This window comes from Orcinus orca, chromosome 8, assembly GCF_937001465.1.
Source record: "Orcinus orca chromosome 8, mOrcOrc1.1, whole genome shotgun sequence".
Lineage (NCBI taxonomy): Eukaryota > Metazoa > Chordata > Mammalia > Artiodactyla > Delphinidae > Orcinus > Orcinus orca.
Window position 1 is genome coordinate 53,893,426 of NC_064566.1, and position 72,089 is coordinate 53,965,514.

General features: G+C 47.8%; 1 protein-coding gene and 1 pseudogene across 1 annotated transcript in view; one reads left to right on the forward strand and one right to left on the reverse strand.

The window, feature by feature from the left end:
• The first annotated feature begins 6,795 nt into the window (after positions 1–6,795).
• Positions 6,796–12,545, forward strand: LOC117196553 (prefoldin subunit 4-like; annotated as a pseudogene).
• Positions 12,546–69,234: 56,689 nt separating this feature from the next.
• The window catches only part of LRRC32 (leucine rich repeat containing 32), a 21,005-nt gene continuing 18,150 nt past the window's right edge, over positions 69,235–72,089 (reverse strand). The window contains exon 3 of the mRNA XM_049713400.1: positions 69,235–72,089. This exon is cut by the window's right edge and continues 3,203 nt beyond it. The gene's annotated coding sequence lies outside the window, so the exon portion shown is untranslated.

The following is a 72,089-nucleotide window of genomic DNA, read 5'->3' on the forward strand; positions in this document are numbered from 1 at the left end:
CAAATCCGTATTTACAATATTATCTCTTCCCTGAGCCAAAACCAACTGCCTTGAGACATCCTCAAGTGGATTTCCTATAAGTACTTCAGCCTCAAGTTGTCCCAAACCAAGAAAGATCAACTCCTTTTCTTCTAATTCTTGGTTTCATTAGCAACCCCAGAGCTGATGCTGGAAGGAGGGTAGACATCTTCCATGGGCAAGAGGGTAGGAGAATGGAATAGGCAGGTAACCCAAAGATGGGGTGGGAAATTGGGCTTGAGTGTGGGGTGACTAGGGAGCAGTGAGCTCAGAGCAGTCCCCTGGAGGCTGTTACACACCCAGAGGCCAACAAAGCATTCTGTCAGGGTCTCATGGAGTTATCCATGGTTTGTTACATGATCGAAAGGACTATTTATCTTCAGTTTTTCTCCATAGCATTAGATTGTTATCCTGCTGGGAAAAGAACCCTGACAAGCTCTTTCACCTCCTGGGCCTTGTGTTCCTACTACACTGCACTTATCCCTGATTACTGACCAAATCCCTTCTCACCCTGCATCTCCAAGGTCACTTCCAGAGATACTTTCCCGAACCTTTTCCCCCTGAGCCTCTCATCTATATCTCCATTATAGCTCTTCTATATTTTCATTATGCCTCCCAATTTTTGCTCCATGAAAGTTTTGCTCTGGGAGTTGGATTCCGCTTCACGTCCCTAGCATAGGACCTGGCGTGGATGAGCCATCAACAAATTTGTTGATTGGCTGTATAAAAAAACCTCAGACCATTCTGGTCCTGGGGCTCTGCCCACAGTTGCACAAATGCTTATGAACATTAAAATGCACGAGCAAATCCCAGAAATAACATCCTTATTGCAGGCTGTTTTTGGATGAGGATGTTATTGTTGTGGGATATTTGTGTATCAGCCACTCTGGACTCAGAGCACAGTGCCCATCTCTGCTGTCATTTGTTCTGTCACTTCAAAGTGCAGGAAAACCATGGGTGGTGATTTTAGAATCTTATTCAGAACCCTCAGGGAATGAGTCATTTCATAGTGACGACTTTTCCGGATTGCCACAGTTCAAATAAATTAAGCAACAGGACATTGTTGTTGTTGTTGTTGTTAATTTTAACCTCTTTAGAACGTAAATTTCAGCAATACATTATCCTACCATCCTGAACATGATTCTGCCATCTCTTGTTTCTTCAGAATCATTATTATGAACATAGTTATAATTTTTCAGCTCCGCAATGAGAATACACAGCCTTGCTAAAGGAGTAAGAGGGGGGCATAATTCAGGCTCAGTCTCTCCCTGGAGCAGATCCAGACCAGAGCCCAAAATCTAAGGTGGAGGCAGCTGAGCTGCCCCAGAAGTCAGAGGGGTAAGTGAGGGAACAGAGGCAGGCCCTGACCCGAGCACAGGACCAGTGAGTCTCCTGCTTCTTTGTGCATTTGAACTACGTGGGGATTTGTTAAAAAGCAGATTCTGATTCAGTAATTTGGGTTCAGTTCTGGGCTGGTATCTGAATTCTGCATTTTTAACAAGATCTCAGATGGTGCCAGTGCTGCTGAACCACAGACCACACTTTCAATATCAAGTCTTTTGTTGACCTACCAGAGGTTTGCTTGTGATTTTGTGTGGGTTTTCTTTAGCGAGTCTTTCTGTGGGGCGTCTTACAAGTACCAGGTGGCCTCTGGCAGTGTGTACACAGTGCTCTAAGTTTATGGAGTGCTCTCACTTGCCCTGTTTCCCTTCTTTCTCACAATAGTCCTGGGAGGTAAGTTAGCACCATTTTACTGACTGGGAAACCAGTTCCTGGCATCTCACAGATCACTAAAGGGAAGAACCAGGGCTCATGGCTCCACGTTTAGTGCTCTTTCCACTGCTTCTTGCTCCCTCCGCCACATCTGTGCTGTGTGCCTTACACAGCCCTATGGACTCCGCGCCGTGGGGGTGCTCTGAGGAAGATGGCTGCCTGTGCACACACACGTGTGTGCCTGTATTAAAATCAAGGGCTGATCAACAGCTGTAGCACCCGGGCCTGTGAAGTCTCACTTAGGACACCCCAACTGAGAGTGACATTTCCTCATCCCTCAAATCTCCCCCTCAGACAATGACCTTGCCTCATATTGTATAGACTAAACCCTGGACTCACAAGCGGCAGTGACCGTCTGTAACGTACGCTGAGATGCTATTGGTGCCCCACTCATCGCCACTTTAAGCGTTTCCATTTCAGGGGCGGCTGGCTGGACTCCATCTCCCAGCTTTGGCCTCTCCATCCGCCCAAGGGCTTTCTCTGGCACAGGGACCTGTTGTGCCCCATGCAGGTAGTGAAATGCTGGGAAATTTATGGCCCTCCAGTCAACCAGGGACCAATGGGAGCTGATAACAAAATAAGCCAGCTCTCTCACCTCTTAATTTGGGATAACTCGGAGGCATTTTCCCCACGCTAAGCTCCAGTTACCCACAGTGGTAACTTGCTTGGTCATGTTGCCTTTGTTTGCTGCTTTCCCCTGCCTGCCTCACTTCCCCACTCCTGTAATAGTGTTTCCAGGGATCCCCTCCTAAAGAATGACTTACACGCAACTCTTTGTCTCATGGTCTGCGGGCGGAACCCAAATTAAGACACTTCTCCCAACCACTATTCCTACTGATTTACTTACAGCTGGACCCACATGCCTGCCTTCCCTCTAGTCATAATGGAGAAAGTATTCCAGTTCCTTAGTAAGATCACACCCTCTCCCAGGGATCTGGATGACATCCTCCTGCTTCTTAAGGATTTCCCTCCTTCAATTATCTCCTTTCTCTGCAGCACCCTCTCTCTCTCTCCCTCTCTCCCTTTCCTAGATCATTCCAACCTACAAACGTGCCTCAATAGGACCCCTCAGGCCACGGTCTTCTGATTCTGGCCAAAATGGAATAACAGGGACTAGATTTCTCTTCTGCCTGAAAAAACAACAACCAAATGAAATATATGAAACAATGGTTTTCAAGACGCTAGACAACAAACACCAAAGGACAGTGATTCTTGAGAGGGGGGAACCTAACACAGGAGAGAGTTTCCAGACCCTAGAACAGGAGAACCCAGGAGGAGCTGGTGCTTGAGAAGGGAGAACTAAGAGTCCAGAGAGACTAAGGGAGATCGACCGTGCAGGACAAAGAACAGGGAAGGAGCGCGTCACAGAGAAACTCCTGGGATCTGCAGAGGGGCACCTCATGTGTTCAGCAGAATGCTGATTGGCACATGTGTGTGAAGACACTATCAAAGGACTGGGGAAAGAACCACCTGGAAATATTAGAGGAAATAGTAGCTGGCACTCACACAAGGCCAGGAATAGTGTTGGTTCCCACCAGCCAGACTGAAAAGCTACATATTTCACAAGGCTTCAGGTAGAGTGCTCAAAAGAGTTTAGCCTTAGTCGTGGGGAATAATAAGCCCTGGACGAATTGCCGTTCTCATCCTGCCTAACAAACCTTAAAAGAAATACCCCAAGAGGATCAAACTGTTTCAAACTAATTTAAGTGCACCCCAGAACAAAGTTCAAGAATATTTATAGAAATATAAAAATATCCAACACTCAACAAGGTAATATTCACAATTACTTGCATCGAATAAAAATGATCAGAAATGCAAATAAGCAGGAAAATACAACCTACAATAAGAAAACTCAAATAATCAAAACAGGCCCAGGATTACCACAGATGTAAAAACTAACAGAGGGGAACGTTTTAAAATGTTTTTATAACTACATATATGTATTGAAATTTTAAATGGAGACATAGAAGATATAAAGAGCCAATTGAAACTTTTAGAGATGAAAACTGTAATATCTGAGCTATACGGTGAATGAGATTAGCAGCAGATTAGGCATTTCAGAAGAAAAATTAGGGTACTTCATGACAATAATAGAAATTATTCAAAGTGAAACACAGGGAGTAAGAAGAAAACTTTTAAAAATGAAAAGAGCATCAGTTAACTGTGAGACAACTTCAAGCAGTCTAATATGTGTGTAATTTGGTACCCTGGGGAAACAAAAGGGAGTAGGGGACAGAAAAATACCTGAAAATAATGGCCAACGTTTCCCCAAATTTGATGAAAGCTATAAACCCACATATCCAGGAAGCTCAATGAACTGCAAGTGCAAGAAACATGAAAGACTGTACCTAGACACTTCACAGTCAACTGCTCAAAATCAATGATGAAGAGAAAACCTTAGCACCAGCACGAGGAAAAAGACATACTGCAACACGAAGGAACAAAAATAAGGATAATAACAGATTTCTCTTCAGAAACAAGCAAGAAGAGAGTGGGACAATATTTTAAAGTACTGAAGGAACTATCAACCTAAAATTCTGAACCCACTGAAAATAAGTCTCAAAAATGAAGGTGATGATTTTTGACAACACACTATGGTTATGTGGGATGTTGTCCTTAAGGGAAGCTGGGTGAGCATACATGGGAACAAAGAGATAGATCTAATGGCAAGATGATAGATTTCACCCTAACCATACAAATAATCACATTAAATGTAAATTATATACCCTCAACTAAAAGGTATAAAGCATTAGATTAAATATAAAACCAAGACTCAATGTCGTGCTTCGTCCAAGAAACTCACTCGAAAAATAAAGTCATAAATAGGTTAAAAGTAAATGGACTGAGGTGCAAACTGCTATGTATAAAATAATACAAGATTATACGATCAATTCTACAGAACAGGGAATATGGCCAATATTTTATAATAACTTTAAATGAAGTATAATCTATAAAAAATATTGAATCACTATGTTGTACACCTGAAATTAATATAATACTGTAAATCAACTATACTTCAATTTTAAGGATTGAAAAATATATACCATACTATCAATAGTACAAAGAGAGTTCGAGTGACTATATTAATGTCAGATAAAGTAGATTTCAGAGCAAAGAATATAATCAGGGATAAAGAATATCATTTCCTAATGAGAAAGGAGTGAATTCATCAGAAGGACATAATTCTAAAAGCATATGCACCTAATAATTTGAAAATATATTATAGAAAAACTGCTAGCATTGCAAGGAAAAATAGACAAAATCATAATTATGTTCAGAGACTTCAACATCTCTTTCTTATTAATTAATAGACAGAAAAGAAGTAAAGGAAAAAGAAGTTTTTACACTAAGAAAGCCAAAAGAAAGAAAAAAGGGCCCAAAACAAAAATGCCAAGTGAAAGAAGCCAGTCACAAAACTCCACATATTGTATAATTCCATGTATATGAAATGTACAGAATAGGCAACTCCATACAGAAAGTAGATCATCCCTTGCCTAGAGCTTGGGGTTCGGGGTGAGAAGAAGTGACTGCTAATAGGTATGTGGTTTTCATCTTTTTTTTCATATAGATATGATGCAAATATTCTAAAGTTGTTTGTGGAGATGATTGTCCAACTCTGTGAATACAGTAAAAACAATTGAATTTTCACTTTAAAAAGGGGAATTCTGTGGCTTGTGAATTATACCTCAATTAAGCTGTTGTTAAAGAGTTGTTTTAAATTTTGTAACTAACCCTTGGGTTAAATATCAAACAAACAAACACCCTATGGCTTCTCACTGCACTTAGGATGACATCCCTCCCCCTAACCCTGGTGCGACTGACCCTTGCCTACCTCTCTAGCCTCATCTCGTCCTTCTCCTCATTCATGTGCTCTAGCCACAGCAGCCTTCTCTCTGTTCCTAGACATGGCAAACTGATTCCTGTCTCAGGACCTTTGCACTTACTGTTAATTTTGTCTTGAAGTCTTTTCTGCAGAACTGCTTCCTTCATCATCAGACATATTTCCCCTCAAGTATTATCTTCTCCGAAAGACCTTCCCACATTGTCCTGGCAAAAGCCTACTTCTGACTCCATGTTACCCTATTTTATCTATTCCATGGAACTTAGTACCTGAAACCACCTTCTTTGTTTATTGACATATGTGTCTGCCTGCACTAGAATATAATGTAAATTGGTTGAGGAAAAGTTTTCTTGTCTTGTTCCCTGCTATATCCACAGTTCGTAGAACAGTACCTGGCACATAGTTGTTAACTGCATAAGAGCTACCCAGGCCAAAGAGAATTGCCAGAAATGTGCACTGGTGGTAGAAATAGTAGCACTAGGGAGCAAGGCATGAAGTGTAGTGGGAGTGGGTGAAGGTCATGCCTAAGTGATACCAACCTTGCCTCTACCAGTGGCAGGGCCTGAGGGGGTAGGTTGACTGCTCTCTGCAGGTTAGCAGGCTAAAGTGCTAGCACTAGAAAGAGGCTAATGCAGTAGGAATAGATGGTTCTATACTCTTCATTAATAATTTTTAAAATTAGAAATATATAATCTATGCAGAAGAGCACATAACGTTTTTATACAGTTTAAAGGATAATTATAAATCAAACATTCGTGTAGAAGCCAACCAAGTTAAGAAATAGGACACTGCCAGCCACTCTCCAAGTCTGTGATTCTTCTTGTCACATTCCTCTTTTCTTCTCAAGACAAAACCACTCTCCTGGTTTTTATTATAGTCATGTCCTTGTTTTTGTTTTTTTTAATAGTTTATCATCTACTTGTGCATGACTAAATAATACATTTTTCAGTTTTTTTTTTTTTTTTGCGGAACGCGGGCCTCTCACTGTTGTGGCCTCTCCCGCTGCGGAGCACAGGCTCCGGACGCGCAGGCTCAGCGGCCATGGCTCACGGGCCCAGCCGCTCCGCGGCATGTGGGATCCTCCCGGACCGGGGCACGAACCCGTGTCGCCTGCATTGGCAGGCGGACTCTCAACCACTGCGCCACCAGGGAAGCCCCATTTTTCAGTTTTTGAACTTTATATAAGTGAAGTTATACTGAATTTATCCTTCTATGATTTGCTTCTTTCACTCGACATTATGTTTGTAAGTTATTTCTATGTTGATGGATGTGGCTGTTCATTGTTACTGTTGTATAGTATTCCATTGAATGGACATAACACTATGTATTTTCCAGTCTAACAAAAGTGGATGGTTTTTAGTTTTTTGCTATGCTAGAAATATTTTTGTATATGTACAAGTTTTTCCAAGCCTAGTATGTGTGTGTGTGTATACATATACATTATTTTTTCACTCCCACCAGCAGTGAATAAGAGTTCTGTTACTTCACATCCTCATCAGCATTTGGTATTGTCCAGTTTTTGGATTTTAGCCATTTTAATAATTGTGTAGTAGAATGTCATTGTTGTTTTAATTTGTGTTTCTCTAGTGACAAATTATTTTGAGTGAAATCTTATTTTTAATTTTCATTTTTCTGATTATTCTTAAAGTTGAGTTTATTTTCATATATTTATTGACCACTTGAATTTTCTCTTATGAAGTGCTTGTTCAAGTTTTTTTGCTCATTTTTCAATTTGATTCTTATCTTTTTCTCATTATTTCCTAGAACTTCTTTATATATTCTGGGTGTAATTTCTTTTCTGGTGTAATGCATTGCACATGTTTTTCCTTACTTTATGGCTTGCGTTTCACTCTTTATCATGCCTTTTGATGAACAGAAAACCTCTGTATTTGAACTAGAGCATTTACTCTATTTATATTTATTTAAATACAGATATATTGGATTTATATCTATCATTTACTTGTGCTTCTATTTATTCTATTTACTTTATTTCTTTTTCCCTCCTTTCTCACCTTCATTTGGGTTGATTATTTGGTGCCATTCCATATTCCCCTCTACTAGTCTCAAAGATATACGCTCTGAGCAACAGCCAGCTCTACCCACCACCAGTCCCTCCCATCAGGAAACTTGCACAAGCCTCTTAGATAGCCTCAACCACCAGAGGGCAGACAGCAGAAGCAAGAAGAACTACAATCCTGCAGCCTGTGGCACAAAAACCACATTTACAGAAAGATAGACAAGATGAAAAGGCAGAGGGCTATGTACCAGATGAAGGAACAAGATAAAACCCCAGAAAAACAACTAAATGAAGTGGAGATAGGCAACCTTGCAGAAAAAGAATTCAGAATAATGATAGTGAAGATCATCCAGGACCTCGGAAAAACAATGGAGGCAAAGATCAAGAAGATGCAAGAAATGTTTAACAAAGATCTAGAAGAATAAAAGAACAAACAAACAGAGATGAACAATACAATAACTGAAATGAAAACTACACTAGAAGGAATCAATAGAAGAATAACTGAGGCAGAAGAATGGATAAGTGACCTGGAAGACAGAATGGTGGAATTCACTGCTGCAGAACAGAATAAAGAAAAAGAATGAAAATAAATGAAGACAGCCTAAGAGAACTCTGGGACAACATTAAACGCACCAACATTTGCATTATAGGGGTCCCAGAAGGAGAAGAGAGAGAGAAAGGACCCGAGACAATATTTGAAGATATTATAGTCGAAAACTTCCCTAACATGGGAAAGGAAATAGCCACCCAAGTCCAGGAAGTGCAGAGAGTCCCATACAGGATAAACCAAAGGAGAAACACACCGAGACACATAGTAATCAAATTGGCAAAAATTAAAGACAAAGAAAAATTACTGAAAGCAGCAAGGGAAAAATGACAAATAACATACACGGGAACTCCCATAAGGTTAACAGCTGATTTCTCAGCAGAAACTCTACAAGCCAGAAGGGAGTGGCATGATATACTTAAAGTGATGAAAGGGAAGAAGCTACAACCAAGATTACTCTACGCGGCAAGGATCTCATTCAGATTCGATGGAGAAATCTAAAGCTTCACAGACAAGCAAAAGCTAAGAGAATTCAGCACCACCAAACCAGCTCTCCAACAAATGCTAAAGGAACTTCTCTAAGTGGGAAACACAAGAGAAGAAAAGGACCTACAAAAACAAAACAATTAAGAAAATGGTCATAGGAACATACATATCGATAATTACCTTAAGCGTGAATGGATTAAATGCTCCAACCAAAAGACACAGGCTCACTGAATGGATACAAAAACAAGACCCATATATATGCTGTCTACAAGAGACCCACTTCAGACCTAGGGACACATTCAGACTGAAAGTGAGGGGATGGAAAAAGATATTCCATGCAAATGGAAATCAAAAGAAAGCTGGAGTAGCAATTCTCATATCAGATAAAATAGACTTTAAAATAAAGAATGTTACAAGAGACAAGGAAGGACACTACATAATGATCAAGGGATCAAACCAAGAAGAAGATATAACAATTATAAATATATATGCACCCAACACAGGAGCACCTCATTACATAAGGCAACTGCTAACAGCTATAAAAGAGGAAATCGACAGTAACACAATAATAGTGGGGGACTTTAACACCTCACTTACATCAATGGACAAATCATCCAAACAGAAAATAAATAAGGAAACACAAGCTTTAAATGACACAATAGACCAGATAGATTTAATTGATATTTATGGGACATTCCATCAAAAAACAGCAGATTACACTTTCTTCTCAAGTGCGCACAGAATATTCTCCAGGATAGATCACATCTTGGGTCACAAATCAAGCCACAGTAAATTTAAGAAAATTGAAATCATATCAAGATATATGCTCTGTTTTTATCTTCTTAGTGGTTTCTTTAGACATTAAAAGAGCATCATGAATTTACCAAAATCCAATGTAGTTAATATCTTTACCCTCCTCTTTTTTTTTTTTTTTGCGGTACATGGACCTCTCACTGTTACGGCCTCTCCTGTTGCGGAGCACAGGCTCCGTACGTGCAGGCTCAGCAGCCATGGCTCACGGGCCCAGCTGCTCTCCAGCATATGGGATCTTCGCAGACCGGGGCACGAACCCTTGTCCCCTGCATCGGCAGGCGGACTCCCAACGACTGCACCACCAGGGAAGCCCTACCCTCCTCTTGAACAATAAAAGGACCCTCACTCTTGCTCTCACTCTCTCTCCCCTTTCTGGGGCTCCAATTACACTTACGTTAGACTGTTTGATATTATCTCACAGCTCTTGAGTTCTCTGTTTTGCTTGTTTGTTTTTTGTCACTCTTGTTTTCTTTGTGTCTTAGTTTAGGTAATTTCTATTGGTCTGTCTTCACTGAATCACCCCTCAGCCATTTTCAGTCTACTGACGAGCCACTGAAGGAATTTGTCATCTCTGATACTGTGATTTTTATTTCTAGGATTTCCACTAGACTCAATCTGAGTTTCCATCTCTTTGCTGAAATTCTTCCATCTGTTCTTGTGTGTTGTCCACCTTTTCCACTAGATTCTATAATATATTAATTTTAGGTATTTTAAAGTCCTCCTCTGATAGTCCCAACGTCTGGATCAGTGAGTGGGGAGATGTCCTCTTTGTCATGGGTCTGGCTGAGTCTTAGGCTGGACCTGTGTGCCTGGGCCTCAGAGGTGGGGCTTTCTCAGTGTTCCTGCCCCTCCTCCCCATGGAAGCCAATCTCTGCCTTACATTTGTGGTGAGTCTTGCAATGAATAGGATTTCCTGCCCTCCTCCGGCAGGAGGGGACCTCTAGCAGTGGTATTAGTTCAGGCTTCTGGGCCTGGGACAGTTCTCTGCCCTCTATCAGGGTAGAGGGAGTTTTCTTTTAGCCTTCTCTCATCAGCAGTGGGATCTTGCCTGTGCCCCTGGGGACAAAAATGTTCGCTACCTTTGCCCAAGTAGCTTAAGGGTTTTGTTCCAGATGAGAGTCCTGCACATCCTCACTCCCAAAGCTGCCTCTTTATAATCTTATCTGTAGTTTATCTGGCTTTTTCTTGTGAGGATGGGGGCACTTCTCCTTCCAGCTTTCTACATCTTGGGCAGTAGTGAAACCTCCCTTCTGTATTCTTAAGAAAGTAAATAGGTTTAACTTCTTTTGCCAAGTCCCTCCCCCTCCCTGCTGCCCTCTGATCTGGTTCCTCTCTGCTTTCCCTCCAACTCTGTTCTCCATTCCCAAAGTAAAAGATTCTACCTGGCATTGCAAGACCCTCCTTACAGGTGAGGATGGGCAGAAACTGAAGGGAAAATGTAGTCTTTTTAGTGGGCAGGGGTTAGGACAAGCTCTTGAATACTCATATGTTAATCATTTTTGTCCTGTCACAGCTTTAAATAATAGTAGTAATGGGAATGGGACAGGGGTCACTACACAGGATCCCATCCTGCCAAAGGGAATCCTATGAGGGATCCCACAGTTTTTCCCTTTATTTTCCCTATTGCTGGACAAGGGGCCAAGTTAATCCGCTTAATAAAGTACTGGGGGTGAGGTGAGGGAAATGAGAAAGAGCTGAATAGTTTAGGGTTGGAGGCTTACAGGGCCTTTGAGGTGAGAGCAGCCAAACTAAGCAGAGGACAGAAGTGGACAGAAGAAAATGGATTCTGAGAGCATTGCACCGAGTGTTTTTAGATTCAGTTTTCTTTTCAACAGAATCAAGTAAAGAATGGATGATTCTACCAAGATGGCAGCCACTGTGAAGAAGGTGGCTGCAGAAGATGTCAATGTTACTTTTGAAGACAAACAAAAGACACATTTGCACAGAATACAAGTAGAATCCCAGAACTGAAGGAAGAAATAGAAGTAAAAAAGAAACAACTTCGAAATCTGGAAGATGCTTGTGGGGACATCATGCTTGCAGGTGATGACTGCTTAATGATATCAAAATGATTTAAAATTGGCGATGTTTTCATTAGCCATTCTCAACAATGAGCACAAGAAGTGTTAGAAGAAGCAAAGAAAAATTTACAAGAAGAAATTGATGCCTTAGAATCCAGACTGCAGTCAATTCAGTGAGTATTAGATTTGGAAGTTCAGTCATATGCAAAATTTGGGAGCAACATAAATCTTGAAGCTGATGAAAGTTGAACATCTTATAAGACCTTAAAAATTTGTTTAATAAACTTGAATAATTCTTTTGTTATCATAAAATATTGACTATATTCCCTGAGTTGTACAATATATCCTTGTAGCTTATTTTACACATAATAGTTTAAACCTCTTAATCCCCTCCCCTCTTCCCTCTCCCCACTGGTAACCACTAGTTTGTCCTCTGTAGTAAACTTGAATAATGTTTAAAATGACTTTTTTTAAAAAAAGAAGGATAAATTATTCTATTGGCTTTATCTGTTTAGGTGCACTTCTTAAATGCAATTCCAGTCTGAGAGTGAACCCTGAGTGTCTCTGGCTTCAGAAGGGCTCCGCTGCAGGCTTGCTGTGGATGTACCAGGCTGTGTTAAGGACTTTAAGGATGAAGAAACTGAGGGTCAGAGGTGGTGGGAGCCTCACCCCTAGTCACACAGCTAAGAAATGTCAGAGCTTGGACACAAATCCATCTAGGTCTGGCTTTCTAGCCTGAGGTCTTTCAGTCTTGCGGCTCAGATGGCTCTCCTTTGATCAGCCACTGACCCCTAGCCTCATTCCTGCCCCCTCACACTTCCTGCCTCCGCACTCCCCCACCCTTGCCGCTCCGTCGGTCCTCCATAGGGCCGAGTGTTGCCTCAGGGCCCGGCTGAGCCTGCACCCTATCCAGCTCCTGCCATATCAGCCTCTAGAGACATCTCCCCCTGCCCCCATCAGTAAGAAGGAGAGAAAGTTCTTTGCTTCCTGACACTCCCCAGACAGCCGGGCCCCAGGGCTTGCAGCCAAGTGGAACCCCTCCGGGTGCCCCCAGCCTGGGCTCCGGGTGCGCTCCCTGTCACAGCCCAGGAATGTGGGCATCCAAGCATCAGCAGCAGACACGCTGGCTGTCAGCCGAGCCAGGGCTCCTGATAACTGACAGGAGCTGAAAGAACCATTAGAGAGGAAGGCTGGCTCGAGGGGCATGTTTCAGGGTCGCCTGGGCTAGGCAGAACGGTGCAAGGCAGCCAGGACTGGCAGCCTCGGAGAAGCCACTGCCTGCGGGGCCTCGGTTTCCCCATCTGTAGAACAGGGATGGTGTTTCTTGCCCTGCCTGCCTCACCAGGCAGCTGTGAGAAAATGAATATGGTTGTCTGTACTACCCGGTTGAATTGCCTACTCCAGCCCATCTCAGAGACCCACAGGAGAAACTGAGGCCCCAAGAGCACAGATTACACCTTGAGCTGTTAACAGAGCCGGGATCAGACTCCAGGTCCCTGTCTTCCCAACCAGGGCTCTTCTACCCCAGTTTCAGTCCTGAACATACTCAGGTAGGAAGGACAGCTTCCTGCATGGGAGGCCAGGATGAGGCAGAACTAGTCCAAGGACCTGGGATGAGGCCAGGAGTGCTGGGCTCTAGGCTTAGGCTGTTACTGACTTGCTGTGGGAAACTGGGAGAGGATTTCTCCTCTCAAGGCCATGCTTTTTTTTTTTTTTAATAAATTTATTTAGTTATTTAGTTAGTTCGTTTTGGCTGCATTGGGTCTTTGTTGCTGTGCTCGGGCTTTCTCTAGTTTCGGTGAGCGGGGGCTACTCTTTGTTGCGGTCTGCGGGCTTCTCATTGCGGTGGCTTCTCTTGTTGCAGAGCACGGGCTCTAGGCGCGCGGGCTTCAGTAGTTGTGGCACGTGGGTTCAGTAGTTGTGGCTCGCGGGCTCTAGAGCACAGGCTCAGTAGTTGTGGCGCACGGGCTTAGTTGCTCCGCCGCATGTGGGATCTTCCCGGAACAGGGCTCGAACCCGTGCCCCCTGCACTGGCAGGTGGACTCTTAACCACTGCACCACCAGGGAAGTCCCAAGGCCATTCTTTAGTGTAAAATGGGGTCAATGCCAAGAACAGTGCTTCTTAGACTTTCATGTGCTTGTGAATCACTGGCATCTTGCTAACAGGCAGATTCTGATTCAGCAGGTCGGGGGCGGGGCCTGAGAGACTGCGTTTCTAACAAGCTTCCAGAATCTGCTGATGCTGCTGGCCCTTGGGCCACCTTTTAAGAACGAGAGGCTGGAGGAGCCCTAAGGGCTTCCGGCTCTGGCCTTCGGTAAGTGGCTGGAGCTTCAAGATGCCTCCTTCCCTTCACCCCAGCACCCCGACCCCGGGCTGTCCAGAGGTTCCTGAAACTCCTCCTGGGGAGCGCTTCCTTCCTTCTCTGGGACTCTCCTCTCCATCCCCTCCTGCTTCACCTTCAGGATCAAGAAGTCTCAATTTGCTCCTCCCTCCCGCTGGGACTTGCCTCAGGAAGACCCTCCTCCAGCCCTTCATAGGATACAGAGCCCCGTCTCTGCTGAGGATGTGAGGAGCTTGTTGCACAGCTTCCCAGCTCTATGGCGAAGGCCGGGAAGCATTATCAAGCAGGGCTCCTGGGAACCTCGTGTCCCGGGGCCTGGCGCCTGCCCCTGGTGTGGGCCCACCTGGGCTTTCCTGCCCCCATGCCCGCCCAGCAGCAGCAGCTGCTGGAGTGAGATTTATGTGATGCCATTGGGGTTTTGTTAAAAAAAAACAAAAAACAGAGGGTGTGTGTTCAGAAGGAAGGAAGAAACCCAACATTTATTAAGGTCCTATTGTGTGGCAGGCATATTTGCAAACATCTCTTCCTCCCAACCCTTGGCCCTGAAAGGCACACTTGCCTGAAGGTCATGGTGAGGATGAAATAAGGTGAAGCCTGTGAAACTCCTGGGTGACTTGTCAGCAGTTTGAAGAGTGGATAGAGGCCAGCCTGGTTTCAGAGCACAAAGAAAGAGGAGGCTGGGGCAGGCGGAGGAGGGGTGTCCAGCCTCGGTGTGGCCTGCGGACCTCGGATGGAGGGGGACTTTTTTCTATGAACAATGGGAGCTGGTAAGAATTAGGCAAATTTGGGACCAGATCAGATTGGCTCTCCAGAAGTACAGCGTGGTCACTGAGTGGAGACGCGTGGATGGGGCACGGCTAAATGTGTGGAGGTCAGAGGAGGTCCAAGGAGCCTCCAGTGAGGTCCCTTCTACCTCTGGGATCTTGAGCTGGACAGGCTATGCGGCAGTCCTTTTGGTCTACTCCCTAAATATTTCTATGGCACGTTTGTACCCACAGTCTGAGTTCCCCTGTCAAAATCCCCAGGAGGGGGCAGTACAGGTCTCAGTCTCCCCTTTGGGAGATTAGGTGAAAGGAGTACCAAAGGCTTCCCCAAGACCACCATGGGATGAGTCACTGCGCAGGAATTGGAACCCAGGCTCCCATAAGCTGTGTTGCCGCCAGGAGTCTGGGGCTTGGGAGGGAGAGAGGCCGGAAGGCCGGGGCCCAGCCTGGGTCAGCCAGCGTCCATCACCAGGAGCATCACCAGGCTGGCCCGGCTCAAAATAGCTCTCCAGACGCAAGGAAATATTTTATCCTACTCTGTTTTCCCACCAAAAAAAATAAACATTCCCAGATCTCAATGGGGCCAGACTCCAAAGAGGGGGAAAAGGAACGAGAACAGGCCTGGCCGCCCACTGAGAAGTCGGGTTTCTCTCCTTTTAGCTCCTTTCTTAAGGGTCAAGACTTCGCTTCGTGACATGAGTGTAGAGACTCCCACAACTTTCCCAGCGGTGACTGGCTTTCTCTTGGTGTCAGACTGCCCTTTCCCAGGGGTCACTCACCCCAGACATGGTGACACTACTGGACGGCTGCAGAGACCATGCTAGGGGGATTTAAGTATATGACATGACTCTGCCTTCGATGGCTTACAAGCCACTGGGTGAATGGCGGGGCTTCCTCTCTCCTTGAGGAGTTCTTGGAACCTGGGCTAGAGAGCACTGATATTTACTGAGAGTCAACCATGGGCCTGGTACATAGCAAGAACTCCCACAAATGTCATGCCATTTGACCCCACAACAAGCCTTTGAGGGGTATGTTGTCACTTCCCATTTTACAGATGAAGAAACTGAGGCTCAGAATGGGCATGACCAGTTCAAGGTTTCACGACCAGCAAATGGTAGACCTAAGACTGGATTGTACATTTTGTGGCTCTAAGACCGTGCTTTGCATCATGCTGGCTCTGGTAGGGCCCACGGGGAGGCTGGTGGGTGGATTGCATGAGCTCTGGACTCACTCGTGCACAGAGCTCTCCCCTTCTTCCTCTGGCTGGGGGACCCCCAGGCCCTGGGACACCAAGACCTGATGAGGAAGACAGAAATGAGGCTGGTATGGTTATGGGTTGAATTGTGTCCCCAAAAAAGATCTGTTGAAGTCGTAACCCTCATACCTGCCAATGTGACCTTATTTGGTAATAAGGTCTTAACAGATGTAAACAAGTCAAGATGAGGTAGTTAGGGTAGGCCCTAGTCCAATATGACTAGTGTCCCTGTAAGAAGAGGGAAGACTGCCACATGGAGACAAAGGCAGAGGTTGGAGTTATGCTGCCATAAGCCAAGGAATGCCTGGGGCTACCAGAAGCTGTGAGAGGCAAGGAAGGCTCCTCCTCTGGAGGCTTTGGAGGGACCATGACTGCCAGCACCTAGATTTTATAGTTCTAGTCTCTGGAACTGTGAGACAATACATTTCTCTTGTTTTAAGCCATCCAGTTTGAGGTCCTTTGTTATGGCGGCCCTGGTAGACTCTCCCATAGCTGAGGTCTGCCTGGTGTCGCCCTTGGCCTCCTCAGGAAGCAGGCAGACTGGAACCTGTGGGAGAGCAGAGCTCAAGTCTCAGCTCTACGAGGGGAAGAACTCCCAGCCAGAGTGAGTCTTCAGGAGGGGCTGCTTCCAAGGAGTGAGGGCCACATCATAGGGTGTATATGTGAAGGAGTGGATGGACATTCTGAGCAGATATTTGTCTCTTTCTTATTGCTTTTTGGGAAGTCATAAATGTTTATATAGATATAAAAGTAGAAAGATTGGTTGGCCTACTGATAAATTTTTTATGCATTTTGCAAATATGTTTCCTAGTTAGAGGCTTAGTCTTTTCATATTCTTTATGGTATCTTTTAAAGAACAGAAGGTCTTAGTTTTAATGTTGTCAAATTTATCCACATGCATCTTTAACTCATCTAAAATTGATTTCTGTGTAGGGTGTGAGGTAGGGCACAAAACAAAACAGTTTTGTTTTTAAAATATAGATAAGCAACCGCTCAGCATCCTTTATGGCTCTGGAGTACTGGCTCTGTCTCTTATCTGCCTCTGCAGCAATATCTTACAGTCTTCATTGCTGGAGATTTAGGGTAAGTCTTAATATCTGGTAGAGCAAAACTTCCCCAGCCACATCTTCTTCTTCTGAAATGTCTTTGTCATATTTTGGGGTACTGTTTAAAGGTCATTAAAAAAATTCTTAGCCCCACCCATTTGTATTAAAGCTCTCTTAAAATAATACTAGTATCACTATTAATCTGAATGATTTACTTTAAAATTTGTATAACAGAGAAATTTATATAGCTATTTGTATAGTGAGAGTTTGGGATATATCCTTATAAAAATTTTTAAGTGTAGATACCAACATACATACAATGTATTTGTCTGCATTATGATGGAATCATGCTTCATGTACTATTCTGCCATTTGACTTTTTCACTTAGAAATATGTCAAGTATATTTTCATATATACTTGAATATACTTTATATATTTCATAAATATAGAACGGACAACCAGCTGACTCCGGCAGAGGAAGGCCTGTGGCTGCAGTTGCTGCAGCCACGATTCCCCAGCAGGGGACCTGAACCCAGCAGTCATCGTCAGAATGGTAGACAAAGAACAAAAAATAGAACGGCCCCATTTAAAAAAATGCCCACAGAGTACCCCATTTTCATCTAGAAGTACTCTAATCTAGTCAATCAATTCTTTGAGGTACATTGATGTTTTCAACAGATCATTAAAAAAAATTCTACTTCACTAAACAAATTACCCTCCAAGAGGATTAGAGCCATTTACAGTCTTACTAGCCCTGGGGCTCATCAACTGTGGGATCATAGTCACCAGCACAGGTGTTTTCAAAAAGAGAACTAGACAGATACGGTAAAAATAGAGCAAAGAACATAACAGACACTGTGGATCCACCACCCATCTTTGTCTCATATTTATTACATGAGTTTTTTATTACCTTTTCTTTGGAAATTAAAAAGAAATTAAGGACATTTCACACATATGTAAAAGTGGAATGAATGGTATAATGAACCCTGACCACCTTCAACAATTATCAATTCATGGTTCACTGTGCTCCATCTAGACTCCCAACCCCAAGTTAATCTGAAGCAGACACCGAACCTCATATAATTTCACCTGTAGATACTTCAGCAAGCCTTTCCAAAAGATAAACAGTTTCACACCTTAAAAATTAATGATTTTCTAATATAATCAAATATCTCATGAATAAGGATCCAAAATAAGATCCAGACATTGCCTTTGATTCTGTCTCTTATACTTTTCTTTTTAATTTTGAAACAATCAGGAACAGAAAAGTGGCAAGTATGTTACAAAGAACTTTCCTTCCCGTGAACATTTGGAGAGTGAGTTGTGGACCTGGTTTCCCATCACCCCCCACCCCGAGTCTGTAATGTTTTCTACAAACAAGGACCATCTCCTCCGTAGCTACAGTACAACCGTCAACGCCAGGAGGCTAACGGAGTCATTGCTACCGTTTACTCCTCAGACCTCATTCAAGTGACCAGTTGCCCCAATAGTGTCTTTTATAGCCAAGGGCCCAGCTCAGACACACGCGCTGTAGTTAGCTGTCATGTCTCTTTAGTCTCTTTCAGTCTGGAAAAGTTCCTCAACTTTTGACTTTTAAGACCTTGACATTTTGGGAGTGATTTTCTAGATCTCCCTCAGTAGGAATTTGTCTGACGTTTCCTTGCGATTATTCATCGTTAGCAGGAATAGCACGGAAGTGACACTGTAACCACAGTGTCATGACGTCTTCAGATGGCGTGTGATTTTGACTGGCCCCTTTATAGATGAGGATTAAGGTGATGTCTGCCAGTCTTCTCCACGGTGAATTTATTCCTTTCTCCTTTGTGATTTTATAAAGAGATACTTTGAAACTGTGCAAATGTCTCATTCCTCATCAAACTTTCAATTTATTTGTTTGTTTATATCAGTATGGACTTATGGTTTTCTGTTTTATTCAATGGGCTATAATTCTTACTATCAGTATTTAGTTTCGTGCTCAAATTATCCCTAACTTGACCGGTCCCTTCAAGCTGGGTTGTGTATCCTTTTGAAAAGTCCCCGTCATTCTTGAATACTTCCGTACTTTCTGGCACAACAAGATCTTCCAGGCACATCTTGTACTTTTCCTGTCCCTATCCTGTAATCAGACATTTTCTAAGGAAATGCAAAACAGTGACATTCTAATTCTATTATTCTTTCTTTGTTTATTAGCTAGAATTCCTTTATTCTAAACAAAACTAAAAACTTCCTTTTCATCAGATACAGGAGTTCATTTCTTTGAGGTACAGCTTAAATAGCAAGTCAGGATAAATGAGTCTTTCCCTTTACTTGTCAGCTTTCATAATAATGAGTTTGTTTTCTAGCATCCTCCAAAGGTGATCAATAAGACTTTTTTTCTTCCAGTTTTATTGACATACAGTTCTTCTAAGGTTTAAGGTATATAGCATAATGTTTTGATTTACATATAGCATGAAGTGATTATCACCATAAGTTTAGTGAATAGTCGTCATCTCATATAGAAACCTAATTAAAGAAATAGAAAAAAAATTTTTTTTCTTGTGATGAAAACTCTTAAGATTTACTCTAGGGAATTCTCTGGTGGTCCAATGGTTAGAACTTGGCACTTTCACTGCCGGGGCCTGGATTTGATCCCTGGTTGGGAAACTAAGATACCACAAGCCTCGGGGTGAGGCCAAAAAAAAGATTTACTGTGACAACATTCATATATAACATAGAGCAGTGTTAATTTTATTTATTGTGTTGTACATTACATCCCTGGTATTATTTATCCTGTAACTGGAAGTTTGTACGTTTTGACTGCCTTCATCCAACTCCTTCCCCCCCATCCCCCACTTCTGGTTACCACAAATTTGATCTCTTTTTCTATGAGTTTGTTTGTTTGGTTTTGAAGTATAACTGACCTACAACACTACGTTAGTTCCTGTTATACAACCTAGTGATTCAACATTTCTATACATTTCAAACTGATCTCCACGATAAGTCTAGTTATGATAAGTACAAGTATTATTATGAACTTATTGATCTTTATGTATTTCAATAGATGTGTCATTATTATGAGGTTCGGATGACCCCATATTTGGTCAGTGGGAGCCTGTCTTGGACCTTTATTTTTCTGTATGCATCTAATCATGAGGAAACAGAAGAAAATACAAACAAATTGAGTTCTTTCCCAATGAAAAAGTTTACTGGGAATTTTGATTGGGATTGCATTGAATCTACAGGTCAATTTGGAGAGAACTGACATCTTCAAGATAGCGAGCATTTATGAATGTGGTGTACATCTCTGTTTATTTAAGTCTCTTCTAATGTCTTTCAATGAAGTTTTATTAAGTCTTGCACAACTTTTGTTAGATTTATTCCAAGATATTGCATATTTTCATTGTGAGTACAAGTCATATCCTTTTTAAATTGTATTTTCTAACTGAGAAAATGAAAAAATGGTAGTATATAAAAATGCAATTTACTTTTGTATACTGATTTTACATCAGACAAATTGCTAAACTCTCTTATTAAGTAATAATTTGACTCTAGATTTTTTTGCTTTTCTAGGTAGAAAATCATATTAAATCATAACACAGTTTTGTTTCTTCCTTTTTGATCCGTATAATTTTGTCTTTTGTCTTATTGTGTTTTCTGGAACATTTAGTGTAATGTTGAATAGAAACGGCAATAAGTACTCTTTTTTATCTTATTCCTGTTTTTAAAAGAAATACTTCTAATGTTTCAGAATTTAGTAAAATGTTTTCTGTAGGTTTCTTGGGTAGATATCAGGTTTAGAAAGTTTATGTTACTAACTGCTAGGAGTTTTATTTTAACCGTGAATGGATGTTGACTTTTATAAATGTTTTCTATATATTTAATTTATTGATATAATTCTAATTTTTCCTTTAATCTGTTAATAAAAGCAATTCATTTATAGATTTTTCTAGTGTTGTACACTGTGGTCAGAGAACACGGCTGATGTGATTCTTTGGAACTTATTGATACTTGTTTTATAGCCCAGTCTATTATCAGTAGGCAAAGGTGGTCTATATGTGCTTTAAAATTGGGTTTATTGTCCAGTCATTGGATGCAGGATTCTAAGTGCAAGCATTAGGTCACTAAAGTCTTACTGATGATTTTTTTTTACATGATCTAACAAATCCTGATAGATCTCCCAATATACATGTCTTTTTTGAAGCCATGTTTTTATGTGTGTATGAATTAAAGAGTTTTATATCTTCCTGGTTAATTGAAACTTCAATCATTTTATGATGGCCCACTTTATCTCTTGTAATGTTTCTGTCTTGAAGTCTGTTTACTCAGATATTAATGTGGCTACACCAGATATCTTTTAGTTAATATTTGTCTCTTCCATCCTTTGAATATTCTGTGTTCTTACAGCTATTGTTTTTTTAACTTACTTTAACAATCTTCATCTTGCTATTGTGATGACTGATGTAGTCGACTTATTTCTACCGTATAGCACATAGTAGGTGCTCAGGAAACCAGCCATTGTCAACCTCAGGTCTCTCGAGGCCTGCTGGGGGTAGGGGACTGGGAAGGGAAATGAGGTCTCTTCTCGCTATTACCCCTCAGTCTGGGGGGCCTACAGGGCATGGTTTTTCCTGAGAAAAGCATGGCGTTTCCAGAAAGACTTGGCTGAGAAAACCCCACTAGTCTGGGGCCACATAACTGTTTCCTAGAAACTAGATGTGAGTGAAACTCGGCTGGTGCCCGAGTCACAGCATACGTTTCCTGTTTTTCATCCACGAGCTAATAAAGTTATTTCCTTCGCATGCTGCTGAGCAGGAAGGCCCCACTGCCTCAAGGCTGGAGGCCGGCCCTTATCCACCACGCTCCAGGCGGAGGGAGGAAGTGGCCTGGGCTCCCCTGGGGGAGGGGCTTCCTCCCAGGCAGGGTTGTCAACTCTTCTCCCCACGCTCGCTCGACCCCTCATCTGCAAGGGGGCATCAGAGCCCGCTCTACCCCAACAGTCCCCAAGGCTGTGCCCCTGACCTGGAGCCCTCTGTGGGTCTCCTGACCACGTCCTCTTTGAAGGCCCCCTGATGCCTGAACAGCACCTCAAATTCCGTGTGTCCCACGCAGATCTCTTGCCTTGCCCGTGTTCTTCCTCGTGTTCCCCAGCTCTATGGTTCTGTCACCATCCACTGGCTGCTTAATCTTAATTAAAGGCATCACTGGGCCCCCTGCCCAATCCCTGTAGCCTGTCAGCCAGACCATTTGGTCTAGGCTTCTCGGCCCCAGCCCAGGCTCCACGCACAGCAGTGTTGGGAGGGCTCTGGGAGTTCCCCGGGGTGGGGATGGGCTGGCTTCCTCTCTGTGCTCCAGAGTCCGGCACAGTGTGGCTGGGGAGACTGCTCAGGAAAGTTTGTTGAACAAACTAGTGAATGAATGAATGAATGGATGAATGGGCCCTCTGGAGTCTTCTCCAGGATCACACCCTGCCACCCCACCTCTTCTAATCATCCTCCCTCGCTGTGGTTTCACCCCAGCCTCCTGCCCTTCCTCCGAAGCTGCTCTAGGCCTCCACTTTCTCCCCCACATGGGGAACCCAGCTGCAGACACTGTCCTGCTCGCTCCTCTGGGGCAGGGCCCTGGATCTGGCTCTGGCTCTGGGGGTGGTGTGGTCCCGCACAGACAGTGTTGGCTGTAGGCGCCAGGGACATTGCACTGGGTCATTCATCCTTCATTCACTCAGACGTTTATGGAGCCCAGAGTACATGCCATACACTCAGGAAATGGCATGGCAAGGACGGACCAAGTCCCTCCCCTTGAGATTCATTCACCAGAGGGGGCAGTTAAGGACCCAGCAGCACCCAGTCACCAGTGGTGTCCGTCCAGGTGAGCTGGGGCCTCTGCAGGTGTGCTTGGTTAGTACAGCCACACAGGAGGGCTGTGGGAAATTTGTGCAGGTAAAAGCCTGGACAGCAGGCCGAGCTGCACGGCTGAGTCCATCTCCCAGAATGAAGTGTGGCAGAAGGATGGAGGGCAGTGGCCCTCGGGGCCCATGGTCCACTGCAGGTGACCCAGACAGATGGGGAGTGAGAAGGTCAGGGTTTGGGTGTCAGGCAGCCCTGACACACTGAGGAAGCTGCTCTCTGAGCCCCAGTTTCCTTTTCTGTAGAATAGACGTTAATAATCCTCACCTCACTAGAGGATGAAATACATGCACATCAGGGAAGGCCCCCTGGCACATGGGAGCAGCCAAGCTGGGGCCGGGTGGGGGGCGCCCATAACCAGTCCTGGAACAGGGGACCGGAACCAGAGCTGCTCAAAGCCCCCTGCTGTCTTCTGCTCAGGGGGTCTCAAAGCTAAGACAGAGGATGCGGGTTAAGGTGAGGGGCAGAGGAGGGTGGAAAGATTCAGTTTAGAGTTGGGCGATGTACATGCATGAGTACAATGCTCTCAAGCCTCAGATGAAGCAGGTCTCACCCTGAGGAAATTGAGGCTCGGAGTGGAAATGACCTGCCACAGGGGAGGGGCAGAGCTGGGCTCAAATCTAGGTTTGCAGGCCCCTGTGCTCAGGCTCCGTGTCTTGCACTGAGGTTGGGGACCTCACCCCAGGCCTCATCTCCTTTCTCGGAATCCTGGTCCTGGGGCCAACTGAGTGGTCCTCCCTGGCCTGGCTGTGTACTGCTGCATTTTTTAACATCTCGTTGACCCTGATGGGTTCATCTTTTGTTCCCAGCCCAGCCTGGAGGCCTGCAGATGCATGGTAGTCCCCATCCTACCCCTGGCTGGGCTGCTCTGTGTCCTGGATTGGCCTCTGTGCTGAGCTCTTGGAGGGTTGGGCCTCATCCCTGTGTCACCCGCACCCAACCAGGGCCCCGGCACGGAGTGGAAAACCAGGAGAAGATTTGCTGAAGAGGGAAGGGGTAGAGCGCAGCCTGGGTTACCAGAGTGTCCTGAGTGGGTGAAATTTCCCCACTCTGCAGAAGGGAAAGGACCCCAAGTGTGGTGCCCCATGGACCCAGGTACAAACCCCACCTTGGCCATTTTTTTTCAAATTGCAGTAAAATATACATAATATAGAATTTACCATTTTAACCCTTTTTAGCCACAACTCAGAGGCATTAAGTACATCCACACTGCTGTGCAGCCATCACCACCCTCCCTCTCCAGGACTTTTCAATCATCCCAAACTCCTGGCTGTTTTTTTCTTTTTCTTGGCCATGTGCCCCCAGGAGCATAAATGCTCTGCCTCTGAGCTTCAGCTGCTCATTCACACACCAGGAAGCACGCTGTGTCTGCCTGCCTGCTGTGAGAGTAAAGGAGGTGGGTGTGGGTCACGCTTCCTGGGTCAAGTGGGGTGCACCCAGGAGTGGCTGGTATTGTTCCCACATTGGCACAGGCCAGCCCCTCAAGGACACTTCCTAAAGGGCTAGGTTGCATGTAATGATGACGATAATTATGGTACAACCGTGGCAATGAGGCATGAAGGAGAGGACGCCAGCCAACAGGGAGCCGGGAAACTGGACCCTGAAAATCCTCTGCCGTTGACTAGCTGTGGCCTTGGCCACGTCCCTGCCCCTCCTGGACTCCGCTTCCTGCTTGTACAAAAGGAGTGCACAGCAGGGCACTTTCTCTCGTGGTACCCCTTCTTCTCTGTTATCAACCTCTGGCCTCCCCTCACCTGGACCAGGAGGCTGGGTGAGCGGTTCCCTAGGTGTGCGGAGGGGGAAGCCAGTGCTTCCCAAGGTCCTCTGCTCCCTGAGCATCTTGTGCGCTTGTCCACCAGGCCACAGGCCCCTCGAGGACAGAGGTCCTAGCTTTCTCTCATCCATTCATCCATTCACTCCTGTGCTTAATGAACCTTTGTCTGTGCCGGGCCCTGTGCTGGGATGGCTGTGTGGAACCGGGTCCTCCTTCCGCAGGCTCCCAGTCTGGTGGGAGGTCAGAGCCAGGCCCAGACAGGGTGGTATAGTGCTGGGCCTGCAGGGACAGGATGGTATTCCTGGGGCCCTGTGCCCGGCAGAGGGTAGGGCGGGAGTGGCCTGCGGTATAGACATGCTGGGACAAGTGCCGCCTCCTACAAGTTCTGTCTCCTCATCTGCAAAGCAGCCGCCCCAGAAGGTTTTTGCGGCGAGCCAAGGAGGGGAGCGCACCTGGAAAGAAGAGCACAGCTGCTCAGCGAACAGGGTCTTGTGTAAACAGAGACCATGGTGGGGCGGCCCTGCCGGGAAATGCTGCTCCTATGTCCGTCTGTCCGTCCCTCAGCCAAACCCTCCCAGCACCTGTTGGAACAGTGTGTGGCAGACATCACACAAAATGGGCTGTCGCTTCTGTGTGGTACTTCTTGAGAACCTATAGAGATGCTTATCTCCACGGAGCTGGGGTTCTCAGAAGGGACCTGCTGTTGGTGAGCATAAGCCTTCGGTCCAGGACACAGAAGCACAAGCCCCAGGCCCCTCCCTCTAGGTCCTCGGTCTTGTGGGGAGAAACCAGGTGTGAAACCACAAGCGACCTGCTCCTTGCAGGGTGGACAGTGGGACCCCAGGCCCATGTCCCCAGTGGGGGTGGGGCGGTGCTGAGCAGAGAGATGGACTCAACTCGTGGACAGAGGATAGGATTGAAACTAAGATAAAGGACTGTTTTGGTCAGTTCTGATGTTTCTTCTCACAATAGCACCACCACCACCACCACCCCCCACACACACGCGATTTAGTTATTATATCTACAATCCCCATTTTACAGATGTGAAAGCTGATGCTTAGAAAAGTTATCCACTCGTGAAAGATCACACTGCTGGTAGGTGGTGAGGCCGGGATTTGAATGCCACACCACGCCCTGTTGCCTCACACAGTCTCTCTCTCTCCCCTTCTGGGGGTCTGCCCTCCCCTCCTCCCCTTTCGCCATCCCCTGCTCTGACCTCCTCCAGGTTTCACCTTAAAATCACAAGGCCCGGAAGGCTCCATCTCCTTTCCTGTCACAGGCCTCCCAATAAGGACTTCCTGGGGGCAGTCGTCCAGAAAGCGGTAATTTTGTAATTCCCACTTCTCCCACAGCCAAGGTCTGGCTCACAGGCCCAGGTACACAGGCTCCACCCTGGGGTGTGGGCCGGAACAAAGCCTCTTTGTTCCATTGTCTGCCTCCACTGGCCCTGCCTGAGCAGCCCGGGTTTGGGGAGGGCTCTGGCAGCTATGCCAACCACACGTGGGTTTGTTGATAAGGCAGCGGGGCCCACGGATCCACAGATTTAGTACACATCCCACCTGCCTGTCAGCACCACCTGGGAGCTTATAAAAAATCCCCAGCCAGGGGCTCCCCTGGTGGCGCAGTGGTTGAGAGTCCGCCTGCCGATGCAGGGGACACGGGTTCGTGCCCCGGTCCGGGAAGATCCCACGTGCCGCGGAGCGGCTGGGCCCGTGAGCCATGGCCGCTGAGCCTGTGCGTCCGGAGCCTGTGCTCCGCAACGGGAGAGGCCACAATGGTGAGAGGCCCGTGTACCACACACACAAAAAAAAATCCCCAGCCAGGACCCTACCCCAGACCAGTTATACCAGAATCTCCAGGTGTGGCCTAGGCATTGGCATTTTATGAAAACTCCTTATGGGAGTCCACGTGCAGCCGGGTCTGTCTCCGTGGGCTGTAATGTGGTCCTCATGGTCAGGCAGGGGGGCTTAGCCTGAACAGTAATTTGCATTGAGCTTCAAACCTCTCCTCCAACAAGTTTGTATTATTATTATCTCATGTCATGGGTTGAATTTTGTCCCCCTCCACCGCCCCCCGCCTGCAAATTCATATGATGTCTTAACCTCCAGGCTCTCAGAATATAACCTTATTTGGGGATACAGCCTTTACAGAGGTAGACAAGGTAAAATGAGGTCATTAGGGTGGGCCCTGATCCAGTATGACTGGTGTCCTTATATAAAGGGGAAATTTGGAAATAGAGCTGCATAGGGGAAACGCCATGTGAGGGTGAAGGCAGAGATCGGGGTGACGCTTCTACAAGCCAAGGGATGCCAAGGCTGCCAGCAAACCACCAGAAGCTGGGGGAGAGGCAAGGAGCAGATTCTCCCTCACAGCTCTCAGAAGGATCCAGTCCTGCCGCCACCTTGATCTCGGACTTCTGGCCTCCAGAACTGTGAGAGAATACACGTGTGTTGTTTAAGCCACTCCGTTTCTGGCACTTTGGTACAGCAGCCCCAGCAAACTAACCCATCTCTTTTTTACAGATGAGCAAAACCAAGATTACGAAGTGACTTTCCGGAGGTTACCTGGGTGCGGTGGACCTTGTTGACTGGTACTTATTTCTCTGCACCTCTTAAATGCCGATCCCCAATACAGCCCAGCCCTGAGCCCTCAGCCCTTCAGGAGTTCATCCATTCATGCATCTTTGAGGCACACAATGTTCTAAGCACAGGGTCCCAGCAGAGAGACAAACAAATATACTAACAAACAGAGACAACCCCCTCTCTACCTCCACCCACCATGGGGAACAGACAGTAAACAAGGTAAGTGAAATATAAGTTGATAATATGTTGCATGGTCTAAGGGCCATGGGGAAAAATGAGGCAGGGAAGGGGCATAGGAGGTGTGGAGGGGGGCGGTTTGAACGGGTCCTTGGGGAAGGCTCACCGGGAAGGTGACACTCCTGGCACCATTGCACCCACCCAGGCTGCAGCCCCCTCCAGAGAGATGCCTCCCAGATCCTTCCCAGTTCATGCTCCCTACTGGGCATCTCCCCTGCGACTCAAGCTGCCCGACCCAAGCTCAGCTTCCCTACCTTGTGCACTGCCGCAAGCACATCCCAGCAAAGGGCACCAACATCCACACTCAGCTGCTCAAATCAGAAACCTCGGAGCCAACTACGTCTCCCCACCCTCTTGCCCCCTCACCCCATCTGACCCTGGGAGCTGGAGGTGCTCCCTCCACAGGTGCTGAAGTCACTGGCTCAGCTCCCCTTCAGCGTGGGCAGAACACCCCAGCTTGGGGAGGAGGGAAGTTGCTGCTAATGGTGGACTCAGCGCCAGTCTAATCACCTGTGCAGACACTGTCCACCGCCATTGGTGGCTTCAACCTCAGAGCCCACGGTTGGGCCCTGAGCTCTGTAAATCTGCCTCATCTTCTGTGCCCACCAAATGCTGCGTCCCTCTTGGTGGGGGGCGGGGTGGGGGCTTCCATGACTTGTCCAGTGAGAGCTAGCGGGAGGCTGAGGACGGACTCCCAAGACTAACATCATGCAGCGATCAGGTAACCAAGTCCCTTCCCTTTCTGGGCCTCGGTCTCCCCATCTGTATAACGGGCACAAATCTCTGCAGAGTTTACCTCTCCGGTGATCTTGGCTGAACCAATGGATGTGAATAGCTTTGCTCTGAACGGTGTGTACCCATGGATAGGTCGGGGTGAGAAGAGGATGAGGTGGGAAGCTGTATGTACCGATGTGGACAAGCCAGAAGGTAGCATCTGTGGCCCTGGCAGGAGCAGAGTGATCTGGGCTAACCCAATCCTCACACCATGCTCTCCCACCCTCAGTTTCCTCTCCAGGCCTCTCTCCTCCTACTGCCATCTGCAGGAAAGGTGAGGCAAATACACCCCCTGCCTCGGGGACACACTGTGCGGCGGGCAGGTCTCTTCCCAAACGTGAATAATGAGGTGGGGTAGGATCAACTGATATCTTGGATCCTAGAATTTCCATGGACTTGGCAGGGATGCTGAAGGCTTGGTGGGACGTAAAAGGGACACGTTCCTCAAACTGCAACATTGGACCAAGCCTCCCTTTCTGAGGTCCAAGCCAGAGCAACAGAGGGTCCTGGGGGACGGGAGGGAAGGGCAGACTGGCCAGATTCCACGTTTGGGACCCATACAGGGCTTGAAGCGGGCTGGATGCCCAGAAGACAGAAGCTATGTATCTGAGGTTGGGATCTTATGTGATTCTCTCACCGTGTGCCTCTGCTGAATGGAGCTGCGCACCTAGTCCCCTATTCAGGTCGAATGGCACCCTTTGCTCTGCCGTGTTCGTGCCTGTGTGTGTGCATGTGTGTAGGAGAGTGGAAAAAGAAGGAGAAAAGCCGCATCCTCGGTGGGCCCACCTGACACCACGCATAGCAGCCTTTGACAGGGCAAGATGAAGGAGAAAAAGCTGTTGCAGCCCAACTGTCTCTCGGTTTCCCCACTTCCACATGAAGGAAGGGTGACTGAAGGGCTCTCCCTGGGTGTGCCTGTCCCTCACTTGGTGAGCCAGTGAGATCAATGAGTTCATCAGTTCTGGGGTGGGGAGTCTTCCTTTGCTCTTCTGTGCCCCTGGTGTGGGGTGGGCTCCAACAGCCCCTCAGTTCTGAGGGGTGACTAAATCCCTATCCTGCCGTGTGACCTTGTGCGAGTCACTTGACTTCTCTGAGCTGGCTTCCTCATCTAGCTCACGAGGCTAATAGTACAAACTCACAGCGTTGTTGAGAGGATCAAATGATACATAACCAGTACTTAGACTCTTATTGTTAGCTCTGGGTTTCCAGCCTGGCCGGCGCCTGGCACCATCCTTGGCCCTCTTCACTCCTACGTGGAAAGCCAGCAACCTCAGATCATCCCTGGGCTCTATAACCATGCTCTCTACCTTCGTAGCCACTAGCCACCCGCAGCTATTCAGCATTTGAAATGATATTTTGCCTGATTCAAGATGTGCTGTATTTTATTATTATTATTATTTTACATTAAATTTCAAAGACAATATGAAAATGTAAATATATCATTAATGATGTTTACTTTTAATTAATTAATATTAACTACATGCTGAAATGACTAATAGTTTGGATATATTAGGTTAAACAAAATATATTATTATTAAAATTAAGTTCACTTGTTTCTTTTTACTTTCACAATGTGGCTACTAGAGAAATTTAATTACATATGTGGCTCGCGTTACATTTTATCGAGTGACGCTGCTCTACAACTTGGAAAGGCCATTTCCAGGGCATCTTCCTGGAGGCTCCCAGGAAAAGCAGCTTTTAGAATTCCCACTGAATTCCACTCAACCTCAGCCACTGAAGAATGTCTGCTTCCCAGGCAGTCCCTGGGTTCCAGAACCCACTCAGGGTGGCCTCACTCACTTCTCCCCAATTCCCCACGCGTCATGCAGCCTCCCAGGCAGCTTCAACCCTGCCAACGAACCAAATGTGGCAACAAAGCCTGCAGCCCCTTCCTCCAAACCCCAGCTGTCTAGCTGCCTAGAACCTCGACGCTGTGTGGGAATTTGCCCGGCATCACATTCTCCCTCCCGGCAGCCCCCAGGGATGTGGCTTCCTTGCCCCAGGCCCTGAGTCAGCTCCAAGGAATCCCCTCTCCCTTCCAGAGGACGAGGGTGAGAGGCAGGCTGTGTGATGGTCAAGAATATGGACTCAGGATTCAGAGAGAACTGGATGTGAATCAGGGCTCTGCCTCACACGGACCGCATGGCTGGGCAAGTCCCCTCTTCTCTACACCTCAGTTTTCTCATTTACAAAATGGGCACAATCATTGTACCTGTTTTATGAGGTTGTTGGGGATTAAATGACATTGTCAATGTGTGACCCTAGCACAGCGCCTGGGTTATCGTAAGTGGTAGTTGTTCAAGGACAGGAAAGGGTTAAGGATGTGACTTTTGGCCACAGCTTCACTCAGCCAGCCATGAAGAGGAAGCAGGGCCAGGGGTGGGAAGGAGGCAGTGGGACTATAGTTCCTTTTAGACCTTGAGCTATAGGTAGCCTGACAACAGCCCTGCTGACCCATTTTCAGATGAGGAAATCGAGGCTCACAGAGGTGAAGTGACTTGCCCAAGGACGGCACTTGGGCTTGTCATTGGGGCTGCCTGGCTCCAAGCCCATGCTCTCTCTCCTACACTGCATCCCAAAGTCCGAGAACAGTGTGTGGTGCAAGTGGATTCAAGATAGTTTGAGAAGAAACTTGAGCTGATATGGCCCCCTTCCCACTGAGTCTTTTAAAAGTGTCCAAAATTCCCATCCTAAACCGGGTTCCCCTAAAGTAGACTAGGAGTCAAGAACTCAGGTACAGGTAGTTCCTTCAGGAGGTGATGCCAGGAAACACAGTGAGGGACAGAGAAACAAGACCGGGGAGAGAGAGAGCCCAGGAAAGTGCATCTGGTGAGCAGGTCACTGCTGTGGGCACCTGAGCTCAATCCCACCGGGTGCCTTTTGAGCGGGTGTATAGAACACACACCAGAATTTTCAAATGGGGAGCTGAAGGCTGGGTGTTGATCCAGCTTCCACCCCTCACGATTGAGGGTGGGGGGTATGGAGTCTCTGGCATTTCCCTGCACAGGCTCCCTTGGCACTGGAGGAAGTCCTGGAGTAGAGAGAGGGGAGGGGAGAGACTGAAGCTGGGCTGATATGGGCGGGGAGTCCACACAGCCAGAGCCCCATGCCTGGAAATTCCTCTTGAGAAAAACTTTCAAACTATACCGCGATGTTCATGAAAGTTAAAAAAAAAAAAAAATAGAGAGATAGGTAGAGAGAGAGAGAGAGATGAATATTTAGAAATATATATTTAGATATAGATAGATATAGATATTTAGAAGTAACCTAAATGTCCAGCAAGAGGGGATTGGCTTAGTAAATTATGGTGCATTCACAAGATAGAATGTTCTGCAGCCTAAAACAAAAACATGGTTGCAACATGGAAAAGCATCTGGGAAGGAATGTTACTTAAAAATGGTGCACGCACATCGTCTCCACCACGGATGTTGCATCAGTCAGGGCTCCATCAGGGAAGCAGAACCGGTAGGAGACACACATTATGAGACTGATTGCTAGGAACTGGCTTATACAGAGTTTGGGGACTGGCTAAGCAACTTCGGAGGACGTCTAGGCTTGCCTGAGGCCACGGAGACTACACGCACCCAGCAGCATCAGGCTGATACCACTCCGGTCTGAGGCTTGATCCTTCCAGAGCCCCCACCTGTTCACCCCTTTCCCCTATCAGGAGATGTAAGGTGGCAGGAGGTGGGGACCACTTTCTCTCCTGTTTTTCGGCCTTGACCTCAGCATTCATCATCTCTGGGCTTAGTGCCTGACTGACATACCGCAGCCCTCTCCCCCTTACTGCCCAGGGCCTCCTGGAGCTGGGTGGGAAGGGCTGTGGTGGGACAGGGCCTGAACACATGGATCCCATCAGTGACCTCACTCTGACTGGCCATCACCAGATTTTCCCTGGCCTGGCAGAGGGCCGGCTGAGGCTGCCCTCACCCCAGGTGTGGGATTTGTACAACCTCCAGCTCCCCAGGACAGACGAAGGCAAAGGAGGAAGTGAATCAGGCTACGATTGGCTGTGTTACCTTGGGCAAGTCCCTGTCCCCTCTCTGGGCTCTCTGGCCACCCCTAACTCTAACGTGGGACGTGTTTGATTAGGCCAGTGTTAGCCTCTGTGCATCTTGGGGTCAGTGTCCAGAGCTGAACTCCTAAAGCAGGGCTGTGTAGACATGGGGCTTGGGCCAAGTGGCATGAGCGATGGCCAGCGGACCTGGGGTAGGGGCATTTATGGCTGGAGTCTGATCTGCCCCTACTGGCCCCACCCCTTACACCTCAGTCCTGGGCTGAGCCCACCAGACCCAGGGATCCTGTAAGATCCACCTCTGAAGCATCAGTGCCCAGTCCAAGGTCGGCACAAAGCGGGGACTCAGAGGCAAGAAAGAGGAAGGAAGGGAGGGAGGGAGGGAAGAAGGGAGAGAGGGAAGGAGGAAGGGAAAGATAGCGGGGTAAAGGAGAGGCACTGGCAGAGAGGATGAGTGAATGAAAGAACGCGTGACCGAGTGACCGAGTGGGTGTGAGGCGAGGCCGTGTGGCGAGCAGTCCACCGCCTGTGGAGCTCAGTTTTGCTGCGGGCTCAGAACACAGAGCTGGATGGGCAAGCCCAGCCCTTTCTACAGATGAAAAAACTGAGGCACAGGGAGGGAGGGAGGGAGGACACAAGAGGTTGTGTGGTGAATAGTGGCAGGGACGGGACCAAGGCTCATGTTCCAGGGCTCTTCCCACCTCCTAAGACTGCCCTCAGAGGAGAAGGGGTTTCCTAGAGCCCAGTGGGAAAGTGACTTTGGTGGCAGGCCCTGGGCCCAGGAGGGAGGCCTTGGGGTCCTTGGATGGGTTGTACAGGGTAGGGACCGGGCTCTGAGAGGCCAGTGGGCAAGAGCCAACCTCTCCCAGCGTGACCATGGCTGCCCTGGGACCGGGGGGCATGGGCACCACCTGGGCTTGGGGGTTCCGGCTGCTCAGAAACGTTCCTCCTTCGAGCTGCCATCCTCACCAGCTCCCGTGTCCCGGCATTTTCTCAGCCTTGTTCTTTCACCCCTTCCTGCCATCTTTCTCCTCCCCCTCTGCCCTTCTTTTCTCTCTTTCAGTCTCTCCTTCCTCTATGTTGGTCTCTCCTTGGATGTTGGTCTCTCTGCTGTCTCTGCCTCTCTCAGGTCCGTCTCTCGATGCCTTTCTCTCCCCTCTGGCTCTCTATCCCTGTCAGACCACCTGACTCTGTCTCCTGCTGTCACTTCCACCTCTGTCGGTCCCCGTCTGCTTTAGTGCATTTCCTGTCTTGCCCTGCTCTGTCTTGGTGTCTCCCTCTGTCTCTCTCTGTCACCTCCAGTCTCTGATTTTCTCTCTGTCTCTATCTCACGCTCCCCCTTTTCAAGTCACCAAAGGCCCTGCTGGCTGCTCTGGGCAGTACCACGCCCTGCAACCCAGTCTTACCCACCTCTGGTAACAGTTACCCTGGCTGGAATGGAATCCTCCAGTGCCCCAGAAAGACCTACAGGCATCACATGGGGACCAGATGGCGACAGATTCCTCAAGAAACTAACCACTTTGGGTAAGGGATCAGGAGCCCCTGGGGAGGTCACACCAGTCCAAGAGCAAAGACCCAGAGTCCTGCAGCTGCCAGACCGCTTCTTTGAGACATAGTGGGTTGTGCCAGGCGCCCAGGGCATAGACACCAGGAACAGCCAAAGGCAGAGGAGCCAGAGCTAGCATGAGAAAGGGTGTATTTGACCATATGTAAATTATGTGTTAATTTGAAAAATGGAACAGTAAGGCAAATCGGGTCATGTCACTGCTCTGCACAAACTTGTCCAGTGGCTCCCAGCTTACTCTTTACAATGCTCCGTAAGGCCCAATGTCAGTGTCTTTCAAACTGTGAGCTATGACCTTTTCAGTAAGTTGGGAAATCAATTTAAGGATCGTGACCAGCATTATTTTATAAATAATTTTTTTATATCTTATAAAATATATGAGTGCATATATATAGTAAAGGTAGATTCTATGAAATGTTTACTTCAGTGGTATTTTTGTATATGTGTGTTTATACTGGATTGCAATATAAAATTTACTTCTTACTGTGGGTTATAGTCAACAAAAAATAAAAGACTGCTAAGCGTGCTCTGCTCCCCAGCCCCTGTTACCTGCTTACTTTCTCTCTCCCCTTTCTCCCTTGCTCACTCTGCTGCAGCCTCGCTGACTTTCTCATTGTTCCTGCATCACTGCTGGCACACTCCTGCCTCAGGGCCTTTGCACTGGCTATTCTATCTGGAACATTCCTCCCCCAGAGTCCCCATGGCTCCCTCTCACTTCTTCCAGGTCTTAAATGTCAACTTCCAGAGAGAGGCCTTCCAGACCAGCCCGTAGTCCCCTTGCCTCATTTTATTTTCCCTCATAGCACTTATTCCCACTTGCCCAGAATATTATATATTTATTTGTCTACTTCCCTCCACTAGAATGTCAGTTGCATGAAGGCAGGGACTGTGTCAGTTTTACTCTCTGTTGTACCCCAGTGCCTGGAATGGTGCTTGGCACACAGTAGACGTTTACTGAATAGATTCCATTGAATAATCACCCTCCTTGCCCTGGTGGGACATAGAGTCTGGTTTAGATGGCTTCTTACAGTTCTCTTTAAATGATGAAGTTCCTGGAAGCTGCCTTCCTTCTCTACTGAAAGGAGAGTAGGCACACCTGAGAATTCATTGGGGTTCACCAACCTGGTGAGACCTAAACATCCTCTGGACTTTTCTTTGCCTCACTGGAATCCCAGCGAGAACTGGCTCCCTCGCTAAGTTCCGGAGCAGCTCTGCTGGGATTTCCTATTGTCCTGCCAGGATCCCGGTGGTCTGCACAGAGCCCCTCGGCCTGTGCCCTGCTGGGATGTTTCATTCCAGTTGACAAGACCTGTGGGCTTGAGACAAAACAGAGAAACCTGAGCCAGATGGACGGGGAGAGGGAGGCCTCCTGGCGTGGGAGGCTGCCTTGCCACCTGCCCCATCCCACTGGCGGCAGCCGGAGAAGCCCCCTCGGGAGCCCACACCTGGCCTTGTGGCGGAGAGTGAGGAGTGGGGAGGAGGAGACCACACCTCCAGTAGCTCGAGGGTCAGAGCGAGTTCTCTCCACCAAATTGATCCTATTCCCCCAGGTGGTGAATCACAGGCTCAGAATGCTGGGAGGGCCCTAGAGATCACGTAATACAACTTCAACATTTCACAAGCGGGGAAACTGAGGGCCAGACAGAGGAGCCACACCCCTAAAATCACACAGCAAGCTGAGGCTAGAACCTGCATCTTCCAACCATCAGTCTGGGGGTTTTGAAGCAGGCAGAAGTTACAGGCCAGGCAGGCTGCGGGGAGCAGGGGCAGAGAGCACTGAAGCGTAACCACTGCCCCTGAGCCCTTCCAAGGGCACCGGGGGAAGCTCGAGGACGCAGGTGGCACTCGAACTGACTCTTCACAGACTGACTGGACTTCAGCAGCTAACGAAGGCGTTCCTGGGGGTGGGGTTGGACCGGGTTGAGCTGGGTTTCAGAGCTGAGGACCCATGAGGAACAGTGCGGCTAATGTCCAGGTTGGGTGTGTAGGGGTAGGGGGCGAGTGGTGGGAAGCGAGCTCAAGGCCTTGTCTTGGCTGTCAGCAGTTAGCCTTATGCCAAGGGGAAGAATTAGGGGCCGAGGACTTAGCACTCGGAAGAGAGGGAACACAGGAGTGTGCGACCTGGGTGTCCCCCACCTCCACTTGGCCCTGCCCTTCCTCCCCTCCCCAAGGCAGCACTGTCCCTACAGGTGGCCACCTCTCCTTGCCAAGTGCTAATGCTATTTTGGGATATGGAACCTGCCAGTTGCTTGGGGACTGGGCTTGGGGCCCCACCTCCTGCAGGGATGCTGAAGGTCTGGGAAGCAGGAGCAGGGCCTGGGAAAACAGGCCATCAAAGCTGCCTTGGTAATTCCCTCTGGCCATGGAGAAGAGAGGGCTGCAGGGTCACAGCACACAGCTAAATATAGGGACACTCGGAGGTGGAAGTGGTTCCTGCCAGCTGCAGGGGGCCATCCAGTTCCTTCTCCCAGAAGCTGGGAGGAGGCCCTCGGGAGCAAGGTTTATGAGACAGTTCTGAGCGCCCGGCTCAGGCACTTGGAGGACCTCCATCTGGATCTGGTGTCAGATCTTCGTCTATGGCAGGGGTCATGGCATTGATTACCCCAGTCTTATTTGTTAATTCCAACCTTATCTATTGGGCCCCTACTCTGGGCTAGGGACTTGTGCTCGAAGCTCAGGTTCAGAAGTCCCTGCTCTTAGGAATAGATGCTTTCCTGGGGAGGCAAACTTGTCAATGGCCAACTACCTGTGGGTAAATGGCATGCGGACTGAACCTCGAACATCATCGTCTACCCCACTAGAATGCGAATTCCCAGAGGGAGGGATTTTTGTCTGTTTGGTTCCCTGCTATGTGCCCAGCAGCCCCTAGATCAGTGCCTGGCATACAGTACATGCCCAATAAATATTTGTTGAATAACTGAATGAATGACCACCCAGAGAATCAGAATGGGCTTTATGGAGGGGTGGCCTGTGGCTCTTGAACGAAGGATAGAATTTTGAGCCAGTCCACTGGGGATGGACATATCAGGCAAAAAGACTCGCGAAAAATATATGATGTACTCAGGAGCATTGGATCTAGTTCTATGTGGGAGTCAAGGGGGGAGGAAGATTGGAATAGATCCCGAGAGGCTGTGAACATGGCCAAGGACCCTGTTGTGCAGCCCAGAGTTGTCCACAAGGTGACCCATTCACGTAGACAGAACATTCTAGAACTTTTATTTATTTTTACCTTTAGAAAGAAGGAAGAAAAATTTAAGCTCTACTAACATTAACCAAATAGACTGACATTGGTGCCCTCACGTTGTCCACACCCTGTTAGGTCACATGTCCCGTATCCCAAGTCTCCTGAGTAAAGTAGTGTGTGGTCCACTGTGCAGGCTTGGCTGACAATGGTGCCCCACCCCCCTGTGATGCCTTCAGTTAACCTGCCACAGGATTCATCCAGGCACTTAATTTTATAAAAACAAAGTCTTTAAATCATAAAATCCTTACAAAACATCTTACTGACAAAGGCAGGGGCCATAAAAATCTTTTGTACCATACAGAAATCTGCTGGTTGTCTCAGAGCAAAGTCATTAAAAGAGTTACTGCCTTAAAGATGAGGTATTTTCTTTTACAAAAAGACAGGTGGGCTTCCCTGGTGGCGCAGTGGTTGAGAGTCCGCCTGCCGATGCAGGGGACACGGGTTCGTGCCCCGGTCCAAGAAGATCCCACGTGCCGCGGAGTGGCTGGGCCTGTGAGCCATGGCCGCTGAGCCTGCGCGTCCGGAGCCTGTGCTCTGCAACCGGAGAGGCCACAATAGTGAGAGGCCCGCGTACTGCAAAAAAAAAAAAAAAAAAAAAAGACAGACGATCCAAATGTGCCGGCTCTTTGACGACAAGGGTATGCTATCCAGCAGATGCTAAAACAAATAAATAGATAAGATGTTGTTTTAAGATTTAGAAAGTAACCACTTTTGGAAAGGAACTCACGCTACAGAGAGAGCACTTTGCAGACGGACATTTTGGAATGATTTTGTTGCTGAGTATCGTCCGCCTGTTGCAGCTACACATTTAAAATATAATAGAATTTTATAACCTACTTTAAATCTTCTAAGTGAAGAGTTTCAGTAGGTTTTGAACTCATATGTCGAAAAAATTTTTTTAAATAACACCTTCTGTTTCGTTTCCAACAACAACTGATTGACACCGTTTAAGCAAAATTGCAAAAAAAAACCCAAAACCTTCTGCACAGAATTTTAAAAATCACATCTTGTGATTTGGTAAGTACAGCCAGGAACGCTCCTCTTCCACGTGGAGCTTCTGCTCTTTGTGAGGTATGTATATTTTTCAACTACAACAGGCATTAAACCAAGTGACAAAATAAATGGAGTTTAGTACCAGATTCTCAGTCAGTGAGTGCACCACATCACTGAACCAAGATTTTATTTAAAATAAACCACACTTATTTATGTTTTTAATTGAAGTATAGTTGATTTACAATGTTGGGTTAATTTCTGTTAATTACAGCAAAGTGACACAATTGTGCACATATATTCTTTTTTATATTCTCTTCCATTATGGTTTATCTCAGGACATTGAACATAGTTCCCTGTGCTGTACAGTAGGACCTTGTTGTCCATCCATTCTATATGTAATAGTTTGCATCTACTAATCCCAAACTCCCAGTCCATCCCCCCCACCTCCTTTCCCCCTTGGCAACCACAAGTCTGTTCTCTATGAAAAATGAACCACACTTAAGCACAATTTTTAGTAATAATATATTTAATCAGAGAAAGAAGCTTATTTTAGACCATTAAAGAAAAAAGAAAACAAAACATAAAATGACTGGTTTACTCTTTCATTCTTTTTTCAGTTTCTATTTTTTGGTATGTATTTTATAACATATCTAATATGTTTGTATGGTGGCATATGTATATAATTTACAAATAAATGCATACATATATTGGTTAGATTGCATGAACTTTGCTTTTACTGTTGGAAGGGTGAGATTCATCTGTGGTTGTGATGGGGAAGCTAGGGAGGAATTCTGGAGGTAAAGGCTGGATCCACTGAGTCCACTTTGGGAATGTGAGGCCTGGCGTCTAGATAGGAGGTTGGAGTGTGATCTAGACTGGGTTCAGGAGGGAGCTTGAGCTGGGCCTGGGGCTGAAGGCAGGGCGGATGGGGAGAGGAGAACGCCTGTGGTAATAGATGAGAAGAGGGGGTGACAGAGCTCCAGAGGCACCCATGCTGCTGCCTGGTCCATGTGATGAGGTGAGCATGTGGGGTCCCTGCTGGAGAAATCAGAAGACCAAGGCCCTGGGAGAGAGAGAGACTCCATGTCCTCGCTGCTCTCCCCGCAGGCTGAGCCAGCCCCAAAGGCCCAGACAGGGCTTCCTCCTGCCTTGTCCTGTACAGCCCAGCTGACCCAGGGAGGGCTGCACTGGAATTGCACATGAGCCCCAGGTCCCAGGCTACCAGGTCTGGAGGTTGCTCTGGCAACAGACTCTGTTGTGATGCTACACAGAATCAGGGGCCTGTTAGTCAGAGCCATGCAGGAAGGTCCCCTCTGGCCCTGAAAGACCTGGCAGGCCAAATCTGGACACTCCTGGGAGTGGTCCAACAACCAACCATTGTCTGGCTTGGCTCCTGCTGCCAGGCCAGGGGAAGAGCAGCCGGTCAAAGGGGAGAGCTGTGTCTAGCAGGGACTGGGGTTGAAAAGTCAGTCTGTCTATTTACAATCTGTGCTCAGATAGCAGGCAAATCAGGCCCTACCCTTGGTGTGGGGGGAAGGGTCCCTGTCTTTTCAGTGAGATGGAATATCGGGGGAGTCGCCAGCACAACTAGGATGCATCCTTCCAAATGCACCTCGCTCCCTGGAACAGGCCCCTTGGGAGGTCACCGTGCTTATGCAAGTGGTGAGGTTGGATGCTTACATTTCAGGACCCCTCATGGGGTGGTTTCAGAGCCACAGGGGAGAGGCAGCTCATTTCAGACCTGGGCTGGTATGCTCTAATCTAGCCTGGGATACAGTCCCCTTTTCCCTGGACCTCAGTCTCCCCATGGGACGCCCTCAGACTGCCCAGGAGACCTGCCCCCATCTCACCACTCAGAGCCCACCTCCCTCATCTGGTCCCTGCGAGCCCCCACGGCATCCACACCATGCTTGGCCCACCCCATCCGGGTCTCACTGCCATATTACTGACTCACCTGCGGCACGTTGTTCCAATTCACTGCTCCTGCTGTGGGGAAAGCAGTGTGAGACCCTGGGCCCAGCAACACCCCTCTTCGCCCCTCCCAAGGCTGGGGGAACCCACTGGGTTACTGTCCCCGGGCAGGGGTCCTTTCCCTGCTGTGCCCAACCCCCCACCCCCACTGTGCACACACAGATGCCCCCGGGGGTACGATTGGCCTCAGTGGAGCCACTTCCCTCCCTGAGTCTCAGTTTCCTCGTCTGTGTATGAAGGGTAATGAGAGTGGCCTCACAGGGAGGAGGCCTGGGCAGACTGAGCTCCCACACTTCTGATCACATTTAAGGAATTGTTATTTTTATTATCAACGTGGGCGTCTCTTGTTGGCTTTATGGGGCTGTTTGATGAATAATTCAGGCATGGGTCAGACCCCACTTCCCTTGACCCTCCTGTGGGTCAAGGGCCTGCGGGGGTGGAGCGTGGGAAGCCGCGCCCTCCAGGAACCTGCCCCTCAACGTGCGTGCGTGTCAGGAAGCTGTGTCAAGAGCAGAGCAGACCTGAATCACGCGGCCCTCCCTGTCCCCGGGGAGCTCTGAGAATAGCTCCAGGAGCCCTTCCCAGAAGCAGCCCAGAGCCCCAGATAGAATCCTGCCTCTGTGGGCGCCTCAGAGCCAGTCACCTGAGCTCCCCTCAGCATCCTCACCCCCACCTTCCCCTCGCTCTTCCCTCTGTGAATCTTACCTCCCAGTTGCAACCACCTCTGTGGACCCTGTGGCTTCCCGCTGTCCTACTCTTGCGCAAGCTGTTCCCTCTACCTGGACTACCTTCTTTCTTCTGAGCCACCACCTCCAAGAAGTCTGCCCAGGTTCCCCCGCCTGGAAGGGATCTTTTCCTCAGCGCCTTGTAGGCGCCACTTTAAAGGCCCGGATAGGAGCTCTAACTCAGCACGGCAGCAGGAGCAGGGGCTGGGCCCTGCACAACGCAGCCTCTCATTTTCCTCTGTTTTACAAATGAAGAAACGGAGGCTCAGAGAGGTTGAATAACTTGCCCTGGATAACTTGCAGAGCTAGGCTCCAAAGCAGGGTGACAGCAGCAGCTTCTGCACATGACCATTTCCAGACCCTGCTTGTCTTCACTAGACAAATGCACATAATGTCCTGAAGGAAACCTGAGTTTAAAAAATTAAAAATTAACTCAGATCAACTCTCCAGTTAACCAGTGACTCTCCCAGATTCATTCCTCCAAACTACTGGCGTTATAAACCTCTTTTTCCGGTAGAGATACGGTTCCTAACACTAAACATTCTCAGCGAATTCAAAGATCTGGGAGGGATCTGAGTCAGTTGTCTCCTCCTCATGAGTCTGGGTCCGCCTCCTCACAGGGACTCTAGGCGCCTCCTCACAGGGACTCTATGCACCTCCTTTGGGGCCCGGCTTCCCTAGCACCAAGGGCAGTAATATGAACATTCACGCTGGGCTAAGAGATCTTTGCCTGATTTTATGCTCACAACTACCCAGCTATGTGGGTACTGTTATCCTCATGTCCTGGGGTCGGGGGAGACTGAGGCTCAGAGAGGTTGGAGGTAACCTGGACAGGTCTGCCTGGCCCTTAAGTTCACGTTGGTACCCTACCAAGTTGGGACCTCCCCTCCCTATGTTTCCCAGGACAGCCCCTCCCACGGTGGCCAGGGGTCCTCTGCCTGGGGAAGCGTTCGGTCTCTTGCCAGAGGATCTGGCTTGGGGATCCACAGAGCTTGGCGAACCCCCAGCACCTCCTGCTCTGGTCCTGCCCCTGTGGTCATGTGGACGGTGGTGCCCCCTTCGGGTATGGAAGAAAGAGTCCAGACCTGGAGTCAAGAGCCTGGGGTTCAAATCTTTGCTCTGCCACTTATTTGCTGCGCCATGACCTTGGATGAGTCATTCACTTCCCTAAGCCTCTGAGGGATTGTCTTCCAGGTGAAATGAGGGCATGGAGGTGACGTGGGGAGGAGCATAGTGGGCCTCCCTGGAAGTGAGCTGGGCCTGAGGTCAGGGTGGAGGGGCAGGCAGGAGGAAGCTTGGTCCAGGAGAGCAGGCCATCCCAGGTCTGGGTTGGGAAGCCAAGCAGGGAGGGAGGGAAGGTATGAGAGCGAGGACGTGCTTGTCCACAACTTCAGGGCTCGTTGCTCCCCTCCGTGGGTAGAAGGCAGGAAGAGCTTTCTCCCTTGGAATGTGTCCCTCCACCTCCTGCATGCCGCAAGACACAGACCTCCAGCATTTGGGCTGAATTAAGAGCGTCAGATGTCAGCTGCCTCTGAGTCACAGGCTGCTCGAGCCTGGGGAGAACATGGGATCGCATCTTCACACTGTCTGGCAGGCTCTGGGGGTCCTTGGGGGTGCCCAGGAGGAGGGGGCCTCTGGGTCCTACTCTGGCTTCTCTCACAGCAGCTCCCTTAACCTGAGTTATATATTGGGTTCCTCTTATTTCAAGTGAAGAGAGAGTTCTGCGTCCTCGTGGAGGAAGGGAGTAAACCGCGAGAGTATCCAAGGGTCTGGCTTTTGAGTTCTGAAGTCACACAGCCAGACAGTGTGAGGGTGGGATTAGAACTGTGTCTGCCAGGTTCATTCACTCAAGCACGCATGCTTTCTTCCACTAATTAATTCAATAAGGTGGTGTTGAAGCCCTTCCCTGTGCCCTCCCAGTGGTGACCGTGAGGATTTTGTGGAAGCCAGAATAGACAGGATTCCTGTCCTCAAGGAGTTGAAAGTCTAAGGAGATGACACTGATTAACAAGAGCTCATGCATTCAACCTTATCGCCACCTGCCATGTACTTTACACATATCAACTCTCATGACAGCCCTATGAGGTAAGTAAATCCCCTATTTACAGATGAGGAAATTGAGGTACAGGAGGTGAAACAATACACCAAGCTGCCAGGAAGTGACAGAGCTGGGAGTAAAACCTCAGCTCTCTGGCTACAGAGTGTGTACTCATGACTACAACACTAAACAGATAAATGCAATTTATAACCTATGGTGTTTTCTCCACACACACACACACACACACACACACACACACACACACACACACACACACACACACATATATATATATATATATATATATATATATATATATATACAGGGAACCTGGCTAAGCTGAGGTTGGGTGGGAAGGGGTGTCAGCAAAGGCTTCTCTGAGGAAATGATGCTTGAGTTAAGATGAAGGGAGATATTTATAGGCAATCAATTTTTGACAGTGGTGCCGTGAGAGAAAGAATAGTCTTCTTAACACATGGTGCTGGGACAACTGGACATCTACACGCAGAAGAATGAAGTTGATCCCCTACCTCACACCACACACAAAAATGAACTCAAAATTGATCAAAATATAAAACTAAAGCTACAAAAGTCTTAGAAGAAAAAATAGTTATAAATCTTTGTGACCTTGAATTAAGTAGTGATTTCTTGGATATGACACCAAAAGCATAAGCAACTAAAAGAAAATTAGAAACACTGGATATCATCAAAATAAAAAAACTTGTATGCTTCAAAGAATACCATCAAGAATAGGAAAAAATTTTACAAAGCCTATATCTGATAAGAGATTTGTATCTAGAATATATAAAGGACTCTTATAACTCAATAATAAAAAGACAACCCAATTAAAAATGGGCAAAGGACCTGGATAGACATTTCTCCAAAGAAAATGTACAAATGGCCAAGAAGCTCACGAAAAGATGCTCTGACATCATTAGCCATCAGAGAAATGCAACTCAAAGCCACAATGAGATACCACTTCACATCCACTACAATGGAGATATATATATATATATATATATCTTCATATACATATATGACAATAAAAAGTGTTGATGAGGATATGGAGAAATTGGAAATTGATGCAGCCTCTGAGGAAAATAGTCTGGCAGTTCCTTAAAAAGTTAAACATAGAGTTACCACATGATCCAGCAATTCCACTCCTAGGAATATATGCAAGAGAACTGAAAACATGTCCACACAAAATTTGTCCAAGAGTGGTCATAGTGGTATTACTCACAATAGCTAAAAAGTGGAAACAACCCAAATGTCCCTCAACTGATGAACGTGTATATAAGATGTGACATCATCCGTATGATGAAATATTGTTTTACAATAAAAAGGAATGAAGTACTAATATATGCACCGACATGGAAGAACCTTGAAAACATTATGCTAAGTGAAAGAAGCCAATCTCAAAAGACCACATATTAAATGATTCCACTTATATGAAATGTCCAGAATAGGCAAAGCCATAGAGACAGAAATTAGATTAGTGGCTGCAAAATTTGGGGGAGGCAGGGCGGTGACGGTTAATGAGTACAGGGGTTTTGGGGGGAGTGATGCAAATGTTCTAAAATTGATTGTGATGATGGTTACCCAAATCTGTGGATATCCTGAAAACCATTGAATTATATACATTAAATAGGTGAATTGTATGATATATGAATTATAGCTCAATAAAACTGTTATTTAAAAAGGATAGAAGGATGAAGAGGCATTACATGGGCATAGAAGGGGCTGGGGCTTGGAGTATGCCTTCTAAGCTAAGGGAAGTGCATGTGCAAAGGCCCTGTGGCTGGGAGCCTGGTATGTTTAAGAAAGCAAAGAAAAGCACATGTCAGGAGCTTATAGGGCAAAGGAGGAAGAGGGGAGAGAAGAGGCTGGAGGGCCAGGCTGCCCAGGGCCTTGAGGGCCATGGCAAGGTCTCAAGTTCTTGTGGAGGCAGAGCTAGGAGGGTCAGGGTCTCACGCAGTACAGGTGATGGCACGCGGCTCACCACGCTCAGGCTGTCCTGTTCTTCCCTCTTCCTGACCTCTCTCATCTGCCTGGGGGAACCCTAGGATAGGATGTGAGTTATGGAGGAACTTCGGCAATCATTGGAGTCAGAAGTCACTTCAGAAGCCGGGCTTTGTATCAGAGCCAAGATTTAATTCCCTGCTCTGCAGCTTGCTGGGTGACTCCGGGCAAGTTACTTCGTCTCTCTCAAAGCCTCAGTTTCCCCATCTGTAAAGTAACGGCTCTCCCTGTTCTACCTTCCCCAAAGGGCCAAGATGGGGCTGGGGGAGGGCGTGTGATGGAGTCCAGCACTTTTAAAGAAAGTTTAGAAACCCAGACGAAGGTCATTATCTATCCGCCGCCAGCTGCCTTCTTTCTGAATTCCAGGGTCTGCTGAGAGCAGGCAGGGCTGCCGCACCCCAGCTCTGGAAACACGGGGCTCTACTGAGGAGCTGGCCCTAATCCTGAGATTGGAGGGAAAGCCTCAGGCCTGCAGGCTGCTCCTCCCCAGCTCCAGGGCACTCGGGGGGGTCAGGGAGTGGGAGAGCTGGGAGCAGACGGTCTGTGTCCGTAGCCTAAGAGCTGACTAATTGAGGGCAGTGGGGCAGGCCTACTGGCCGGGGAGGAAGGGCTGAGCGCGGACTCCTGGGAGAGGAGCAAAATCTGGGGTCTTGGCAGCTGGAATGGGTTCACTTGCTCTTTGAACAAACACCGAGGCCTTCTGTGCAAACTTAGAGATCATTTCAGCTTAATACAGGCTCTGGATTAGAGGAGGCAGCTGAGGCCCAGAGTAGGGGCACGCCTTACATAAAGCCGCACGGTCAACGGGGGCAGAGGAAAACAAAGAAGTCGGGAAAAGTCAGAAAGGGAAGGGGCGTGGAGGTCTTCTGGTCCAGTCCTCACACTGCACACACAGGACAGCGGCCCATAAAGCTCAAATCATCCACAATTACAGGCAGAGGCCAGTCTGCAGACAGAGAGATGGGCCAAGGGACCCATACTGCCCACGAGGATTCTGTTGTCCTGAGCCCTGAAGCCTCCTCTCTGGACCCTCAAGAGGAAGACGCCATGGGCATCTTCCCAAAGTCCCATTCCTTGTCTTAGTCACCCCACCCTGCACTCCCCTGTAATGGCCTTCCCCCCAACCCCCAACCCCCAACCCCCCTGCTCCCTGCCCCAGCCTCCCATTTTGATGCCTGACTTGGAGCTAGCATCCCCAGGTCAGAGGTGAGCCCAGGGTCCAGCCACCATACAACCATGCTTTGTGAGTCCCAAGCAGAACCTGTCACTGGGTCCCGGTTCTACTGCCCACCCTCTAGTCTCTGTCAGTGATGGACACCATCGTCCATACAAGTGCCCAAGCCACCCAGGCCCCTGGGGTCACCTGCCTCCCCTTCCTTCTGACTAGTACGCGTGTCCCAGAGCCATCCTTTCATTTCTGAAATAGAGCTTCCCTGCCCGCTGCCTTTGTCTGCATCCCCAGACTTGCATTCCAGTGGCCTCCCAGCCTCCCACCCATCTCCCTACTCCAGTTCAATCTCCTCACGGTAGCCAGAGACACATTTTGGACACACAGGTCAGGTGACGCCCCTCCTCTCCTCAAAACCCTCCCATGTCTCCCCAGAACCCTCAGGGGATAGGCCAAGCTCCTCAGCCTTTGGTTCAGGCCCTTCTTCATGCTCCAATGGCTCCTGCTGCCCTCAAGAGCCCCTGTGCTCTGGCCATCCCCGCACAAGAGAGCCTCTGGGGCTCCCCGCTCCAGGCTTTGGTCCCAACTCCGTCTGCCCATAGCTCTTTCCTTCTTTTCCCTCTGGTCTGCCTGGCAAACACCCACCCATTCCTCAAGGATCACATCCTCCAAAGATTTCCCCACAAGGTGGCCCTGACCCTGCCCTCATACTGTGCCCCCTCCTCCACCGTACCCTGTACAGACCTTGAAAGTCCCGGTGACACCAAGCATACAGCCCCCTGCTCAGCCTGGGAGCCCCCCAGCCCAGGGAAAAGGGTGGAAAGTAGGCAGGGAGGGAGGAGAAAAGAAGGAATTTATTTCAGGTGCTTGCTCAACGCCTCCTCCCCCAGGAAGGCCCTCAGACGGCAGCATCTCCCTGTCGTGGCCACCCAGGTCCCTTGCTTGCATCTTTACAGATGCAGTCACAGTTACTCTCCTTCACACAGCATCTGGAATGTCCGTGGAGCCCGAGGCCCTGGAAGGTCCTTTAGGCTACACCTCATTTTGCAGGTGTCGAAAATGAGGCCCAGGGATGCAGAGCCAGGATGTAAACTCCGTCCCACCCTAAAGCCAGCGCTCTCTCCCTGCTCCCACCGCCTGAGGTTGGCACCTCTGGATCCCAGGAGCATGTGGCTGTGAAGGGGCCTCACCAGGACTGGAAGCCCCCAGCCACAGGCCTCAGTGCAACGGGGTAGGCGGGGGCGGGGCTGTGGGCGGGGCGAGGGGGAGGGGCGTGAGAGGAGGGCAGGGGGCTGAGCCTTGAGGGGCACCCACTCTGCGCTGACCCCATCCCTGTCTCTTCTCGGCTCATGGGCTCAGCCGGGAGAAACTATGATTGGAGCCCGCATACAGCCCTCAACACACCGTGCACGGGGCCAGGCTCTGCGGCCTGAATCCCAGCTCTGGGCACTCGTGCACGTGCTCCACCTCCCTGTGCCTCGGCTTCCTCCTCTGTGAAACAGAGACATTCACAATCGTATACCATAGCGTTGTGTGGGAATTAAAAAGTTCATCCACGGACATCACTCAGAACAGTGCCTGGTGCATAGTAAGTGCTCAAAAACAAGCTTGTTATTATTATTTATCCATCTTGCCCATTAGACAGTGAACCAGAAGGGCTGTGTTTTCTGGGTCCCACTTCACCTCAGCACCCATTCCTGTGCCTGGCCCACATGTCTGTGTGTGCAGGAAAGCCCGGGTGGCGTGTGAAGGCACGTCAGCCTGTGTACCCTGCGTCTCCCGTTATCCCGGCCGGGTGGCACTGTGCTGTGCCATTGGCCAGCATGACCTTAACAGAGTCTTCCTTGAGGCCCCTCCAAATCTGAGTGTGACTTGAAGGGAAAAGAATACATCCCTGGTGTTGGGAGTAGAGGACCCCTCTGTGTGAGGCTGGGGCTCCCCTCCCCGCCTGCTGGCAGGGCTGCAGGGAGGGAATGGGGGGATGGGGAGAGGGGGAGTCCCCCTGCTCATCTGCTTTGTGTCTTCCTGGGCTGCGTTTACATTCCCAAGTATCCCAGACGACGGCGCTGATAAGGATGTCTCTGATCTGGGAGCCCCCGCGGGGACTTTATCTCTAGATGGGGCCAGGCTGGCCCTGGCTGGGGGAGGGAGGGTGCCCCTGGGTTTCTGAGAAGCTTCAGAGTATGATGCTCAGGTGTGGCTGAGCCCACCTGGCTCTGGTGTAGGTTACCCGACCCCCACCCTTCCATATTCTGTGGCTGCCTGCTGTGCCTCCCACTCTCCCACCCCATTCACCCATGACAGGGTCCCGCCAGGGCCCGCACAGCCCCATCCCTCTTCCTCCCATATCTCGGTCAATCTGGGAGCAAGTTGAGGGCAGTGTCTCCTGGGACCCAGCCTGCCTGCACAGAGCTGGGCTTCTCACACTGAATGTCTACCAGAACTCATCACTTTCCAGGCTCCCTGGACCCACTCCTCCTCTCTCCCTTGACTAAGTCAGAGGCTGGGGCTACATCTTTGACTGCTTCCTTTTCCCCAGCCTCACATCCCTTCATCCACCTAAGGAGCACTCACTGTGTGCCCGGGCACTTTATTTCATTAATCCCCCAGACTCCGGAGAGGCGCTATCCTGATGCGCATTGACACAGAAAACGGAGCGTCCTAGATGGTGGGTGACCTGCTCAAGGGCACACAACTGGAAGCGACAGAGCTGGGCTTTGAGCCAGGGCTGTCCAGCTTGGCTTGGAGGGCTCAGCAGTGGGCAGAGGACAGACTTCAAGTTATGCCTGCTTGAGTGGCAGTGGGACACGGGGAGGAGCTTACCTGTGTCTGGCTGGGGATGACTCAGAGGGCTGCAGGGAAAAGGAGGAGGGCTGTTCCTGTTACCTAATGCTGTGCACTCAAACCTTAGTGCTTGAAACGATGATATTTATTTTGTTCTAAAATCTGCATTTGGGCAGGGCTCAGAGGGGATATAGTTCATCTCTGCTCCACTTGGCATTACCTGGGATTGCAGTCTGGAGCTGGAATCATTAGAGGAGTCATTCATGCCTAAGTACAGTGGTTGACACTGGCCATTGGCCAAGACCTTAACTGGGGCTGTTAGCCAGAACACCTATAGTGGTCTCTCCATGTGGCTTGGGCTTCCTCACAATATGGCTGCTGGATTCCAGAGAGAGAGAAACACAGAGACAGAGAGATGTTCAGAGAGACAGGTGGAAGCTGAACTATCTTTATAGATTTTGGTCTGGGAACTTATGTAATGTCATGTCTGCCACATTCTGTTCACTGATACGGTCACAGAGTTCTGCTTAATTTCAAGGGGAGGGGCAATGGACTCCATTTCTTGATGGAGAATGGCAAGTTTTCAGTATGTGGATCTGAAAATATTCCTGAGGCCATTTTTGGAAAATACACCCTTCACAGGGACCTTCTCTCCTGACCGCTCATCAGTAGTCTCACTTCCCAACCTGGCAAGGCACTTCCAGAGGCTCAGCGGACACTGCCCCTCTCACCCCAACTTTGGAAACATGGTCCTCGGTGGTGGGAGGGGGGAGAGACAGTGAATGGCCGTTTCCTGGGCACTTTCTGCATGCCAGGTCCTACCCCAGGCACTTCCATGCCTATTACATTCCATCTGAACCATGATCCTACGTAACGGGCCATGCGGCCCCCCGTTCTGTGGGTGAGGAGACTGAGGCCGAGAGAGGTGAAGACTTACCAAGGCCACAGGGAGGCATCAGCGAGGCTGGGATCTGAAGCCGGGTCTGTGTGGCTCAAAAGGTCCTGCTCTTGCCCTGCACCAGCTGTCCCCAGGTTCAAGAGAAGGAAGTGGTGATAGGGTGAGGGATTAAGAACATGGGCCTTGGATCAGAGCAACTCGGGTTCTCATCGAAGCTCCCTGACCTTGGGTGGATTGCTTCATCCCTCTGAGCCTCAATTTTCATATCTGTCCAATGGGACATCTCAGACTTTAAAAAAACAAACCAATGAAATAAAATAATCTCTGTTACAAGCTTGGCACACGCTCTGGCACAGCATGCGTGGCACCCAGACCACCCAGCTCTCCCTCGACTGGACCTGCTCATCTGTGGGCAGAGCTAAGCTGTCTGGGGAATAAGCCTTCTGCCATTCACCAAGGGGGAGCCCCGGGCTCCTGTTGGCTATTTTTAGACCTGTGTGGGCAACCACAGAACCACATGTGGGGTTTACCACCGCCTGGCCAAGCCCAGAAGAACAAGAAAACACTTCTGATGACAGAGTGGGGGCATCTGAGGTCAGGATGAACCTCAGTCCTTCCCAGCATCTCCAGGCTGACTTTGGACAAAGAGTCTCTCCAGGTCTCAGTTTCCTCATCTGTAAAATGAGGATATCACAAGCACAATTTTGGTGCTGCTTACCAGGTGCCAAACGTGGATCTCACATGATTCTCGCTGTGAGGGGGCCGGGGGAACAGAAGTTGCTCAGATAGAAGAGGGGCAGGAGGGGAACAAGGGCTTTTCATCGCTCTGCTCCCAGCCTCCCCAAACAGCTGGAAGTTCATGAGGATTAGCTGAGATTATGGATATGGGTGTGTTTTTTAAACTGTAAACTGGAATCTAAACAGTAAACCAACAGGCCCAGAGACAGCCTAGGCTCATTTCCATGGAGACCCCTCCCCAGCCTCAGCCTTCAGCCACAGCGTTCCCATTTACTCATCAGTTCTCCATGGGTGGGGATACTTGTAAGATTTTATTTTGCCTCTACTACCCAATAAAAGGCTTTGAAAGCCACTGAGGGGTGAACTGAAAACGGGAGGTGGCAGTGACACTCCCCAGGGCTCAGAGAGAGGGCTGAGGCCCCAGGTGTCCCAACCCCTATCGCCTGCCTGGCCCACAGCTGTGGCCCTGGGGGCCGCCACCCAGTTCTCAGAGGAGCCCAAGCCTCGGGCCCATGCCCCTTCTTCACTCACATGGGACCTCTGACGATGTCACTTTTCAGGTCCTGGAAGAGTCACCAGCCATGGTTAGGGCTCAGAAGCTCTGTATTTCCCAGGAGGAAAAGAAAGAGCAAGAGGCTATGTTCGTGTGTGCACGTGCCTGCAATCATAGGTACTCACACGCACCACACAGATCACACAGTTCACTTCGTGCACAAACTCACCTATGCTCACACATTTGTAGATCTACACACACATGTTCGCACAGGCACACACAAAACACTTATTCCCACAGGCGCGCATATGCACACACGCACACCTATCCACATTCTTACGTTAAGATGCACCTGCAGAGTATACACAAACCTTACCCAAAACACACACGCACACCTCACACACTCATATGGATTAACAGAAATGCACAAACATGTATTTATGCAAAAAGCACAAATATGCACCAACAGATGTATATTCACACACACCCGATCGTCATACACTTCCATGGATAGACGGGTACCTAGACTCAATATACTCACACTGTGAAAGCTTGTATACAAACGGATGCTCACACACACCCGCAGTCCCATAAAAAGCTGGGTGTGCGTGTACATTTCACTGACACTCATACACAATAACAGTAAACTCAGGTATATGAGCATCTGTGTATACAGCAAAACCACACATCACAGCCATCCACACGTGCATGTGCAAACACAAACACCTACCCTTGCACGCACACACACGAGCTCAGCAGCACTACACACCAGTGTACACACTGACTTTTCCGGCTCCCTTGCTGCTGAGCGATTCTGCAAAGGTGCAGAGACACAAGCACCTAGTTCCACTTCACCTGAAAACCCCCAGGCCCTGGGTGTGTGGGAGGGTGAACCAGACGCCCTCCTTGCAGGGGGCACAGTGGAAAGTATGACCCAAGTTGACCTTTGCAAAGAGCAAAAGTGAGGGGTTTTTCCACCCTGTTACCTCACTGTGTCGGGGTGACCGGGGCCACCATCGCTAATCCTCCTCCCATGAGCCCGTCAACACTTGAGGACGTTCAGGTCCAACATCAGAACTTCATATCCTTAGTTAACTCAGCAATTAACTCACCGACACCTGCCCCCACTCCGTGCCAGGCGCTGGGCCGGGGGTTAAGGGCAGAGAAAGCAGCTGGACCTGGGCCCTGTCTATGGGGCTCACAGTCAGGAGGTGGGGTGATGGGTGGGATCAATGAGAGGCTCAAGATCAAGTCCCTTGAAGTGTATTCACTTGACGATCAATTTGCCAAGGGATCGATCTTTCAGAAGACTGATTTGCTGAACAAATCAAACAAATTTATGTTTGTTCATTTCAGGGTTTTTTTTTTTTTCAGTTTAAAAGTATACATCAATTTTATTGAATGGATTGGAATTTGTTTTCATCTTGTCTTCATAACAGCATTTTATTTTATTTATTTATTTTTAAACATACTTTCTAGTAAATGTTTTTATTATTTATTATTTTTTTATTTTTGGCTGCTTTGGGTCTTCATTGCTGCATGGGGGCTTTTCTCTAGTTGTGGAGAGCGGGGGCTACTCTTCGTTGTGGTGCGTGGGCTTCTCATTGCAGTGGTTTCTCTTATTATGGAGCACGGGCTCTAGGTGCGTGGGCTTCAGTAGTTGTGGCACACAGGTTCAGTAGTTGTGGCGCTCGGGCTTAGTTGCTCTGCAGCATGTGGGATCTTCCAGGACCAGGGCTCGAACCCAATGTCCCCTGCACTGGCAGGCGGATTCTTAACCACTGTGCCACCAGGGAAGCCCATATAACAGCATTTTAAAGAATGTTCAGATGGTCAAAAGCTTAGGGTCGGGGGTGGTATAGCTTAATGAAAGCACTTAATATTTGTAACTGGAGAAGGACTTTCTGGGGACATCCAGTTCTGCAGCATGACAGGCTTTCTGGGACCACCTGACCTGCCAGGTGCCGTGTGACCTATACCTGGATTCTCGTCTGATTTGCCCTGTGATCTTGGCCATGTCCCTACTCCTCTCTGGGCCTCTACCTCCTCACGTACGAAGAGCTCATCGTTAGGGCCCTGCTGACATTTAATGAGACCCTGGAGCTTCCTGTGACCTCCATCTCCCAGTGTGGTTGGGATTTAGGCTGCAGGCACCGGAGAGGATGCTGACTCTGCTGGGGGTGACCCCACGCTGCTTGGAAGTCAAAGTTGTAATAGTCAACACTCACCCATGTAGTATTGGTGCCTCTGTCTGAAGTGTGACATTTCTGGGTCCTGTCTCCAGCTTCAGGCAGAGGGGCCTAGCGTGCTCGGGGTGGGGAGCACGGGCTGCAGAAGGCGGGGCCCAACTAACTTTCCTTTCCTGGTAACAGGCTTGCTAACCTCATTTCCTTTTTCTAAAGGGAAATGCCATTGACATCACACAACTGGATTTTCAGTGAGGCCAGATGAGAACTCGTGATCTCTTTGCAGGCAAGAAGGATGCACACTTGGGCTGGGTGGATTTGGAGAACCCCTGATCTGAGGCTTCAGAGATGGAGAACCCTGGGCCAGAAAGGGGCAGAGATATGCCCTGGGGTCCACAGCCAGACAGCAGAGCTAGGGCCAGGAACCAGCCCCTGCCTCCCAGCTAGGGCTCTAGAATGAAACATCTAACCTGCTCCCTCCACCACCCCATTTTTTAAAAATTTATTTATTTATTTATTTTTGGCTGCGTTGGGTCTTCATTGCTGCGCGTGGGCTTTCTCTAGTTGCTGCGAGCGGGGGCTACTCTTCTTTGCAGTGTGTGGGCTTCTCAGTGCGGTGGCTTCTCTTGTTGTGGAGCACGGGCTCTAGACGCGTGGGCTTCAGTAGTTGTGGCATGTGGGCTCACTAGTTGTGGCTCGTGGGCTCCAGAGTGCAGGCTCAGTAGTTGTGGCACACGGGCTTAGTTGCTCCGCAGCATGTGCGATCTTCCCGGACCAGGGCTCGAACCCGTGTCTCCTGCATTGGCAGGCGGATTCTTAACTGCTGCGCCACCAGGGAAGCCCAGATATTGATTTGTCAACATCCACCAAGTCCCTCCACCACCCCACCACCCCACGAACAACCACCAAGCTGCCCAAGCCAGAAACTGTTCAAGCACCTCCTCACTGCACTATGCAGCTCCTCCAATCTGTCCCCAGGCCACGCCCCAGCTCAGGCCTCCTGGGCTCTGTGTAGGACCCCTGCCCAGCCTCTGCTCGGGTCTCCCCACACCCATTCAGGCCTCTTCCTCCAATCTGTCCAGTTGCTTGGGTGACATGGCTAAAACACAGCCCATGATGTTACTCCCCAGCTTAAACGCTCCCGGGGCTTCCTGGCCCGGCATTCAAGGCTCTTCATGACAGTCCCCATCTCCTCTTAGCCACTCTCCTGATATGCCCCTTTGCTCCCTCGATGCAGAGATTACTTGCCCTCCCCAGATTATGGAAGTTTCTTGCACTTGCTCATGCTCTTGCCTCTACGGGAACTCCACCATCTACATGCACATTCCTGCTTGTTCACTCCTGAGGGAGGGGCAGCACTCCACCATCTGCTCCCATCATTGCCTCAGAGGAAACTGCTCTCCTTGGTTGATGTGTCTGAGCCCTCCTCCCTACCTCCTTAAGGGAAGCAAAGACATTTTATTGTGGAAAATTTCAAGCATGCACAAAAATAGAATAGTACAAAGAACCCTGCGTACAAGGCCACTCTGTTTCATTTCTATCCCCCACCACCTCCCCCACTGGATTATTTGGAACAAATCCAAAATATCAAATCCCTTTATCTATAAATATTGCAGTATGTATTTCTAAACCATAAAGGCATGACCCGAATACCATTATCATATGTCTATTTTCATAATATTTTAACATTATCATCGAATATCCAGTCATGTTTAAAAATTGCCCAGTTGTCTCATAAATGGTCTTTTAAAGTTGGTTTGTTCAGGATCAGGATCCAACAAGGGCCACACATGTCACTTGTTTGTTGGGTCGCTTATGTCTCTTTCAATCTGTAGATTTCTCCCCCTTCTCTTGTTTTTCTCCTGCTTATTTGTGGAATAAACCAGGTTGTTTGTCCCCTGTCGTTTTCCACATTCTGTACTTTTCCTACTACATCCCCCGTAGTGTTGTTTAACATATTCTTCAGTCCCCTGACTTTCCTATAAATTGTCAGTTAGATCTAAAGACAATTAAATTCAGATTCAAAGTTTTGGCAAGAATACTTTATAGGAGGTGTATGTACAGTAGTCCCCCTTTATCCACGGGGGTAAGTTCCAAGACCCCCGGTGGATGCCTGAAACCTTGGATAGTACCGAACCCTAGGTACACTGTGTTTCTTCCAATGCATACATACCTATGATAAAGTTTGATTTATAAATTAGGCACAGAAACTTAATATCCAAATTGCCAGCATCACTACTCTTGAGCTTTGGGGCCATTATTAAGTAAAGTAAGAATTAGTTGGACACAAGTACTGTGATACTCGTGACAGTCAGTCTGATAACACAGATGGCTGCTAAGTGACAAATGGGCTGGATGATTCACATCCCGGGCAAAATGGACAGGGATGATGTGAGATTTCATCATGCTACTTGGAACGGTGCACAATTTAAAACTTATGAATTGTTTATTTCTGGAATTTTCCATTTAATATTTTTGGACCATATTTGACAGCGGTAACTGGAGCTGTGGAAAGTGAAACCATGCATAAGAGGAGAGACTACTGTCCTTTCCTCAAAAGGCACATAATATTTCATTGTCTGTCTTTCTGCGCTGCTGAAAGACTTTGATGGTCATTGCCTAGATCCACTATTTTGTTAGAGATTTGCAAAACAATGATATTTTAATTTTACTTTCTTCTTCATTTATTAGCTGGAATACTTCTATGAGAGAAACTTCTCTCATCAACTCTGGTTTCTCTGAGGTCCAATGTACTTAGGAAAGGCAGGATAAATGCTTTCCTTTTACTTATCAGTTTTCAGAATAACAAGTTGATTCCCTAATATTCTCTAAAGGTGACCAACTGGGTTTTGTTTGTTTTGGTTTTGGTGTTTTTTTGTATCATTATTATATCATAGCTTTAATGTATTTGATATGTTTTAATCTATTACAGTTATTATCACCCAAATCGTCCCAACTTTGGCCAGCGGGGATCTCTTTAATTGGCTTCTGAGTCCTTTTGAACAGACCCTAAGTAGTGTTCAGTAGCTTCCTGACTTTCTGGTATGACAAGATGCCCAGGTTTGTCTTGTACATTTTCTGCCCAGATCTGGGATCAGCTATTTATCCAAGAAGTGCTGGTTCTTTAAGTGAGAAGCAGTATTTAGAGACCACAAATCTGGATGTTAGGGGTGCTCAATGCTATTTGGCTGGTCATTACATCTAGGTTATTCCAGGGTGCAGAGCTAGGAAATACTTTTTTTCTTAAGAAAATTTACACCAAGAGTTCATATTGATATTTTAAATAAAACCTAAGACTATAAGACTTTTACTTAAATTCTTTGATTTTACATTATTGTCTCTTTTCACTAATGCTGAAAATCTTACTTCCTGCGAACATTAACATGATTACTGATTCACTGTTTCCTACTTTCTCTATATATTGTAAAAATGTCAGAGTAGCAATGCCACTACTTTTACAAACAATCTGATGACTGAAAACACCTTATGATTTGTTTGCAGTTCCTTTGTCCTTAGAACATATATCCTACTAGTGATGTGCAGTCAAATCACCACATTTCTAAATCCCTTGAACTCTTTCAACTGTGCATGGAGAAGCCATCAACTCAAAACACAGACTCATTAATTTCATTTTGCCTTTGATTTGGGGGGGATTGATTTTGGCTTTTGTTTTGATTTAATTTTGTTTTATTTTTGTGTGAAGCATTTATCTGGTTCCAAAGGTAATCTGCAAAATGAAGTATATTCAGAGAAGTCTAGCTTCTACCTCCACTTCCTTTACCCTATTTCCTTCCTCCTCCAATAGATAACAGTTTAAATTTTTTATATTTTAACGGATTTTCTTAAATTAAAGAAAATATGTGTGTTTTCCCTTCACTTTCTTTGATAAGTGATAATGCACTATATACAACTTATTCCACTTTGCTTTTTTACTTAAGATCGTACCCTGGAGATTATGTCATAACAGCATCTAGAGACCCTCTTCATTCCCTTTTCTAGGTGCAGAGCCATATACTGTGTGGCCAACTAATCTCTATTGGTGCACATCTTAGTAGTTTCTATTACAAATGGTGCTTCTTCCATCAATAGTTTTATGCATACATTTTGTCTTATTTTTGCCAGTTTATCTTTGGGATAGATTCCTAGAAGTGGGGTTGCTAGGTCAAAGAATAAACACATATGTAATTTGTCTAGAAATTACCAAATTCCCTCCCTATAGGGCTTGCATCATTTTGTATTCCTACCACACCATGTATGAGAAAGCCTCTTTTCCCACAGTCTTGCCAACCGAGTATATTGTCATACTTTTGAGGTTTGTCAATCTGATAAATGAGATATGGCATCCTGGCTTAGTGTTAATTGGTATTTCTCTGATTATGAACAAAGTTAAATATCTTTTCATATGTTTAGGTTCTGATTCACTTTTGGGTCCCTAGTGACATTTGTGTCCCTGGCACAGAGGAGGTCCTTTGGAGAGATTCCTAGAATGAAAGAAGGAACAGGTGAACAAACAGATGAAGAGAAGTCTTGAAGAGGATGGTTGACTTGCACAAAGTCACATGTCCAATTATCACCAGAATCAGAACTGGAATTGATCTCTTTTTTTTGCCTTGTCTAATTTATTTTTTCTGTCTACAAAATGAATAGAAGTTTATAGTAGAAGTTTTCTGACTATAAAATGAACATGAGTTTACAGTAGAAAGTTTGGAAAGCACAAGAAAGTATAAGCCAGGGCAAAATTTTAATCTTTCTACCCCAAGTCAACCATTTTTAGCATTTCAGTCTATTTCCTCCCAGTCTTTATGCATTTTTTCCATTTATGATCACACTACGTATATGGTTTTGTATTCTGTTCTTTTTCACTTAACACTTTTCCATGTTAGTAACAACTCTTTGCAAACAATTTTAATGGCTGTACAATATTTCACTCTCCGAGTATATGTTAATATATTTAACCTTTCTATCATTGCTAGACTTCTAGATCGTTTCCAGATTTTTGCTATTTTAAATAAATTCTTCCATGTTCATCTTTTTTTTCACATTCTGAATTTTTCCCCCTTAGGATTTGATTCCTGGAAGTGGAGCTCCTAGAATCCCAGCACTGAGTTCCAAGTCCAAGGCTTTTCTTGGCTGTGCTCAGAGGACACTCTTTGCTAAGTTTTGCCCCTGTGACTTCCTATAGCCCCAGGCTAGTGTCTAGTGTCTATGCTCTGAAGCAGGGACACACTCACACCCAAGTCAGATCAGAGGATGGGCCAGGCTGGGAGGGATGGAGCTCACTCAGGATGAGGAATCAGAATCTCCTGCCATTTGCCCTTGAGCTCCTTGCCTTCCCAAGGCTATTGACAGATACCTTTAACCAATAGGAGGAAACCGCACACTGTCAAGGTCAAGCCTGATGGAGAGTGCAGGGCAGGCAAGGTCAAGTCTGGTGGAGAGTGCAAGCAGGTAGGGATGCTGAGCAGACGTGGCCTCTGCTTTGGAAGGACTCACCATCCAGGGAGCAGACATCTGAGGTCATACCTTCCCACCCTGAGAAGGGCTCCGTGATAAACTCTAATACAGCACTGTTCACTACAGAGGGATCTGGGAAAGCTGCCTGGAGGAGGCATCAACTGAGTTTAGTAGTAGGGAATATAGGTCTTACCTGACAGATGAGGTTGGGCAGTGATCAATCCTGAGGGGCCCTGTAAGCCAGCTTACAGATCCTGGATCGTGTCCTATGCAGTGAAGCAAGGGGATGAGGATCAGGTGTGTGTAAAGGACAGTCCCTCTGGCTGCTGTGTGGAGGGCAGAACTGTAGATGGGAACTGGACAGACAGTTAAAGGGAGACCAACACCCAGGCAGGAGACCATGAAGCCCAGATCAGAGCAGTGGCCGTAGGGACAGAAAAGGAGGGCCAAGATAAGAAATGCCAGGTATACAGTCGATACTCAAAAAAGAAAAAGTTATGTCAATTTATGACCTTCCTGTAGCCTATGGGAAAGAGTGCTGGACTGGGAGGCAAGGTACCTAGGTTCCATTCCCGGAGCCCTGTGATCCGGAGCAAGTCTCTTGCCTATATCTGGGCCCTAATTTCCATTTTTGTACACCAAGGAGGTTGTAACAGGTCATCTCCAGGGGCTCTTATGTTCTGAAAACTCTTTGATCCTAAGGCTGCGAAGTAGCCGAGGTCCCTGGAGGGGAGAGGAGGGAAAAAACAGAGGCTGAGCAGAAAGAGCAGCCGGGGCTGGGGTCTTGGGGTCTAGGCTCTCTGTCTCTCCGCCCCATCAATCTCATAGGCTTAATGTCAGTGGGGCGGCTGGGCCGAAGCCAGAGGCCAGCTGCAGGGAGGGAGGAATTGTCTCTGGCTCGAGGAAGAGAGAGGAAAGAATGCAGAGTTTCCAAAAAGCTGTGAACAAGTCATCCGCTCCGGCTGGGTGCCCAGAGGTTTCGCAACTGTCCTGGGGGCCTGAATAACAGAGCGAGCCAACACGGGAGGGCGGCTCGTTCCCCTTCTGTGCATCAGAACCTGCACGATGACGAGGGGCACTGAAGATGCCTCTGGCTGCAGGTAAGAGAAAACCCTGTCTCCAGAGCTTCTAAATATAGCAAGGAAATATATCAGCTCTCATGCTGCAAGCCCAGAGAGGGTGGCTCCGCTTCAGCAGTAGCTCCTGGTACCATCAGGAACAGAGGGTTTTCTATTTCCCGCTTGTCCTTGGCTGGCTCCCTTTGTGGCCCCATGACAGCTGCCAGTGACAACAGAGGCTACATGTTTCTGTGCGAATGTCCCGCAGGAAAGTGCAACAGAGGACTTTCTCCCAACCCTGAATTAAGGTCCTCTTCTTTGGTTTGAACAGGACAACTTGGGTCATGTTTCCAATCAATAACAGTCTCTCAGGGAATGGCATGTGCTGATTGGCTCAGATTAATTGAGATCTAATGTTAAACCTGGGGGCTGAGAGAATGAGCAGAATTGCGGTCCTATAAGGAAGAAATTGGGGAGTAGTTGCTGGATGGGCAATTAACATGTCTATGGGATGATAATCCTCTGTTCCCCATCAGCTCATCCAATCCCCACCCAGCCTGGGGGTCAACAGGATGGGTATCCTCTCTAGGTGACCACTGAGGTCCCTGAGACTTGGAAGGTGGAGTGGCTGGCTTGGGTCACACAGTGGGTAAGTGGCAGAGCCTGAATTGAGAAAAATAAACACATAGCAAACACAGAGCAGACCTCCAGCTGCCAGCCTCGAGGCAAGCTCCTGTGGGCTTCCACGGTGCCTGCCCCCAGCGGCTCTATCTCAGAACCCACCTTGCAGTGCGGAAGCGCACCTCCCTCTCCAGCCTGAGCGTGCACGCACTCGCTCACGATCCCAAGAGCTTAGGGGTCCGAGGCCAGGGGTGTGGATTCGAATCTCGACCTCGAGCTTCTGTGTCCTCCTCTGTGAGATGGGAGTGTGAACCCCACCTTCTCCTCTTGGCATAATTGTTGGGGGAGTGAAATGAAATGAGGATATGATGCTTTACTAATTCCGAACCATCAGGTTTTCCATTTCCTGGTGGAAAATGGTCATTCCATGGGCCTCATCTTCACTAAAAGACATCAGGAAACAGGGAGCCAGAGGGACCACCAATGAGACACCCAGACATAGATCCATTTGGTGAAATGCATAGTTCAAATCCATCAGTTGATAGATAAGGAGATCTGTCCAGAGAGGGGCAGTAACCAGCCCAAGGTCACACAGGACTAGAACCCAGGCCCCTGGCTCCCAGCCCTTCCTCCTGCACCAGGTCCCACAGGTCAAGTGAGGTCCGCTGCCTGGCCTGAGGTGGCGACGGCACAGCTGCAATATGGTCTGTGCCCGCCAGCACGTCCCCAGGTTTCTCGGGGGCCATTCTTCAGGGGTTCACTGAGGCGAGGCCACACTTCCCCTCTGGTGGCTTCCTGTTTGGGCCAAACAATGACTCTTGCCGGGACCTGGTGCCAGCTGGCTGCAGCTGTTGGCAAAGCATTGACTTCTTGCATGCAGAAAGGGGAGGTCCTGGTGCCCCCAGCCGGGAACCCCACACTCAGACGTGGTCTTTGGGCCCCACTGAATTCAGTAATCCCTTCATGCACTGATCACACGCACATGAGCACCCTGTTTGCCAGGTTCCATCTGGGTATCCAGAACACAGAGGTACATCAGACGAGAGTTTAGCAATTCTGCAAACATTTAGCCTCTGCCCGTGAGGAGTAAGACATTGTATGAGGTACCAGTGATGCAGATACGAATAAGGTACACCCTATAAACTTGATGACTGATGCATCTATTTGTCCTCCCAGGGCCTTGCAAGAGCTCTGAGTGGGTTGTCAGTCATTTACACGCTTGTGTGAACTAGTGCAAACAGCTCTTTCCTGACGGAATGTCTCAGGACACATGGGGAAGGGTGTGAGTAAAACTAATAAAGATGAAATGTTTATGACGGCTTTTTTCAGTAGGTGAGAAAATCACGATTCAGACGTGCAAAGGGACTTACTTACGGTAGGGAATGGAGCCAGGACCTTGACCCAGGCTTTCAGAGTCCAAGCCTGGCACACCAAGATACTTCAAAGAGCATCCAATCTAATGTATAGATTCACAGGATTAGAGATGCAGGGGGAGCGCCCAGGTGCACATGGGGTAAGGGTGCTTGTTGCTGGATAAAATCTGCGGGGGAGACTGGACAACGGGAGGGAAATACTGAGTGCTCTCTATGTGGCAGGCACCTAGCCAGGTGTCACTCTACAGACGAGGAAAATGAAGTGGGAAAAGCCTCCCTGAACATCTGGAAAGCAGCGCAGCTGACACCTTCACCCAGGATTCACACTGTGCTGGTGCCCTTAGTCTGCCCATCCTTTCAGTCATCTCTCTCCAGCGCCTCACCTTGCGTGGCCCAATTTCCGGCTGGAATCCTGGCTGGGACCGAGCTGGACCCTTCTCCCACCTTCCTGCCTTGTTCCCGATCTCTACTGCGATGCCCACCATGGGCCCATCCACACCCATCTGAGACAGAAGAGTGACCGGGCAGGGTCTGCCTTTCCCTGGGCCTCCTGCATTGTTTCTGGGCTGGTGCTGTTGTGGAAACAATGAGACAGGGGTTTCCAAGGGCTGGAACTGGGTCCCTCCATGTCCCCTACCTCCTGGGACAGGCTGGAACTCCCGGGCTCTCACCTAGAAGAAGCAGAGTGTCCCGAGAGTTGGGGGTGGTGCCTGAACCCAGGCCTGCCTGCCGCTACCCTCCTGCTGGGGGTGGGGGGACGAGGGAGGAGAAGCAGCAGAGGCTCCTCCCGCTGAGCTGCAGGATCCTTAGGGGTCACCCAAGGCGACCCCTCTTGGTTGGGCAGCAGGAACAGACCCAGAGTAAGGAACACACCGAGGCCACTAGGTGGACAACGCCCGCATCTGCTTCAAGCCCAACCTCTCCCCTGCGTGCCACACACAGACCTCCACATGCTCCAGAGACCTTCCTAACCCACAAGCACCAACACCCAACATGTCCCCCGAACTCCTCTCCCCACGTCCCCTCCATCAGGGAAAGGCACCAGAAGCCTGGAGTCACCCCTGACCATCTCTCTCTACCCTCAGCCCCTGTCCTTATCTGGGTTTTCCAGCAGTTCGACTTGCTAAACTACTCTCCACCCTGTGACCTTCTCTCCAGGCCATCGCCCCTCCCCTAGTCTGGGCCTCATCATCTGTACTCAGTTATGACAACGGCCTCCCGACTTGTCTTCCTGACCCCAGTCTTGCTTCTTCCCATCCATCCTCCGCTCAGCAGCCAGAGTGGTCTTTCAGAAGTACGAATCTAAGTGCGTCTCTTCCGTGCTTAAATGGAGCCCAGGCTTTTAACCTGTGTGATACGCCCAGGCCTCCCGCTCCAACTTTGCCTCTAAAGCAAAACCCTGTCAGTGGGCCCTGATCCATTAGCTGTTGCTGGCTTCTTCACGCATGGCCACGAGTCCATTTCAGAGGGGGCCCCTTGGAAAGGGCTCCTCCTCTTTCCCACCAGCACCAGCACCGCTGTCTCAGTTTGAGTTCCTCCAAAATCAGAGTATGACTCAAGGCTCTGGTGTAAGTAGATTAGAGGGAGGTGATCCTGAGAAGCGAGAGTAAGGGAGTGGAAGGAGTGCAACAGGGAAGGAAGAAAAGCCCACGCTAGGTGTGTTCTATCCGTCTGCACAGTGAGCAATGGAACTGCATTCCACCAGCACCCTGCGAAGCCTGCGGAACACCACCCAGAACCGTCCACCTGCAGGATGGGGAGCTGGAGGTTGATCCTGACATTCACCCCATCAGGTGAGGGGCCTTTAGACCTCTTGGCTGTGTCACCTGCCCAAGCAAGCTCCGGTGGTGCTGAAGAAACTGTGGCCAATGTGGAGACTCACAGCGCAAGCATGGGGTAGGACACTGGCCTCGGGAGGTGATCTTTGCCAGTAATCAGAAGTGAGCCAAGGGATGTAACAACGGCTTCTGAGGCGACTGCACAGAAACATTCTTTAATCGTTCGGTACAGGTGCCTTGTTGGCGCTCAGTGTGCAGGAGGTGTCCCGAGTTGCTGAAGAGGAGCCTGTGGTCAGAGTGCACCTGAGCGGCTCTGGAAGGAGCCTGGACTTTGCTGTCAGATTTCCTGGGTTCAAACCCCACTTGGGTTGGCACCTGCTGTGGGTCCTGTAGCAGGCCACAACACTCTTGAGCCACCGTGTTGTCACATAAAATAGGGACAGTAAATTCTACCATATAAGGTGTTTATGAGAATCAAACGTGTCATCAGAAATGAATGCATACGGCAGAGTCAGATGCCAAATACAACTGGTTATGTCTATTTCGTTCTTCCCTCAAGAAGATGCCGCCTTAAACTCTTCCTTACTCAGCTCCCTCAGCCATGAGCACCCCATCTCCTCCATGCTGTAGGTTTAGCCTATGTTACCAGGAGCTCTGGCCTCCTATGGGCAGTGCCGACGCATCTGCAGTCCCCTCCCCTACTCCAGGGTACAGAGCAGAAGTAGCTTTTGTGGAAGCACAGAAGAGTTGGCAGTGCATGCCACACAGCAATAAAATTTTTCTAAATCCCCATGAGCTGCTTCTGTCTGTCCCCCAAATCCCCCTTCTGAGCCAGCTGCCTTTATCACATGGGCAAATTTAGCTTGAGCCAACACCTCTAGTTCTACTCCTCCATGCTTATCCCTCCTCTTTGGGCTCTGGCCTCCACTCACCTGTTCTGGGTAGAATTGTGTCCCCCCACCAAGCCAGATTCATAAGTTGAAGCCCTAACCCTCAATATCTCAGAATGTGACCTTATTTGGAAATAGGGTTGATGCAGATGTCACTTTGTTAACATGAGATTATAATGGAGTAGGATGGGCCCCCAACCCAATATGACTGGTGTCCTAATAAAGACGGGAAATTTGGACACAGAGACACATACATAGTGAGAGCTTCATGTGAAGACTGCAATTGTACCTCTCAAGCCAGGGAACTACCGGGAAGCCAGGAGAGGGCCCTGGAATAGATCTTTCCCCCGTGCCTTCAGAGGGCACGCAGCCTTGCCAACACCTTGATCTTGAACTTCCAGCCTCCAGAACCAAGAGACGATATATTTCTGTTGTTTTAACCCACCCAGTTTGTGGTACTTTGTTCCAGCGGCCCTAGCAAACTAACACACCACCCAAAAGGGCAACTTATTTTTCTGCTGCACATATCATGTTCCTATCCTTACCTTCTTTTTAAAATTATTTAATATTTATTTATAAATAAACAATATTTTTGTCCCAACCCTTGGAATACCTTTGTTCCTCTGTTCATGTGTCTCTTTCTTGACTCCCTGTTGGACTGTGAGCCCCTTGGAGGTGGGGCCTGTGTCATTCTCATCGTTGTATCTTCAGGACCCGGCAAAGAGCCTGGCCCACAGGAAACATTAGTAAAGGTTTCCTGGAGATTTCTTGAAGGCGGTAACCCTGATGCTTGCCCTTGAAGTGTGGTCCCTTTGGACAGGCAGAGCTACCAAAGGAAGGCATTCCAGCGAGGAGAATGGCATGAGGCAGGAAAATGCAGGGCAGGAATGAGTGAGCAGCTCACCGTTGGCTGGGGGCTAGGGCGTGGGACATGGGAAGGCACAGAGGCAGGGTGGGACCAGAGGGTGGGGAGAGGTGGGCGTCAGGATTTCAGGGTTTGGGAATGCATTTAATTGAGAATGCCGTGGGGGTGGTGAAGAACCATGGATAAGAGAGGGAACAACAACGGGGCTCTGGGAACGGAGCTACAGAACAGACAGAAGACAGGGAGGCCACAGTCCAGGTGAGAGATGACAAAAGCCTGAACCCTCAGGGGCCTGAGGATGAAGAGAAGATGAAAGCCATTTAGGAGGAAGAAATGTGGGCCTGATGACTGATTTAGAGATATTTTCCCCTTTGAGGTGCCTACGTCCAAGATCCTCCTCCTTCTGAAGATGCCACACTGAGAATTTCCATGATGTCGGCAGTGACATATAAATCACCCCACCCCCGGTGCCCTCTGTGACAGCTGTCAGTCTTGGGGAGGGAGCAAAGGAACGAGCAACCCCCACCTCAGGCTGCTGAGCTTTCTGGTCCACAATTCAAAATGTGGGGGAAGCGAGTCATTTTTCACCTTCTTTTTAATATCAATTTTTTCTTATCACTCATGACTAATGGTAAGTTAACTGTATAAAGAAAATCTGAACGTACAGTGGCATTAGATCTTATAAGGTGAAAATTGCATTCAATAAAAATAACCCTGGATAATCCCTTAAGTGGAAGGACCTGGGATATTAGAAATTCAGAAGACAAAGATTACTTTATATAATGACATTTTACTGTGACCTCTGTTTCTCTGGAGCATCAAAGACCAAGGTCTAGTTTGAAATGGGTGAAAGGGCAGAGTTTGGAGGTGGTGAGTAGGTAGATTAAATGCTTGCTGGGTATGAGCCCATTATATGGATAAATAAAAGAAGAAAATAAAAATCATCTGAAATCCTCCTCTTACTCTTAGTTTGTGGTGAATATTCTCTTTCCAGTCTTTTTTTTCTCCCCCCTAATGCACATTAAAAGCTATACTCAGTAGAGTATGAAGTGCCTCTTGATGTGGTGACCTGAGAAAGACACATCACCTCTGTGGTATTCCTGCCAAAAAGGCAGAACCTGACAGAGGAAACATCAGACAAACCCAAACTGAAAACCAGTCTATAAGATTATTGGCCCAGACTCATCAAAATGTCAATGTCATGAAACCCAATGAAAGACTAATTGTTTCAGACTAATGGAGATGAAAGAGACATGGCAACCAAATAGAATGCATGATCCTGGATTTCATCCTAGATCAGAGGGGGAAATTGCTATAAAGGACATTACTGGGGCATTTAGTGAAATTTGAATCTGGCCTGAGGGTTAGATAGCGGTGTTATAGCAATATTAAATGTCCTGAATTTGATAACTGTACTGTAGTTATGTAAAAGAATGTCTTTTTTCTTAGGAAAAAAATGTTGAAATAGTTGGGGTAATGATGTATGCAGCTTATTCTCAAATAGTTCAGGGAAAATATGTATATAAAGAGATAGAAAATGACAAAGCAAAATGTTAACAATTGCTAACAGCTGGTGAAACTGAGTGAAGGATATTTGGAAGTTCAATTCTTCTGCAAGTTTGAATTTGTTTCAAAACTAAAAGGTAAAAAAAAAGTCCAGTCCAATTAAAATTAAAACTTCAATTTCTGGGAAAAAATATTTGAAAAGACATATCCGACAAAAGACTATTATCCAAAATATACAAAGAACACTTAAAACTCAATAATAAGAAAACAAACTGCACAATTTATTAAATGTGCAAAATACCTGAACAGACAACTCACCAAAGAAGATATACCAACTGCATGAAAATCATATGTTATCGAGGAATTACAAGTTAAAACAACGAGATAATACTACAGACCTATTTGAATATCCAAAATCCAAAACGCTGACAACACCAAATGCTGGAGAGGATGTGGAGCAACAGGAACTCTCATTCATTGCTGGTGGGAATGCAAAATGGTACAGTCACTGTGGAAGAGAGTTTGACAGTTTCTTACAAAACTAAACATACTTTTACTATATGATCCATCAATTGCACTCCTTGGTATTTACCCAAATGAGCTGAAAATTTACGTCCACAGAAAAACCTGCACACAGATGTTTATAGCAGCTTTATTCATAATTGCTAAAACTTGGAAGCAACCAAGATGTCCTTCAGTAGGTGAATAAACAAACAAACTATGTACATCCAGACAATGGAATATTATTCAGAGCTAAAGGGAAATGAGCTATCAAACCATGAAGACAGGGAGGAAATTTAAATGCATATCAGTGAGTGAAAGAAACCAATCTGAAATGGCTACATACTGTATGATTCCAACTATATGACATTCTGGAAAAGGCAAAACCATGGAGACAGTAAAAAGATCAGTAGTTGCCAGAGGCTGCAGGGAGAAGGAGATGAACAGGCAGAGCATGGAGGAGTTTTGGGGAAGTGACACTGTTCTGTATGATGTTATGATGGTGGATACCTGTCATTATACATTTGTCCAAACCCATAGAATGTCCCACACCAAGAGTGAACCCTAATGTAAACTATGGACTCTGGGTGATAATGATGTGTCAGTATAGGTTCATCAGTTATAACAAATGTACCGTTGTCGTGGCCATGTCAGTGGGGAGAGGTTGTGCCTTTTGGGGGACAGGGAATATGTGAGAACTCTCTGTACTCTCTGCTCAATTTTGCTGTGAACCTAAAACTGCTCGTTAAAAAGTCTGTGAAAACAAAACAAAATTTTAGTCTCCTACTACACTCCTATTAAATGGATTAAAAAGGACGACAACGATACCAAGTTGTTAGTGAAGATGAACAGCAACTGGAACTCTTATTCATGGCTGGCGGGAAGTGAAAACTGAACAGTCACTTTGGAAAACAGTTTGTCAGCATCTCTGGAAGTTAAACACACACTTGCCATGGGACCCAACACTCCCACTCCTGGGTATTTACCCAAGAGAAAGGAAAACTTATGCTCACCCAAAAACCTCTAGGTGAATGTTTATACCAGCTTTATTTATAATTCCAGCCCCAAACTGGAAACAACTCAAATGTTCTTCAGTAGGTGAATGGTTGGACAAAGTGTCATACATCCACTCAGCAGAATACTACTCAGTAATGGCAAGGAACCTTGATACTTTCAGCAACATGGATGACTCTCAGATGGGTTGTACTAAGTGAAAGACTCAAAAGGCTACATACTGTGTGGTTTCATTTACATGGAAGAAGCAAAACTATGGCAGAAAACAGGTCAGTGATCGCTAGGGACTGGGGATGGAGGAAAGAGTTGGCGACATTGGGGTGCAAGGGAACTTTCTGGGCTGATGGGAATGCTTTACATCGTGACTGTGCTGGTGGTTACCTAACTGTTATGAGTTTGTCAAAACTCATAGAACTGTACATTAAGGGTGAATTTTACCGTATGTAAATTATATCTCAATTACACAAAAAGACAAACGAACAGAATTTCTCAAAATTTCTCTCCTTCCCTACAGCTCCCAGACAGATACACTTCAGAAACACGTGATGGGAAAAGGAAGGTTTGAGGCAAACAATTTTGGGATTTTGTGGAACCCCCTTTGTGGTCCCTGCCAGCTGGTCCCTGGGCTCGGGGCACATACCCCTGACTGACCACCTGTCCCTGCCCTCTCCATTCCTGCTGAGGGGTTCTTCTATAGCGTCCCCTTGTCCTGGAGGGCAGACTTCTTGGGCAGGGATATTTTGCGATGACTCAGGCCCAGCTACCGTGCACTGTGTCCAGCTGGTCCCCTAAGAAACATTCCTCTCTTTTGTTGTCAAACTCTGGAAGCACAGGCTGCTCCCACAGCAGTCCCCACCCCCGGTTTGGGCTACCCCCAGGGGCAGCTCCCACCGTCCTCTCGTCTTCAGGCTTTTCCATCTGAGAGGTGGGCTCAGGCTCTGTGTCCTCTCAGCTCCAGGGAAGCCCCGGTGGCCAGGCTTGAGCCTTGTGCGATGAAGCACAGCACTTGGACAACTCCCTCCATGGCAAGTCTCAGTCCCTTTCCTCCTCTCCCAGGTCGGAGTGAGTCTGGAGGCAGGTGATGGGGTGATGATATCTTAATCTCTGCCTGAGTCCTGCTGGGTTGTGTCTGGTGCTGCTTCTTTTTTTTGTTGTTTTTTGCTGTACGCGGGCCTCTCACTGTTGTGGCCTCTCCCGTTGCGGAGCACAGGCTCCGGACGCACAGGCTCAGCGGCCATGGCTCACGGGCCCAGCCGCTCCGCGGCACGTGGGATCTTCCCGGACCGGGGCACGAACCTGTGTCCCCTGCATCGGCAGGCGGACTCTCAACCACTGCGCCACCAGGGAAGCCCTGGTGCTGCTTTTGAGGTTCTGGGGGGACAGCAGCAATTCTCAGACAGGAAAGGCCCATTTAGCATACAATTACACATAACTAGTATGTTATTTTAACAAAACTGGGATCTTTCTTACACATGTTGTATAATCTGCTTTTCCACTTCACACTATGTTTTGAGCATCTTTTCATGTCAGTAAGCACACCTCTACATTCACACCCTTTTAAATGACTGATCAGCATTCCCTTGTATGGAGGTATTGTAATTTACTATACTGAACCCTGATTGTCGGCTGTTTCAGGTTGTTTCTAATTTTAGGTTATTACTAACAATGCTACGATTGTCTATTTACATGCAGCTGATGGTGCTTTAGCTGCAGGGTCCTCACTTGCTCAGAATCTTTCCACGTGCCCAGGAGAGCAGTCTGGCAATATTATATTCATGATTTTGTCTTCTTTTTGTAAGAAGCGACCTCTAAATTGGATGAGCTTCAGGCCCCACAAAAGCTGGATGTGCCCTTGGCTATGATAAACAACCTCACAGTCGTTTTTCTTTGGCTACGTCTAGAAGTGTAGCCAGAATTGCTGGGTTGAAGCAAATGCGCATATTTAAGATTCCTGGAACATATTGCCAAGTAGCCCTCCAGAAACACTGATCTAATTTACACCCCATCCCTGCCCTGGCCAAGATACCCAAGCATGTGTTGATTTCTATGGGATCGTAGCTCCCTGTTACTGTGGCTTGGTTGTAGCTGCCATTAGCATTTTCTCCCCAAAGCAGGGGTCTTGACCTGAGATCCATGAGACACAAGGGTAGAATTCCTGGGGCTGTGAACCTGGATGAGAAAAATTTACATCTTTCTTTTCATCATTAGCATTTAGTTGAAGTGTAATAGCTCTTTCCATCATGAATGTGGGCCACAAATCCCTGAAGCATTACTAGGACCTGTGACGTTAGCAGTTCCACTACCAACAGAAATCAGAGATGTTTTCATGTCTTGTTACAGCTGTTGAAGGTCTCTCAAAATATCGTTCATGCTCAACAGTGCTTCAAAATAACAGTAATTATTAGATCTGCAACTAGGTTTTGGTATTTAACGTGTTAATTAAAAAACATGTATTACCCAATTACAATTATTTTTTAATATTTTGAAAACTGCATTCAGTAGGATTGATTTCCTTTGTAATCATGCATTTTTGTTTTGTTTTATGAATTAAAAGACGTTATTCTGAAAAGGGGTCCACAGGCTCATCAGACTGCCAAAGGGTTCGCGCACAATCGAGGTCAGAACACTTGCTGTGTGGGACTCTTGACTCGCATGTTCTTGAAACTTGTGCATGATACAAAAGGAAAGGAATTAAACTTTCATGACTGCTGCCTGGAGCCAGGCTCTGTGTCAGGTGCTGGGGTACAGAGGGGGCAGGATGGCCCCCTGCCCTTGAGGAGCTCACAGTCTAGGTGGGAGATGCAATTTCACAGCTCCTGCCACTCACTGTCCTGTGGGCTGGGGATTCAGGTTCTCAGCTTTTCCAGGATTTTAAGAAAATCATATGTCCATATTTATATATGGTCCCATATAAAACAACTCTTTCAATTTTTTAGATGTTGGCAACCAATCCAGATTTTTATAAACCACTGTGTGGGCCAAATAAAGCATGACTGAGGGCTAAATCTGGCCCACAGGCCACCAGTTTTCAACCTTTGCTCTAGGAGGAGAACAGAATTCCAGTTAGGGTGGAAAAAATTCATTCTGTGGAACAAAGCAGCAAGGATTGAGCCCCCATACACACCTCCACTCTGCTCCTGCAAACCAGAGAGAAAAGGAATTGGAGCCCTGGTCTTGGGAAGAGAAAACATGTGAGAAGGAGCTCTGTGGTGGGCAATGTAGGTGGGGCGGGATCCCTGCAACCTGGCTGCAGTCCAGGTGAGGAGAGGCCTGGCCGGAGGCAGATGATACTGTGGTGAGGGCATCAAGGGAGCTATGGGAACAATGCGGTCAATTAGGTGATTGTATACCCAGAAAACGCAAGAGCCTCTAGCAGAGAAACAAAAACCAAAAACAAATGTAAAAACAAAACAAACAACAATTAAAAAAAAAAACCTATTTGAATTAAGACAATTGATAAGGTTATTGGCTATAAGATAAATATACAGGGGCTTCCCTTGTGGTGCAGTGGTTGAGAGTCTGTCTGCCGATGCAGGGGACGCGGGTTTGTGCCCCGGTCCGGGAAGATCCCACATGCCGTGGAGCGGCTGGGCCCGTGAGCCATGGCCGCTGAGCCTGCGTGTCCGGAGCCTGTGCTCCGCAACGGGAGAGGCCACGACAGTGAGAGGCCCGCGTACCGAAAAAAAAAAAAAAAAGCAAGATGCAGGAAACCATATATTATATGATCCCATTTTTATAAAACAGTGATACATGCATAAGTTTATTTGCATATAATTTAAATGTATCTGTCAATGGTGACTTGATTATGGAGAAAATATACAGAAGGTTAGACAGGAGAACGTTAGTAAGCTACCTAGGGTGAAAGAATATGGTTGGTGCAAGCTGACATGGGTGGCTCAGGAATGGCAGAGAGAACAAAGCCCACGTCACCGCCCCACCCCAAATAAAGCAGGGGCCTTTGGAACTTGACTTTCTTACCCTGTAGCCTAGCCAGTCCCTCACCCCCACAATGCTTGACTCC